The 72089-nt window shown below is 32.2% G+C and overlaps 8 protein-coding genes across 9 annotated transcripts; 3 read left to right on the top strand and 5 right to left on the bottom strand.

Annotated features, from left to right (window-relative positions):
- The first annotated feature begins 8267 nt into the window (after positions 1 to 8267).
- LOC140177480 (uncharacterized) lies at positions 8268 to 12708 on the top strand. The gene is made up of 7 exons (XM_072210593.1): positions 8268 to 8359; positions 8752 to 8824; positions 9272 to 9562; positions 9622 to 10575; positions 10635 to 11039; positions 11518 to 12445; positions 12590 to 12708. Exons 1-7 carry the CDS (start codon positions 8268 to 8270, stop codon positions 12706 to 12708), a joined length of 2862 nt encoding a protein of 953 aa, XP_072066694.1.
- A 2117-nt stretch (positions 12709 to 14825) lies between these two features.
- LOC112737618 (uncharacterized) lies at positions 14826 to 17433 on the top strand. The gene is made up of 4 exons (XM_025787584.3): positions 14826 to 15107; positions 15913 to 15983; positions 16091 to 16177; positions 17091 to 17433. Exons 1-4 carry the CDS (start codon positions 14981 to 14983, stop codon positions 17112 to 17114), a joined length of 309 nt encoding a protein of 102 aa, XP_025643369.1. The 5' UTR covers positions 14826 to 14980; the 3' UTR covers positions 17115 to 17433.
- Positions 17434 to 17716: 283 nt separating this feature from the next.
- LOC112737617 (uncharacterized) lies at positions 17717 to 20222 on the bottom strand. Its single transcript, XM_025787583.3, has 2 exons — positions 19796 to 20222; positions 17717 to 19242 (listed from the first exon to the last, which is right to left on the bottom strand). The coding sequence occupies exons 1-2, from the start codon at positions 20018 to 20020 to the stop codon at positions 17989 to 17991; spliced, it is 1479 nt and encodes a 492-aa protein (XP_025643368.1). The 5' UTR covers positions 20021 to 20222; the 3' UTR covers positions 17717 to 17988.
- Positions 20223 to 20781: 559 nt separating this feature from the next.
- On the bottom strand, positions 20782 to 21282 carry LOC140177481 (protein PELOTA 1-like). The gene has a single exon (XM_072210594.1). It carries the CDS (start codon positions 21280 to 21282, stop codon positions 20782 to 20784), a length of 501 nt encoding a protein of 166 aa, XP_072066695.1.
- Positions 21283 to 21306: 24 nt separating this feature from the next.
- On the bottom strand, positions 21307 to 21957 carry LOC112732936 (protein PELOTA 1-like). Its single transcript, XM_029291203.1, has one exon. It carries the CDS (start codon positions 21955 to 21957, stop codon positions 21307 to 21309), a length of 651 nt encoding a protein of 216 aa, XP_029147036.1.
- A 1117-nt stretch (positions 21958 to 23074) lies between these two features.
- On the bottom strand, positions 23075 to 24226 carry LOC112732938 (protein PELOTA 1-like). The gene has a single exon (XM_025781771.1). It carries the CDS (start codon positions 24224 to 24226, stop codon positions 23075 to 23077), a length of 1152 nt encoding a protein of 383 aa, XP_025637556.1.
- A 17578-nt stretch (positions 24227 to 41804) lies between these two features.
- LOC112737620 (uncharacterized) lies at positions 41805 to 45905 on the top strand. Of its 2 annotated transcripts, XM_025787587.3 has the most exons (3): positions 41805 to 42081; positions 43242 to 43626; positions 44986 to 45905. In XM_025787587.3, exon 3 carries the CDS (start codon positions 45068 to 45070, stop codon positions 45488 to 45490), a length of 423 nt encoding a protein of 140 aa, XP_025643372.1. In that variant the 5' UTR covers positions 41805 to 42081; positions 43242 to 43626; positions 44986 to 45067; the 3' UTR covers positions 45491 to 45905. The 2 variants fall into 2 exon arrangements, with proteins under 2 accessions (XP_025643372.1, XP_025643375.1); XM_025787590.3 differs by lacking the exon at positions 43242 to 43626 and having other exon boundaries at positions 41835 to 42081.
- Positions 45906 to 46312: 407 nt separating this feature from the next.
- On the bottom strand, positions 46313 to 50430 carry LOC112737619 (beta-glucuronosyltransferase GlcAT14A). Its single transcript, XM_072211426.1, has 4 exons — positions 48885 to 50430; positions 47571 to 47646; positions 47326 to 47441; positions 46313 to 47147 (listed from the first exon to the last, which is right to left on the bottom strand). The coding sequence occupies exons 1-4, from the start codon at positions 49462 to 49464 to the stop codon at positions 46639 to 46641; spliced, it is 1281 nt and encodes a 426-aa protein (XP_072067527.1). The 5' UTR covers positions 49465 to 50430; the 3' UTR covers positions 46313 to 46638.
- Positions 50431 to 72089: the final 21659 nt, after the last annotated feature.

A 72089-nucleotide genomic window follows, 5' to 3' on the forward strand; every position in this document is an offset into this window, starting at 1 on the left:
TATTTTTTAGTTTTTCTCTTTTCTAAAGACTGAATGATGGACACAACAAATTTCAGACTATATATTTAAACACCAAAATCAACACTCTATTAATATTTATATATAAAAAATTACTCCAAAATTAATATAAATTATGTTTAAAAAGGTTGAGAAGTAAATAGAGGATCAAATTAAACATTAAATCTACGTTAAACCTGTACTACTATAATTAATGATCTATATATATTTGAAAAAAAAATGTGATATCTTAAATGGAAGACTTGGATGCTTTCTAAAATGGCAGAGGGACACAGTTTAACTGAACTACTCAACTATTCCGTGGAAGAAGAATTTAATATAAAAAAATTTCAGAAAAGATACAAATTAATATGATTTTTGAAAAAAAAAAATGTGATTCTCTTTGGTATCAAATGTGATTGATGTCTAAAGTTGGCTCATAGAGCTTAAGTTGGACATATAATGTTCACATAAAATAGCTGTTACACATTTAATGTGAAAATTTAATTAATTATTTTAAAACGTTAAAAGGTCAAACTAACTCATTAATAACAATACTATTATTTCTAGAAAAAATCGTATTATTTACTCCTAAAAAAGATAAAATAAAACACCTTTTAACTAGAATAGTATAAGTGTTAGTTTGGATTAGCTTTTTTAATGAAAAGTACTCATTTTTTTAAATAAAGTATTTTATTTAATTTAAAAACTATTTGGATACATTTTTTAAAAATAGTACTTTTATTAAAAAAAAAAAAAGTAAATTATTTGTTTTTTCTAAAAATTAACAATACCTTACTTAAAAAAAGCAAAAGCAAACGAGTTTTTAATACTTAAAAACTCTTTTTAAAAATTTATTCAAATATAAAATAATTTTTTTCTGTTAAAAAAAGATCTTTTTAAATAAATAAAAAAAATAAGTATTTTTTTCAAAAGTTAATCTAAATTAACCCTTTAAGTGATGATTTCAAATGGATTATTTGAGTAAAAAAGTAATTTTTTTAAAATAAATTATTTTTATTAAATTTTAATTACATTTAGATATATTTAAAAAAATACTTTTATTAGAAAAATAAATTATTTGTTTTTTAACTTTTTTTAAAGAATCAACCATAACTTATTTAAAAAAATAAAAATAAAAGATATTTTTAGTTTTTGAAATTTCTATTTAAAAATTGTATCTAAATATAAAATAATTAAAAAAAATAGTCTAAACGAGTCTTTATTTTAAAAAGAATATATATAAGAGAGCTTTTAGCCTTGTAGGTAAGAGTGGAGAGAGAGAAAAAGACGAGAGAGAATTAAAATTTGAGAATTTAGTCAATTTACTAAAACATTTATAACAAAAAGAGAAATCTCAATAATCAAACACTTTTTTTATTAATATTAATCAGCACTTTAAAATAATATTTTATTTTTATATTATTAAAATTTAATTCAATATTTAAAATTTAAAATTTAGTAAAATAAAAAAATATTAACTAAGCCTAAAAATAATAAATCTTTTTTATCACGTAGTATTACCTTGTATATATGGTAAAGTTTATTATAATTATTTGGTAACATTTTTCACTTATTAATAACATTATTTTTTAAATTAAAAAATGTTTTAAATAATAAAAACATATTATCTTAATTTTAGCCAAACTTTTAAATATTGCTAAATTTATGTAGTTGTTGTATAATTATACACTTATTTTTAATATATATTTTATACAAATACTCGATTTTTAGTATGGCATAATTATTTCGTAAATTATATTTTGAATTGAACGTTGGTAAAGGAAGAATCATAATTTATAAATTATTTAATAATAAGAATTTATATATCATTATAAATTTCATTTTCTACTTCTAATACAATTACCTACTCCTTCTCATGATATAAATTATTATCATTTATAAAAATGTTTAATAACAAAAAAAATTTAATCAAAATTACCTAAAATTTATCTTATTTAATACTTAATAAATACGATAATAATTAATAAATATTAAATAAAATAATTTCTTTTCTCTCCTTAACCTTACAAATTCATTATATTTATATATATACTTGGACAAAGCTACACAGAAATTAAATTTCATCTCACCTTATTTAAGAAAAAACTTGACTTCAACCCCATTATTTTAATTGAAAATATTTGAAACAGAACTTTTAAGAAGGTAATATATATCTAAGTAGACAGAATTGCTTATTATGGTCATCATCAAGCTAATATAAGTACTCAAATAAATTGTATTTCACTTCCATCTGATGCTGATTTGTGAAAAGAATTTCCATCTCTAAAGTGATTATTTCATTTAATTTGTGTACATATAATTGTAATTGTAATTGTACTTCTAATTTTTGCAACATAGATCATCACCATCATCTTCGTCTTCTTCGGTGAAGAAACAAAGTTCCAACGATGCATTATGCATTGGTCCGGCAAGGTTATCTCTAGATGAAAACGCGTTGTACAAGAAATCCTTGTCTTCTTCACGTAGAGACCACCAAGATTACTATTCTAACGTTTCGAATTCAGTTGAATCGGAACCTGGTTATTTCAATTCTCCATCAAGAACTACATCATCTAGAAAACTTGGTAGAGAGGTTCCTTCCAAGTACATGGTGATGACCACTACTGATGCAGCATCGTTCGACGAGTCCATGCTATCAACGGCGAAGAACAAGAACACAATGTTGCAGAAAAGCAGCTCTATAAAGAGGGTAAACTCGCTTATTAATGGGTACAAGAGTTCAATGTCTCAGTGGGCATTATCTCCTGGGAGATCAGGGTCACCAACTATGTGTGTGGACAAGAAGGATAAACTACCGTCTTCGTTTTCGAGCTTGAGGCCTCAGAGGAATAATAAGAGTGTGGAGAAGATTCTGAGCATGGGTTTTGATCTATTCAGGACAAAGAAATCTTCTTCTTCTTCTTCTAACACTTCTGAGGATCTTCATTTCCTACGCTTGCTTGATAATCGTTTCATGCAGTGGCGGTTCGCTAATGCTAGAGCTCAGGTTGTGAACGAAAATCTTACTCAAACGGTTCAGGTATGTGTTTGACTGTGAAATCGTTAATTATGGATAGTATCTTGTCATGAATCCATTTCTTTTGAAGTGTTAAGTTTAGATAGATAGATACATAAAGAAAACTGGAATAGTTGATTTGAATAATCAATAAAAATATGACTTAAGATGCTACCATATCTAACTTATATAGATTAACAATTACTGTGCTGTTATTATTAAACACCCAAATTAGTTAATGTCAAAAAAATTTCAGATGAAACACTTTAGTCTAACAAATTTTTATTTTCTAAAATTTTTTAAAAATTACTCTATTAAAATAAAATGATCTCTCTGTTTTTTTATTTAAATTTTTAATATATATTATATTAAATAAATAAATTCTTAACAAATTCTATTATTATTATTATTATTATTATTTGGCATATGGTTTTTACGTTGGTTGATGCTTTTTTCTTTTTCTATCTTTAATAGCAAAAGGAATACATGGATTTTGATGGTTTTGTGAACCGTGAATGTTTTTTCAGAGTAATTTAATATGTGCTTTGGATGGTCTCACAAAGTTGAGAAATTCAGTGATGCAAAAGAAGATACAGCTTGAGAGGGAAAAGCTTAGGATGAAGCTCAACCTTGTACTACGTTCTCAAGTAAGTATAATCAAACTCTATCACAAGAGTGAGTTTCCCAAATGCAATATATTAATTAATTAAATTCTTCAATTCATGTTACTTGCGATATATCGGTAGATGAAGCTATTGGAAACATGGGGAGCTATGGAAAGGCAACACATGGCAGAAATTGCTGCAATGAAGGACTGCTTGCATTCTGTTGTTTGTAAACTTCCGCTTTTGGAAGGTGCAACGGTATGTATGTCTTTTTTTTTTTTTTTAATATTTTTGTACCAAAAAGAAAGAAATAATTTAAGCGACATGGGTGAGTGACGAGTGTGTTTTATTAGCGTTATGGAATCGGTGATGACTTGGGTAATTAACATCCGATCTTAATGGACTATATAATCTCTCAGTGTATAATGATTAATGAATGAAAACTATGGTTTAGTATAAAGAAATGTTCATTAAAAGTCTTAATCTTACAGGTGGACATACAATCAGCATTCATTGCTGAGCGGCAAGCATCTGATCTCACAGATTCCATCAACTCAATGTTAAATAGTTTTTCACTGCCGGTATGTTACGTTACGTAATTCCTCACTCACTTCTAATGTATCGTCCTCTTAATTTATTTATAGTATGATTTTATTTTTTCACATATAAGTTGAGAAACTAATAGTAGCTAGCAGACTAAATAAATGAAAAAAAGAAGTAACACGATTTTCTCTGTTATTATCTTGTGAGTTTGAGTACTTAAAAGTTTTAATTGAAATTGAATCATAATTCCTTCAAAATCAGGCTTATAAGACTGCTGAGTTGGTATCAGAATTAGCAGAAGTTGTTGCACAAGAGAAGTTGCTCTTAGAGGAATTCTATGACCTTTTCCATGCCGTACGTGTCCTTGAGGTAAAAATATATAACCAATTTCATTGTTACTTTTTTTTTTTCATGTTATGTTCCTGTTATTCTTTTTTAGCAGAATAGCAAAAATAGATATTAGAAAAAAAATTTACGGTAATACTAAAAAAACAAAAAAATAGATTAAACTTGTCTTATTTAACATTCATTAATTTTAGTAACAATTAATAAATGTTAAATAAAACAAAATTTATCTATTTTTTACTAATTTTTTGTTACCAAATATTTCCAAAACAAAAACAAACCTTATTCCATTCAACATGCAGAAAAGAACTTGGTTATTCTTGTTTTGGTATTATCATATTACTTTGAAATTGAAACATTTTATTTATTAATTTATTTTTAAACATGCAAACTTTATTATGTTGGTTGCAGCTCAGAGAAAGAAGCTTGAAATGCAGCCTCATTCAACTTCAATGATGAGAAATATATATGGAATTCTGCATGTTAAAGATCATTTTGTAGTATGTCATCTTGTAAATAACAATAAGCACATTTATTAATAGATATGATATATAAGCTACAAATTTAAGTTCAGAGTTATAGAGATATTTGTATACAAAGGCTGCAGATGCAACATCTATTTAATAAACAGATGCAGGAGTAGTTTATGTAACATTGTTCCCTACTTCCCTTTGATGGCGTAATTTTGAACTGTGTTATACACTGGTGTCAATTATTTTCTATGAAACTCTTTATATTTATTGTGGTCGCATTGATTATATCACTTTAGAAAGAGGCAAGTTCATTTCATTGTTCAACTAGATTATGTTGAATTTAAAATGAATGCATTGAATGTTGAAATCTTTTCAAGGCAACGATGTTTAAGTGGTCATGAATCGCAATCGCAGATAATAAATTCTGACTTCTTTTTCACCTTATGAAAAAAAAATTTCATACTCTTTACAATTGTAGCACTATAAGAAAAAATGAGTTTTAGGGACAAACTTTTAGCGGCAATAATATAATAACTACTGTTTCTTTTGTTTAAGTTATGTTTTTACGGCCATTATATATTTGCTATTAACAACTATAAGATGAACCTATATAGTTGTTTAAGAGAGATTAGTTAATTTTTTTAAACGAATTGGATAAAATACCAAAAGAAAAAAAACCTTCGTATGTATTGAACAAAAATGTTTAGAAAACAATAGAAATTAGTCTATATTAATCTATAGTTATCTTATTTTATATTCTTTAATTATTGTTAAAATAAATATATAATATTAATAATGGGTTAATAATATAATAAATATGTAGTTATAAATGTAAATAAAATTATGTTTGGATTATTGTTTCATTAGAATTATTAGGAATTTTGTGGTAGTCACTATTCTGTTGAATGCAACAAGTAGCTCAAGCAAAGTTGCGAAGAAAATGAATATTTTCAACTTTTTAATTAGTGTGCAATAGTTGTGAAAATATAAAGTATATTTTTTTTTATTAAGATTTAGGATGAGTTTAAAGTTATCTTTAATAGTTAAATTATTTTAATATTATTCTGTCATTAGTGATATATTAATAGAGTTAACAGTAAGACAATATTGATGAGACGATTTTGAAATATTAAAAACTTAAATAAAACGATACATTAGTGTTAGAAGAATTACTAAATCAAGTAGAATGAAAGTCAAATTTAATGGAATGAATTACATTACCAATTTCAATAAAATGAAAGTAAATTATGTATTTTTATCTCTAATGAACCAAATTTTTTTAATGTTTAATTTAAATAAATTTTATTTTTAATTTTAAAATAAATTTTAATTTAATTCTTCAATAATATTAATTTTTTACACTACATAATTATTTAATTATTTTTTAATCACATCTAAATAAATTACTCTTAATTACATTATTTTTATTCTAAATAAATTTATTGATTTGTTATGATTTCTTATTATAATTTTGGTTGTAATTTGTTATTATAATTTTGTGTGTATTATTTGATTCTGATTTGTTATTACATTATTTTTGTGACTAGTGTTAATTGATATTCTCTTTGTAGACATGATGAGAGGTAGATGTGTCACCAATTGACCACGTGGTCATGGTAGAGGGAGGAGTTCTACTGGAACCCCTTGGGCTTCTCAGTCGACCTCATCTACGCCGACTACCCCTGTGATGTCACAGACAATAGGTGCACAGGACCAGCCATTCATCATGGTCCCTAACTCAAACTACGTGGCTCCTACTGCTATGCCACCCTGTAATTAGGAAGTAGTCCGTCTTCTTCATCAGTTTGGACTCCTCCACCACCTTCATCCGCTCAACAATGCACTACCTCGACGATGCTGCCTCCAACGACAGACACCGCGGTACCAGAATCCTCTCACAGATCTCAGTTAGATGCTCCTCCACCATCTCCCATCGTATAGATGATGATTTGGCCTGATGGAACTTCGGCGTGAGTACTATGTTAAGTCTTTTATATGAAAACCATTTTAGTTAGTCAGTTTAATTTAGTTACACTCAATTTTACTAGTTTTAGTGGATTTAGGTTGTTAAAATAGGTTTGATTCAATTTAATAGGTTTGAACTGCTTATTGTGTTTGATAATTCTTGATTGTTGATAGATGTTGCTGCTTGATTGTTAATTCTTGTTTGTTCATTGTTGATAGATGTTGTTGTTTAAGTGAATTGTTGATGGATGTAATTTTTAGTGCATTCTAGTTATAGATAAAACTCTGCCAAAATTCTTAAAAAAAATATAAATAGAACTCAAGTTTATAGATTACTTCGAAGTACTTTTTAGTAAACTACTAAACCTAAGTTTTTTTATTGATAGGTTTACGCTAAATAACAATACATGTACACAGGAGTGTACTAATGTCTACTTTGAGACATTCATCTGCCTCTGCCACTAGTTGGCCCGTCGATCCCGAGGACGGTGTGGATTTGAGGGAGCAGGTGCTGCTCCTCACCCAGAGCCTTTACCAACAGACTTAGCAGTTGTGGGAGTCTGAGGAGAGGTATCAGACGATCCTCTCACGTATGACAAACACAAATGACCTCATGCTGGAGTGGAGGCAGGAGCTGGAGTGACTTCAGCAGATGGAGTAACACATGGCGTCGTACGAAGATCTGATGTGCACTGGTGGCAAAGGCATTGTTGGTGGAAGCGGCACTAATGGAGGGGCACAAACATCACCGCCTAGGCCGCCGCCTCAGCAGCGGGACGACGACGACGATGACTTTCAATGACTAGGATTTTTTTATACACTGTTTAATTGTATCATATCCTCTGTTATTTAACTTTTTATTTTATCTGTACACTTGGTAATTTAACATATTTGACTTCTATTATTTAGAATTTGACTACTAATTATGCAAAAAATAAATTTAAATAAAAAATTTAAAATTTGACCACTAATTTCATCAAAAAAATATATGAAAAGAACTGAACTTACCGTGGGATTTTTCGAAGAAAATATCCGACAATAATAATGCGGGAACAAAACAGTTTGGCGCCAAAGTTGTCATCGAAAAAAATCCATTGGTAACTGACACTAGATATATTCATAGCTTAAAAAAACTAATTCTATCGCAAGTTACAGGTGAAGAACAAAATCCGATGGTAAATATTTATCGGCAGATTATTTTTGTTTTTTTTGTCGATAAATTCGATGGTACTCAGTGATTTTTCTATAGTGTGGAATGCTCCCTTTAATGTAGATGCATTGCTTCTAAAACTTTAGACTTGAGTGGTGAGAGTGCCAGGTATGGTCAAATTGGCGGGTTCTTTCTCTTTGCTTAAATCTTTGGCTGGTTACTCCCTTTTGTATGGAATAATGCCTCTAAAACTTGATTACAGGTAAGAGTCAACATCTTAAACAATAAACTATCTAAGTTCTTCTTCTTCCAAAAAATTGAAGTAGAAAATTAGGGTTGAAAATTAGAGTTGAATAGCGTAGAGGAGATATGGACAACAGCGGTGATTGTGACAAGGTCATAAGACCTTTAGCATGTTTACAAAATTAACACCTTTAATCTTGTACTTTAATCCCAAATTTCATTTCAAATTCTTGGATGTGAATTAGAAAAAGCAACTTCTATTTTTCTTCTTCTTACTAGAATGGTGTTTCTTCTCTAAAGTAGTTTTAACAAGTTATTGTGTATGCACAAAAATGATAAATTTGCTTTACCTTTTTCTTCTGAATATTATTGACTTAAAAATTTAATTTTTGCTCTATTGATTTGACTTAGTGATACGAGCAAACCCACTCATAATGGGCCGAATACAGCAATGGCAGAACCGACAACTCATGATGGGCCAAATGTATCAATTGCAGATCCAACAAGCAAAAGAATAAGAAAACCACCTGTGTGGATGAAGGATTATGATGGGTGATATGAGGGTACATCACAGGGGATTCTTATAGTATGCTGAGGTGGAGAGTTAGTTACAACAATAGAGAGAATGCATGTGTATAAGGAGAGAGGAGTGTAATGAGGGAGGATATGTATATTTCATATGGAAGGTTGCTATAGGAGGTTTCCCTGAGTCAGGGGTGCTGCTGTTGTTGATTTACTACAATTACATTCTCACTGTTTCAATGATTACTTGATATTTTCTTACATTGTTATATATCTTCACTTGCTGCATTTGTTCTGGTGTGTATTGTCTTTTGGTTACCTATTAATTGGTGCTTTCATTGAGAGAATCGGAGCCATGGCGGAAGGATCACGTTTGAACTGATTAGAGGAGCTCACTTTGTCGAATAAGCAAGAGGTCACCACCCTTAGCCACGGTCTCGTGGAAGCTAACGAAAGGATCGCCGATACGCAAGCTCAGCTCACGAACATAGACTCTTCCTTACGATCCATTGAAAAACTGCTTCGTGAGAATTTGAAATTGAAGCTTAAGGTGAATAATTATGGCTTCAATGGTGACGACACCATGGAAGGTGGTTCAGGGGCAGGGTCTGTGAGTGTGGGGGCTGAGCAACCGTGGCCCCGACTCAGAGTGAAAGTCTCCGATCTACCAATGTTCGACGGTGAGGGGGTGGAGGATTGGGTGTTTCGAGCCCACCAATACTTAGAGACTTTTGAGATACCCATGGAACAACGAATCAGGGTATTGTCATTTCACTTGGTAGGGGCGGCTTATGCTTGGTACCGGCGGGGATCAACAACAACATGGCATATACATGCGAAGCGTTTCTGGAGGCGATGGTCCTCAGATTTGGAAAGAACCTCTATTATGATCCCCGAACCGCCATTAAAGAGTTGAAGCAGAGTGGATCGGTGGAAGAATATCAGTGCCAATTTGAAGAATTGACCAATCGAGTCAACGGATTGAGTGAAGAATGGATAATCTCACTCTTCGTAGCCGGACTCAAAGAGCCATTGAAGTGTGAATCGCTCTTGGCCCAACCTACCTCTTACGTACAAGCTGTCTCCATCCCCAAACTACATGAACAAAAAAATGCGGTAACTGCGGGCCTAGCTAGAAGCACTGGTAGTAAGCCCATTACTCAACAAGCCCCAACCCGATTTGCACCCAATCGCACTCTCAACCCCATTTACACTAATCAGAAAATTCAAACTAACCCCACCTCTACCAACCCTGCAAACCCTACGATTCTTCATTCCACCAACACTCCCACCAAGACACCCCAGCCACCATTCAAAAAATTAACAAGTGCTGAGATTCGGGCTAGACGAGAAAAAGGATTATGTTACTATTGTGATGACAACTATGCACCGAGACATCGTTGCAAGGCTTCATATCAATTGCTCATTGGGGAAGAGGAACTTCAGGAGTTGTTGCAAGGAACGACAGAGGGTAATAGAGAGGTACATGAGTCAGACACCGAAGAAGAGGAGGAAGAGGGTGAACAACAGAATCCGCAAATTAGCCTCAATGCTTTTGAGGGCGAATTTTACCCTGAGACCTTGCGTGTGAAGGGTACCCACGCCAACAAGCAACTGCTGATTTTAATCGATGGGGGTAGCACCCATAATTTTATTAAGAGGTCCATAGCTAAGAAGCTCAATTTGTCTCTCACTCCTACACCTGCATTAAAGGTAATGGTGAATCCATAAACTGTGCTGCAAAATGTCGAGACCTATCACTATTGGTGCAGAGATACAGATTCTCCACGGACATGTACGTCTTGGACCTTAAAGGAGCAGATGTTGTGTTGGGTGTACATTGGATGATGAGATTAGGCACCATCCGAATTAACTACATGGAGCTGTTTATGAAATTTAAGGAAATGGGGACATGGATCACATTCAAGGGTGAACGATTGCTGCGAGAGACCGAGCTTAATTTCAAGGAGCTACGAAAACTCAGCGGAAGTAGTAACATTGCTTCATTGTTTCAATTGGCAGCGATTCCATCGATGGAAGAGCCCGTTCTGGAGGTAGAGGAAGTGGCTATCCAAACAGTTATTGAGGAATTCAATGATGTTTTTGAAGAACCGAAACAACTTCCCCCGCATAGAGCTATTGACCACCCCATCAACCTTACACCGGGTGCATCGCCAGTAAGCATTCGACCATATAAATATCCCCATTTCCAGAAGGAGGAGATGGAGCGGTTAGTGTCGGAAATGTTACAAGCGGGGCTGATTAGGGATAGCCAGAGTGCATTCTCAAGCCCAGTATTACTAGTAAAAAAAAGGATGGTGGTTGGCGATTCTGCGTCGATTATAGAGCTCTGAACATGATAACAATTAAAGATAAATTCCCAATCCCTACTATTGATGAGATTCTCGATGAGTTGCATGGAGCTAGGTTTTTCTCCAAAATTGACCTCAGGAGTCGGTACCATCAGATCAGAATGCGTGAAGAAGACATAAGCAAAACAGCATTTCGTACTCATATGGGTCACTATGAGTTTGTCGTGATGCCTTTTGGGCTTACTAATGCACCTTCCACCTTCCAAGCGATAATGAACAGGATTTTCCAACCATACTTGAGGCGATTTATTGCTGTATTTTTTTATGACATCCTGGTTTACAGCCCGTCCCGAGGGGAGCATCTGGATCATTTAGTTCAAGCTTTACAAATCTTGAAAAGAACCAATTCTTCGCCAAGCGTTCTAAGTGCACCTTTCTGCAACAACACATTGAGTATTTAAGGCATGTGATTTCGGGCGAAGGGGTTAAGGTGGATCCAGCCAAAATCGAAGCAATTGTAGCATGGCCTGTTCCTAAGTCTTTAAAACAATTAAGAGGATTCTTAGGGCTGACGGGGTATTACAGGAAATTCGTGGCACAGTATGCGCAGCGAGTGTTTCCATTGACAGAACTTCTCAAGAAGAATGCATTCCAATGGAATATCGCTGCTGATCAGGCTTTCCATCAATTGAAGCAGCTGATGGTTCATACCCCAGTGTTGGCTCTCCCTGATTTCACACAGCCCTTCATAGTGGAGACTGATGCCTCGAGTACTGGCGTCGGGGCAATTTTATCCCAAGGGGGACACCCCATAGCCTACTTCAGCAAGAAATTGGGAGCTCAATTATCTCAAGCATCTGCATATGTCCGAGAGCTCTATGCAGTAACTCAAGCTGTGGCGAAATGGCGACATTACTTATTAGGGCGGAAATTCTTAATCAGAACTGATCACCAAGGTTTGCGGGAGCTAACGACGCAGGTGATCCTTACCCCGGAACAACAACACTACCTCTCTAAATTGCTTGGATATGAATTTGAGATTGAGTACCGCCCTGGAAAGTTTAACAAGGTTGCAGATGCGCTATCCAGGCTAGGGGATGATGAGCATCACACACAGCTCCAAGCATTCACAGCAGTGCAGTCCAATCTTTTGCCAACCCTGCTCCAGGCTAATAACGAGAGTGAGGAGATGCTTCAGTTGCAAGAGAAGCTACAGAGGGGTACATTACCTTCTGAATATGTATTCAAAGATGGGTTGATGACACACCGAGGTAAAATTTGGGTTCCGAATGTTGCTAATATACGCGAGACGTTGTTGCACCAGTTCCATTCAGCCTTGACTGCAGGGCATGGGGGTATTTTGAAAACGTATAAAGGGTTGGGTGAGCTGTTTTTTTTTTTTTTTTTTTTGCCAGGGATGCGCCAAGATGTGGTTCGATTTGTCAATCGTTGTGTGGAGTATCAATGTACAAAGTATGTCACTGATAAGCCACAGGGACTCTTGCAACCGCTTTCGGTTCCGGCAAAGCCTTGAGAAGAAATTAGTTTAGACTTCATCACCAAACTACCAAATTCCAATGGTTTTACTGCAGTGTTAGTGGTGGTGGATCGGTTCAGTAAAACAGCTCGGGTTGCGCCGTTAAAGATGGGGTTCACTGCCAAATTGGTCGCTCAGAAATTCATCAATTCCGTGGTGAGGTATCATGGCTTCCCAGCCACTATTGTCTCAGACAGGGACCCTCTTTTTCTTAGTCGTTTTTGGAAAGAATTGTTTTAGCATTGTGGTACTAAGCTGCTCTATAGCACGACTTATCATCTTCAGACGGATGGGCAAACCGAGGTTGTTAATAGGACCCTGGAGCAATATCTGCGTGTGTTTACACATGCTCATCCAACCAAGTGGTCTTCCTACCTCAATTGGGCAGAGTTCTGTTACAATAATTCTTTTCACTCCACCATTGAAATGTCACCACATGAGGCCTTGTATGGGTTTGCTGTCAGAACTATACCTGGCTATACTAGTCGCTCTTCTTTGGTCCAAGACGTGGATGATCTATTGCGAGTTAGGGAGATTCTTGACATGGAACTCCGATTTCGCCTCCAACAAGCCCAAGAACGCATGAAACGCCAAGCTGATTCTCATAGACGCAATGTTAGTGATTTAGTTCTCTTAAAGCTTCAACCATATCGGCAGGGGTCCGTAGTGATGCGAAGACATTTGAAGCTTGGTAAGAAATATTTTGGACCATTTAAGGTGCTCCAAAGAGTGGGAACTGTCGCTTACAAACTGGAGTTACCAGTTGGAAGTGCCATTCATCCCGTTTTTCATGTTTCACTACTGAAGGAGTTTAAGGGTGAGTCCATTATGGCAGGGGGCATCAACGAGCTTCCTCTTTCTCTGCCTTTTGAACCAGTGCCGGTAGCCATTATTGATAGTAGAACCTTGTAGCTTGATGATGGGTCTCAAGATGTTCAAGTGTTGGTGGAATGGCAAGGAACACCAAGAGAGGAAGCAACATAGGTGAGTTGGGCTGAGTTGGTGAGAATGTATCCTGGGGAAGACCTTGAGGACAAGGTCATTGTAATGGGGGGAGTGATTGATACGAGCAAACCCACTCATAATGGGCCGAATACAGCAATGGCAGAACCGACAACTCATGATGGGCCAAATGTATCAATTGCAGATCCAACAAGCAAAAGAATAAGAAAACCACCTGTGTGGATGAAGGATTATGAAGGGTGATATGAGGGTGCATCACAGGGGATTCTTATAGTATGCCGAGGTGGAGAGTTAGTTACAACAATAGAGAGAATGCATGTGTATAAGAAGAGAGGAGTGTAATGAGAGAGGATAAGTATATTTCATATGGAAAGTTGCTATAGGAGGTTTTCCTGAGTCAGGAGTGCTGCTGTTGTTGATTTACTACAATTACATTCTCACTGTTTCATTGATTACTTGATATTTTCCTGCATTGTTATATATCTTCACTTGCTGTATTTGTTTTGGTGTGTATTGTCTTTTGGTTACCTATTACTTAGCCTCCAATCTTTTGCTTTTCCCTTCTTTTCCTTTTTGGTACTTAATCAAAACAAGCACTTTCATTTCAGCTTGAATCACTTCTGAACTTGCTTATTTGCTAGTGAAGTATAGCAATGTTGGGCATAGTTCAGCAACAATTTATTTTTTTGCCCCAAAACTAGCAGCAATAGACCTTTTTTAAATGTCTTTGTTGGGCAAGATAATCCAGCAACTTGTTCTTTTGTTTAGTGTCCAAAGTTCAGCCAAATATTTTTAACATATTAATACCTATTATGGGCCTGCACAATAAAACACACTTCAAATAATTTTGGATTTTTAATCCAAACAAAAATAATGTGTCATCACAAAAAATATGATTATTGTTTTCATAATTTCATTTACTTTAACGAGACATTAATCTACTACTAAAGGGTATCTAAAGAGAGTGCTATGTATTGTTATTAATATCCTAGATTGCAAGCATATTTTAATAGAATTCATCTCTTTTTTTTTTTTTTATTCTCTCTCTTAGTCTCTTCTTCTCTAAACCATAATGTTTATTTTTATAACAATTATTTTATTATTTTAAAAAAAATTTATTTTAGAGATTTAAAAAAAAATTGAATAAAGAAAAAAACTCAAAAAAGAAAAAACGAATTTGAGGGACGGAAACACGGTGTCGTTTCAAGAAGATCCCTTTCCTTTTGAACATTTCGTTCCTCAACTATTACCACGCCACCACTCTCTTTGCGCTCTCTGTCTCTCTCTCTCCGAAACTCCGAAGGCAATGGCGTCCGTAGCAGCAACCGCAGCTCGCCGAGCAGCATCTCTCACTCGTGTTTCTATTTCCACTTCCAGAACTCCGATTCAACCTTCCTCTCTCGTACCCCGCCGCAATCTTGCGGGAGCCGCCGGTAATTTCACATTTCTCTGCCTTCTAGTGCCTGCTTGGATTTAGCCGTATAATCAAAATCCCTCTCTTTTAAGCGATTATTTCTCCGATCTCATTTACCTACAGCGCTTTGATAACAATATATCAATAATGCCCCCATTTCTCTGCATTGACGCACCACTACAGCTTCCGGTTTTAAGTTTCATGTATGGCCAGATTCTTCGATATTTACGTAGAGTGAAATCGAAAGTGCGGAACTTTTGGTTTCCCATTCTATTGAGACCACTAATTTTTAGGGATATCTAGGAAATTATTGGGTAAATTTCACTTCTGTGAGATTTTGGAGCTATAATTTTTGGGAGTATTAATTGTGAATTGAACATTAGGTTAAGTAGTATGTGTGTGGTTTGGTAGTGTTATATTTATAAAAAATGGATGAAATTATTCTATGGCTCTAGGTGTCTAAATTTTTGTTTACATATCTCGTGATGGTAAACAAGGGCTTTGATGCACTCTGGCTTAATGAACCTAAGTGAACCTCATTGAAGGGATAGATGTTTGGTTGATCCTTTATTCTATGTCATGTGATGAAATTGATTTTCTAGGTGTCTAAATTTTTGTTTACATATCTCGCGATGGTAAACAAGGGCTTTGATGCACTCTGGCTTAATGAACCTAAGTGAACCTCATTGAATGAATAGATGTTTGGTTGATCATTTGTTCTATGTCATGTGATGAAATTGATTTTCTACTTGTGTAGAATGTTTGTATGCAGTGCAGACTTCTGACATTTGTGAAATGGCTCTATGATCGTTTGTTTACTGCAGATCACCATGGTCCTCCAAAAGTTAATGCCTGGGAAGACCCGATGAGCCCATCTAAGTGGAAGGAAGAGCACGTGAGTAGAATTTTTGGGCTTGAGGATGAGATGATTGGATCATTTTCTTGGAAACCAAATGTGTTTCCGGATATTCTTTTTCTGACTGGTTTATTTTGCACGTGCAGTTTGTGATTGTCAGTTTAACTGGGTGGGGACTGTTCTTCTATGGGACATACAAGTTCTTCACAGGAGGCAAGGGAAAGAAAGAAGAGGTACTTTCAATTTTCGATTCCTTTGTTACAAGAGTATCATTATTGGCTTGTAGTTAAGATCATTGTGAATCTGCATGACCTTGTTTGTTATAGCTGTTTCACTATAAGTTATGCAAGGCCTTTCTGTTGGCAGTGAGAGGCATCTTTTTTCCATTTCCTTTCTCCTTTACCATTTTTGAAAAATTGCATGGAGGTCATTGGTTAACACCTCCAGAATTATTTTTGGGTTCCTTATTTCCTGTTGAACGCTGATGACAATGCTGCATTTTTCATTTGACAGTCAAGATCTGATTGTTTCATTAAATTTTTGGTTTCATGTTTCTACTTAGTTGTCACTGAAGACAGTTTGTTCTGTTAAGAAATAATTATTGCAAGATGACTATCATATGAGGTTGGAATAATTTAATGTAGTCGGAGAAACTGATAGACTATACTTCCTCCATCCACTTTTAAGGGTATGTTTGGTTGGGAATAAAATTGTTAGCGAAATTTTCATGGATGAAATCCATGTGTTGCACGTTCAAATTCATCCATTAAAGTTTTCAGCCTATTTCTTCCTTCCAACCAAACTACTCTAATTTCATTTTTGGAATGACACTTATAAGTATGTTATTTGTACAATGTTCAGGTCTTTTAGCATGTTACAATGATTAATTTAGAAGAAACGATTAATCCTTCCTAAGATATATTACTCTGCAACATCCTACTCATTACTAAATTAAGAAAGAGTTGATTGCTTTTTAAAATTTCAATACATTAAAGTACCTATGGTTTACTTCATTTCAGGAGGATGTTTAGAACGATTTTTGCAATGTTATCTTTCACAGTCTAGTGTCATGTCAGTTACATGTGTATTATTTGAGTGGTTTCGAGCTTCTAGTCTTTGCTCACTGAATGTTCTGTATATTTGCAGAAATTGGCGGAAGCATCTCATTGAGGCTTGGAGCATGTTAGTTTACATCCGAAAGTTTTCCCCTTAATAATTCGTTGTGCCAGGAATTCTCTGGGACTCTGTTATTTGCTGGTAAACAAATGTTTGGGCTAGTTATCCATTGTTCCTTGAAGAAATATTTGGGATAGTTATCCATTATTCCTTGAAGACAGTGAAAGTTGGGAGATGATGATGATGTTTTTTTCCAGAAAAAACGTGTAAAATTTTATTTACATTTAACATTAGCTTGTGTTAAGCCAGTTCGTGAATTCCTCTACATTTGCAATCAATAAGTATATTCGCAGGATCTTTATCGGTATTCAAATGATTCTCGTACTAAGACGACCAGAGCAAATAGTGTTATTTCCAGCAACTGTTTCCTGTATAATAGCCATTTTCCAAAAGTTGGTAGAATATTTTACACATTTTAGATGTTAATGGACACTATATCATATTTAAATCTGAAAGCAATAGAATACGTAACAAGATTTTATCATTTGGTTCAACTTTGGCAAGATACATGAGTTGAATCCCATTGGGAATGCTTGAAAATTTCAAGCATCGATCCCAACCGGGATGGCAAACTTGTTAGATTTAGTGGCAATTGATTTGATTATTTAAACTGATATCAGCAAGCTAGCAGCTCCAACTTCCATTGATAATGCAGAGTTTGTGTAGTAAGAAGAAATTACTGCAATATAAAACGAAAATTTGGTGACTAAATAGAGAGGAATAAAGTTCACCGAAACCTACTTGCTACTTGCTAAGATGTTACACACTTGCACCCTCTCAAGCCAGTGATTTGAAGTGTTCCTACTTCCTACGAAACCAAACACACTACTCTAATTTGCGTATTAAAGATCATGCAAATACAGCTAAATCACAAATCAGGCTGAAACTCTGACTCATCTATCTCTTCCTTGTACTCCTCCTTATCATCTTCAACATCAGATAGGGAATCCCTGAAGAATTCACCATTATCTTCCTCATCATCATCCCTGTTTTGAACATCTGAAATCTCTATTGCTTCTTGCTCTTCATCTAACAGCTTGGATTTTGATTGTGCACCATCCTTGGTAGCTTTGTTGATATGCCTCCTGCTCCAGTTTTGTTGAGCAACAGTGTCTTCATTATTTTCTGTCAGTCTTTCTTCATCCACTCCCTCTTGTTCCGGGTTGATGCCCGTGCCGTTGTTGTTTGTCACCTGATGATTTGTATCATTCACTATCATGTTTCTAACATCTTTGCTGATTTCATGATTTTCAGGCTTAAGTAAATTGGCTTGTTCCTTCTCCCTTGCAGCATTTTCCTTCAACTCACCTTCCACTTCTACATTAGCTTTTTCGTTGCCTTTGCTTATCTCGGCATGACTTGCAGAAATTCCATTTCTCTCCATTAACTTGTTCTTCACGATTGTTTTCCACCGTTTCCCCTTCATTCTACTTACACGTACGTGTTTCTTCTTCGTTCCGGCACTGTCTGCCAGTTCCCTCACCTTAGATTCCTCATCTCCAGCATTTGCATTGCTCTCAATTTGTCCTGGCTTCTCTTCTCTGATTGCGTTCTTTACTTCACTATCCACCACTTCAGCTTCAACATCTTTCGTCGTGACACCGCCACCATTATCATCTCGATGGCCCTCGGTTCCTTCCCCTGCTCTCTCAGTATTCTGAATTTCATCTTTTACTTCAGTTTTAACATCACCATCCCCAGTTTTTGTAGTATCAAGTGAATGTTCTTCCTTCTCAATTTGATCCTGTGCTTCTACTGTTCCATTTCCTATCACAGTTTTCCTAATGATGCCTGGATCATTGAGGGTCTTAGCAGGGATCTCAAGACGGCCTTTCAAGTTCTCTATTTCTTCCTCCTTCTTCTTCAGATCCTCCCTCAGTGCTGTTACTTGAGAGTTCCCTCCTCCTAAATTGATCCCCTTCTCCTGCATTGTTCTGAGCTCGTTCTGCTTCTCCTCGAATGCCGATTCCATCACTTTCTGCTCGTCTCTCAGGGAATCCATGGTGGATTGCATCTCCACAACCTTTCTATCAACCTCCATCTTTTGAATCCTTAAAGCGTATAGTTTACCCTTCATTTCTTCATTCTTATTACTCAGTTCTTTGGTGTGATCTCTTTCCTTCTGTGTAATTGAAAACAACCAAGGTTCACATAACAGACTCATTGCACTACTAATATCAATGAACCACACTTCCTACACATAAATCAATTCAAATTTCAAATGGAACTAAAACGTTAATATCTATCATCCTCATCCTATAATCAGCAACATTAATTAGCAGATAGTTCAAGAAAATTTGATTCAGTTTATATTGCACCCCAAAAAAAAAAATCCTTTTTTTAACTAAAAAAAGAAATTTTCATATATTAAGAATTTAAGATGAAGTTTTAAAGACATTTAGAAAAAGAGGAAAAAAAATTTTTAAGAGACTAAAAATATTAGCTTCTCGGTTCTGCTTACTACCAAAATTTATTTTATATGATTAAACAAATTTGGTCAAAGTAGAAAATGATTTAACGAATTTGGTAGGTAGCTAGAAAAGGTTGCTTCATCTTGGTGCAGCTTTGGAGCTTTTGATTAATGCATGTTGATGTATACGTGTGATGAGGACTGCACGACACGTGTATATGAGAGAGAGAGAGAGAGAGAGAGAGAGAGAGAGAGAGAGAGAGACCTGCAAGAGAAGCTTGAGGGAAAGAAGTTGATGATCTTTGTCTTTGAGAATGAGGGTGTAGATGCGCCTCTCCCTGAGCTTGTGAAGGAGCATGACACCAAGAAGTGCAGCCCCAAATGCAATGAGCAGCATCAATGCATATGGCCTCCCTCTATGACTATGACTGTGACTCCCTCCTCCTCCTCCTCCAATGTTTCCATGCAACCCTTTATTGTAAGCCATCATATGATCTCTCTTTCTCTCTTCTGATCAACAATACCTACCAATGACGGAACATTAATGAATGAATGAATGAATGAATGGCTTTTATTATTCTTTCTTTACTTTGTTGCTTCTCTCTATGTTTCTAGAGATTTGAGACTTTTAGAGAGAAGGGAGAGAGAGTTAAAGTGGTGAAGGGTTTTACGGGTTGGGTTGCTTGTCATGCAAAAAGAGCATGACACCTACTCCGTCATATATACCTGGCACTCTCTCTCTGGTTGCGGACTTCACTAAGCTCACTTGCTCACTTACCTCACCATGCGCCCAAAAATGTATTAAAAATATGTTTCCACAAAAAAATTAATTATTATATATTTTTGCATAAATATATGTATTATTTCACTTGTCAATTGTCATTCTCCCCCTCCCCTCCAAGGCTCCACTTTTTCACTTTCCCTTTCCCTTCGTTATTATTCTCATTTTTTCATACTAATTTAACACTAATAATAATGCTATAATTAGTTTGTACACTTGTTAAATTTAAAATCAGAGACACTAAATGAGTTAAAGTCGTGAGATTCACAATCTACAGTTAATCTAATGATAACAACATTTGTATGAAGGAAAAAAAATATTTTCTATTTAAATATGCATATTATTTTTAATAAAATTGTGAAAGAATAAAAAAAAGAATAGATCAAGAAATTTTATTGATTGTTAATTGATTAAATTGTACTGAAGTGAAGTTAAATTAGAATAATTAATCAACCTAGACAATTAATTAATTAATTATAAAACCTTGCTCTAATAAGCATCATCATCAAGAACAGGCAACGAAAACCTGAAAATAGCGGCAATACCGGTGAGTTGCTGCAAGCCTGCAACTGCTCTACCAGAACATTCATGGAAGAGTACACCAAAGCGTCCCCACCACTATCCTTAACCGCCTTCATCAAACAACCGTACCTCTTCCTTGTGGCAACCTCATCGCTCCGATACAGCTCATCACTGATTAGAAGCGTTTCAATGGCTCCCATCTCCTGAGCACTCTCCACGCTCTTCAGTCCGTAGCAAGCGCGATCCGAGTCACTCGAAACCATGTCCCAAACCTTCCTCAGTACCATAATCTGCAACCCTACCTTGCTGTCCTTCATAAGGTTCATATCCGTGCTTTCTCCCAAAAGATCCTTCAAATCGTCGTTGCAACCACCACCAGCAGCCACCACGATCCTTCCTATATTCTCTTCTACGCTTCTCATCTTCATCCTCTTTGCCTCCGATATCATAAACCTTCGAAACTCATCCTTTTTCTAATCCTCGCTTGCGATCACAGTGTTTTTAACCTTGTTCAGATCCACGTGCTTTATGAACGCCGCGAAAACCTCGCGGAAGAACACGTTCTTAGTGTTTGAAGAAGGAGATGAAGATGAAGGCTTTCTTCCTCCGATCCTCGAAGAAGAGGTTTCAACCTTGGAAACCATGGCAGTTACGCCTTTTCCAATCAGATAAATCTCAGCATGGTCTTGTTGAAAGAGAGTTACTGCGAGTTTCGCGGGACAAACTTTGTGATTCTCTCGTTCTTGGAGATCCTCGATGACGTCGTGCTTCCAGACCTTCTTGTGGAGCTCGAAGGGTTTGTTGCACTCCAACGTGAGGGTGTGGAAGGATCCGACGGCGACGTAACTGTTGGGCTCGAGGTTGCGGCCTTGGATGCGAAGGGTGGAAGAGTCCTTGTCGAAGTCGCGGCAGGTGACCTTGAGGCGGACGGAGAGCCTGACACGTGAGGCGGTGGTGTTCTTGCCGTCGTTGAGTTGGTGGTGGACCTTCCGGGAGGTATCGGCCGTGACGTAATCGCCGGGGTTGATGATGTTGTAGAGGATCCATAGGTCGTCGGATTCTTCAGGGATTATGGTCACTCTTCCCATTTGGTTCACTGTGAAATCTTTTTCCTTCAGTTTCATTCTTCCTTCTTTGCTTAGCTCACAATTTCTGGTGAATATTGGAACTTTTTTTTGGTGAATAATGTGTGTTGTGAACTATGAGGGTAAAACTAAATATATATAGAGCATTGTCCTATGAAAGATAAAAGCAAATAAAGATAAGATAAGAACAACTAAAGATAAGATAAAGATAAGATAATAAAGACTAAAATTGTAATTGAATTTATGTATTCTGTTGGGTTGAATTTGTGGGCCACGAGACTTCTTTATTGTTGTCATGGACTAAGGTGGAAGAGTAATTTAATATGCCCCCGCAAGCTGGTGGATGGAAGATGTCAATAATCCACAGCTTGGATAAGTTCCGATGAAATTGTTGAGAAAAGCGCGTCTGACGTGGTGACGCGGAGGAAGATGCGTGTGGCGGAGCTTGAGCTGTCGGCGGCAAAAATATAAAAGGAGATGCTGTGCTTGAGCAGCGATCTTCAAAAAATGCGTGCGGTGGAGCTTGAGCTACTGGCGGCAAAAATATAAAAGGAGATGCTGTGCTTGAGCAGCGATCTTCAAAAAATCGTGCGGCGGAGCTTGAGCTGTCGACGGCAAAAATATAAAAGGAGATGCTGTGCTTGAGCAGCGATCTTCAAAAGAAAAATGAAAAAATAAGTGCGTAGAGCGCAATAAAAGAGGGCGCGTAGAGCGCGATAAGAAAGAGGGCGCGTAGAGCGCAATAAGAGTGCAGATGGAACTGCTAAAACAGAATGCAGACGAAGCTGTCGGAAAAAATGAGGCGCAGACGGAATTGCTGGTAAAGAACTGAGGTAACCAAAATTGGGGTAGGATTTTCACTTGGATGCATTTAACAAAGATTGGTTGGATCTTGAACTGAATTGGAAGATTGATTATTCATTGTGAGAGGAGATTGAAAAAGAAGCATGGTGATTTCTCACCGAAAAGATGATAACTTATATATCCTCCTCAAGGAGGATACCAAGACTCTGATATCATAATAAAATTGTAAAAGAATAGAAAAAGAATAGATCAAAAAAATTTATTGATTGTTGATTGATTGAATTGTACTGAAGTGAAGTTAAATTAGGATAATTAATCAACTTAGACAATTAATTAATCATAAAACCTTGCTCTAATAAGCCTCATCATCAAGAACAGGCAATGGAAACCTGAGAATGGCGGCAATACCGGTGAGTTGCTGCAACTGCTCTGCCAGAACATGCATGGAAGAGTACACCAAAGCGTCCCCACCACTATCCTTAACCGCCTTCACCAAACAACCGTACCTCTTCCTTGTGGCAACCTCATCGCTTCGATACAGCTCATCACTGATTAGAAGCGTTTCAATGGCTCCCATCTCCTGAGCACTCTCCACGCTCTTCAGTCCGTAGCAAGCGCGATTCGAGTCACTCGAAACCATGTCCCAAACCTTCCTCAGTTCCCTAATCTGCAACCCTACCTTGCTGTCCTTCATAAGGTTCATCACCGTGCTTTCTCCCAAAAGATCCTTCAGATCGCCGTTGCAACCACCACTAGCAGCCACCACGATCCTTCCTATGTTCTCTTCTACGCTTCTCATCTTCATCCTCTTTGCCTCCGATATCATAAACCTTCGAAACTCGTCCTTTTTTGAATCCTCGCTTGCGATCACAGTGTTTTTAACCTTGTTCAGATCCACGTGCTTCATGAATGCCGCAAAAACCTCGCGGAAGAACACGTTCTTAGTGTTTGAAGAAGGAGATGAAGATGAAGACTTTCTTCCTCCGGTCCTCGAAGAAGAGGTTTCAACCTTGAAAACCATGGCAATTACGCCTTTTCCAATCAGATAAATCTCAGCATGGTCTTGTTGAAAGAGAGTTACTGCGAGTTCCGCGTCGGGACAAACTTCGTGGTTCTCTCGTTCCTGGAGAGCCTCGACGACGTCGTGCTTCCAGACCTTCTTATGGAGCTCGAAGGGTTTGTTGCACTCCAACGTGAGGGTGTGGAAGGATCCGACGACGACGTAACGGTTGGGCTCGAGGTTGCGGCCTTGGATGCGAAGGGTGGAAGAGTCCTTGTCGAAATCGCAACAGGTGACCTTGAGGTGGACGGAGAGCCTGACACGTGAGGCGGTGGTGTTCTTGCCGTCGTTGAGTTGGTGGTGGACCTTCCTGGAGGTATCGGCCGTGACGTAATCGCCGGGGTTGATGATGTTGTAGAGGATCCATAGGTCGTCGGATTCTTCAGGGATTATGGTCACTCTTCCCATTTGGTTCACTGCGAAATCTTTTTGCTTCAGTTTCATTCTTCCTTCTTTGCTTAGCTCACAATTTCTAGCGAATATTGGAACTTTTTTTGGTAAATAATGTGTGTTGTGAACTATGAGGGTAAAACTAAATATATATAGAATATTGTCCTATGAAAGATAAAGCAAATAAAGATAAGATAAAGATAAAATAATAAAGACTAAAATTATAATTGAATTTATGTATTCTGTTGGGTTGAATTTGTGGACCACGAGACTTTTTTATTGTTGTCATGGGCTAAGGTGGAAGAATAATTTAATAGTTTTCATTAATAATTATTCTGAGACATATCTAAAATAGACTATTAACTGATTTGGACTTAGCAAAAAAATCAGAGATAATGACAAAAATATTGAAGATGTTTTCACGTCAATTTTAAAATAATAGTGAGATTATCTATTATTAAAAATTCCAACGCTTAAATTAACAAGAATTTTAACAAATTTATATAAATTGTAAAAATAAAAAAATATTCGAGCGTGATAGAATATTTATGAAAAAGAATGATGACTTGATCATTATTTCTAAACCTTTCCATTTACAAATGTAAGTGATTTCTTTTTTTTATTATATGAGAAATTAACCCATCTTGTATAGATGTTTTTTTTGTGAATTAATAATCGAAACAGTAATTTATTCTTGAAATCAAGTTGGGCATGGGTCATGATACCTGTGCCCTAAGCAGGTCGGGTGGAGTGACCTGCACTCCTCTGAGCGCTTTTTTGGGCCAACTTCTTTGTTTCATTGAGCCTCTAGTTGATTGAACAATTCCTTTTGAACCATAACCTTTAAGTATTTGGAATATAGTATATTTTTTTGGTCAATTATATAATTGCGAGGAATAATAAAAAAAAAAAGAATATACTATATGAACAACAATATATGTGATTATTTATATATGTACTGATTCAAGAATAAAAAAACATAAATTATTTATTAAAATATATTATTTAATATTAAGTTATAATGTAATGTTTCAGTTTCTAATTTGCTTAATATTGTATAAAAATTCAACATAAAAAAGTTTAATAAGGATTATATTAAAATATGATAATAACAAATACATATTGGATCACAAAAAAATTAATCGAAATAATAAATATTGTGAAAAATTGTACATTGATTAATAAGATTAATATTCGTTTGAGATTTTGCTAAAAGATATTATCACTTTTTAAATTATCAATAATCATTAATATTATAACAGTGTTTAAAATGTTGTTATTTAAGTTATAATATAATAATTTAGATATATTTCTCCTATATTAGGAGTAAACCTATTGTTTATCTAAAATTTTAGTGTAAACTACTCTGACTATTTAATTTGACATTGTCAATAGTTTCAACGGATATCCCAAAGAGTACAAGCGCCCTTCAATAATATATAGTTTGTAAAGTGATACAGTAATTAAAAGGTTAATTCAATGATATTATTCTTGACTCAGATTCAGGTCAAATTCAATGAAAATAATTTAGCATTGGAGATACTTTCGGCTAACGAAACCACCATATGCATGTTGCTAATGTGGGAACTTGGATGATGAAGATGATGAATTGATGATGCGAGTACAGCTATTCCGCTGTTTATTTATTATTTAACGTGTTTTAGCTATAAGTTATTAATTGATTGATTAATAATCGATGTTATTTTAATCCATTTTCATTCTGGGATTAGTTATAACTTGCAACTTGTATACTACTTACTACGGTATATGGGAACTCCTTACTGTTGGAATAAATTAATTTCCATAATCCAGATCATTCATATTGAATCACCAAAAATATAACATAATGCAAAAGCGTACCTTTATTCATAAGAATCAGAAATTGATAGAAGGATTTTGATCTTGTAAAAGCGTACCTTTATTCATAAGAATCAGAAATTGATAGAAGTATTTTGATCTTGTGATTCTTTTGATCTTTTTTAACCAAAGTCTTCTGTATCTTTAGGTGGCTGAATTGTGACTCTTTTGATGGGGAAAGAGCAAAGACGACTTTGATATATTGGAGACCAAAATTTAAAGGCTTATTTATATTTGAGCATAGCACCTATAAACCCTAAAGCCCAAATAAAATAATATCTAAAGTCCAAAAGATAATATATCTAAAATACAAAAGATAATTATCTAAAAAATAAAAAATAATATCTAATTTTATTCTCATTTAATTCCAATTTAAAAATAATAATGACTTATTCAATTTAATATTTATTGTTATAAATGAAATCACTATTATATAAATTATTTAATTTAAAATAACATAATTTGTGATTATAATTAATATATGTATTGCCACAAACAAATTAAGAAATTAAAATAATTTCCTAATACTTAGGGTCAGTTTGGTTAAACTTCTTAAATAAGTTCTTTTGAAAAAGGAGCTTAAAATATAAGGACTTTTATTAATATTAACTTTTAAATAAGTTATTTTGAGTTTGGAAAGTTATTATAAAAGTTCTTATTTTAAAGTTGTGCATTAAATAGAAGTGATAAAATAGCTTTTGAAAATGGGAGAAATCGCATTTTTTAACTTTTTCAAAAGCTCTTAACTAACCTTTTGAAAAATTAAAAGTTTATCTAAAAAATTATACCAAACACATTAATATAACTTTCTATAAATCAAAAGTTAAAAAAAATAATTTTTTAGTGTTTCCCAAAGGGACCCTTATTCATCACGCCATTCTATGTAATTATGTATGAGTATTGAATCCTCTTTTTCATGTGAATGCCGGAGTTTTTGTCCAATATAATTCTTGCATTCATTACAAAGTTTATGCCAATTATGTTTAACACGTTACCCTTAATAATAATAATAATAATTAATATGATAATATTTTTGTTACTATAAGTATCCATCTTAAAAATAATCTAACTCTTTTATAGTTTTCTTAAAGAAATTTAGAGAATATATTTGTTTTTTTATTCTACTTTTATTTCATGGATAATTAATAATATTAAGAGATATCGATAATGAAGTGAGATTAAAAGATAAAAGTAATTTTAAATCAATTCAAAAGCTTATTAATTCCATAATCATCCAATTGAATCATGAAAACAAGATTAAAAATAATTTAATATTTCATATGCATGTGCAGTGAACAATTATGCACTCAATTAATTAATAAGTATATTCCTCTCATATATCATAATTAGAGTTCTAAGGAACTCAAGTCAACTCGATGTTAACTCATTGACAATTTGTTAAGTTGAGTTTATGAGTTCGTGAACAAATTTAAGTCTCTATTTAAGTTTATATATTAAATGAGCTAAGTAATAAAATTGTGAAAGAATAAGAAAAGTAAAGAAAAAAATTTTTATTGATTGTTGATTGATTGAATTGTACTAAAGTGTGTGTTGTAAACTATGACAGTAAAATTAAATATATATAGAGTATTGTCCTATAAAAGATAAAAGCAAATAAAGATAAGATAAAGATAATAAAGACTAAAATTATAATTGAATTTATGTATTCTATTGGGCTGAATTTATGGGCTGTGAGACTTCTTTGTTGTTGTCATGGGCTAAGGTAGAAGAATGATTTAATATGCCCCGCAAGCTGGAGGATGAAAGATATCGAGAACTCCAAGCTTATTGAGATTAAGATGGAAGGGTTGAGGAGACAAAGGCTTTGTGAAGATGTTAGCTAATTGCCCAGAAGAAGAAATGGGGAGAAGTTTCATCACTCCAGCTTGAGCTTTTTGTCAAACAAAGTGACAATCGACCTCTAAATGTTTGGTCCGTTCATGAAAAACTGGATTAGTAGCAATATGAAGAGCACTTTGATTATCACAATATAAAACTGGTGGGCGGATAGGAGAGATACATAAAAATTGTAACAGATTTATTATCCATTGAAGTTCACAAGTTGTGTTGGCAAGTGCACGATATTCTGCTTCAGTGGATGAGCGGGCAACGGTGGTTTGTTTCTTGGTCTTCCAAGAGACTAAAGAGTTGCCTAAGAAGAAACAATAGCCTGTTAAAGATCGCCGAGTGTCAGGACATCCGGCCCAATCAAAGTCATTGAAGCCGAGAAGCTAAATTTCTGATTCTCTTGAAAAAAAAGTCCTTTGCCGGGGCTAGTTTTTAGATATCGTAACACATGCTTGGCAGCTTGAAGATGAGATTTAGTAGGAGTTGCCATAAATTGACTTAATTGTTGAGTGGCATACATGATGTCTGGTCGAGTAGTGGTAAGGTAGATAAGACGCCCAACCAAACGGCAATACACAGAAGGGTCAGATAGCAAGGGACTTTTGTCTTGATATAATATTGTGGAACTATCCATTGGAACAGAGGCAGGTTTAGCACCTAATAAACCATAATCCTCCAAAAGATCAAGACAATATTTTCTCTGAGATAAGCAAATTCTCTTTGCTGATTGAGCTACTTCAATACCCAAAAAATATTTTAAAGGGCCCAAATCTTTAATTTGAAAGTGCTGGTGCAAAATAGACTTAATGGAAGCAAGTTCAGAAATAGAATCGCCGGTGAGAACGATGTCATCAACATAGACTAGAAGTATAGAAATTTGAGCACCAGTAAATTTAACAAATAGACTATAATCAGATAAAGTCTGCTGATATCCATGGGATAGCAAAAGATGAGAAAGTTTGTCATACCACATACGACTAGATTGTCGTAGACCATATAATGACTTTAGTAACTTGCAGCATTGATTTGGGCGTGGAGATGTGAACCCGGGTGGCAAAGTCATGTAAATATCTTCAGAAAGATCCCCATGTAAGAAAGCATTATGGAGTGATGTGGACTACCAGAGTGACGTGGATACCCTGGTGGGAACCCGTGTTTCGAATAACAGACTTCAATCGTGTGGCCACTACGACCGCAATGCGTACAGAACTTAAAGGAACCATCACATCCCGCGCTGGAGGGAAAACCACCGCGACCATTGCCGGAGGAAAAGCGACCGCGACAGCGACCGCGACCGCGACCTTGTGAGGGGTGCCGCGAATCGACGGCGGCAGTGATGGAACGTGGATCGTCTAGAATCCCAGCGGTAACTTGTAGCTGTCGTTCATGTTGGATAACCAATGCAAAAACTCTGGTTACTTGAGGTAATTGGTCTAGGAGAAGTATTTGAGATCGCACTATCAAAAACTGTTCATCCAATCCCTTAAGAAAGCGAATTATAAAATCTTGTGATCTGTGAGATGTTGCTGGACATGAACAGACCGGGAGAGGGCGAGAACTGTCGAGTTCCTCCCAAAGAGACTTCAGTGATGTGTAGAACTCGGTGACAGACAGAGTGCCCTGCTTAAGTGCATAGATTTCTTCTTGCAACTCAGCAATTCGGAGAAGATCACTCTGAGCAAATCGTTCTTTCAAATCGGTCCAGACAGAGGAGACAGTGGCAAAATAGAGGACACTTTGAGTTATAGAAGGGGACAAAGAATGGAATAACCAAGATAAGACCAAGTTGTTGCAACGTTCCCAAGTCGAGAAAAGAGGATCCCCAGGTAGAGGAGAGGAGATAGAACCAGTAAGAAATCCATATTTATTTTTAGAAATAATAACCATAGTGAAGGATCTATTCCATGAATGGTAATTGTTTCCTGTGAGAACAGAAGTAACTAAGACTGAGGTAGGATTTTCGCTTGGATGAATATAATAGGGATTGGTTGTATCTTGAGTTAAATTGGAAGGTTGATTATTCATGGTAGACCGGGGAGTTGAAGGAGTTTTAGGATCTGAATCGGTTGGTTTATCCATGGATATCAGCAGAGCTCAAGAAGAGCTCTGATACCATAATAAAATTGTGAAAGAGTAGGAAAAGCAAAGAAAAGAACTTTTATTGATTGTTGATTGATTGAATTGTACTGAAGTGTGTGTTGTAAACTATGACGGTAAAACTAAATATATATAGAGCATTGTCCTATAAAAGATAAAAACAAATAAAGATAAGATAAGAATAACTAAAGATAAGATAAAGATAATAAAGACTAAAATTATAATTGAATTTATGTATTCTGTTGGGCTGAATTTGTGGGCTGTGAGACTTCTTTGTTGTTGTCATGGACTAAAGTAGAAGAATGGTTTAATACTAAGTTTAAATTTGAATAAGTTTATTCAATTTATTGATTTATAAGTTAATTTGATTATATTATATGATATTATATTATATATTTGTGTTAGTTCATGATGAGCTTGTGGTGAGTTAAGATTGAGTTTTACAAATAGAATTGATTGTTGATGAGTTAAACTATGAGTTTCTATTTGACAATCAAGAAGTTTTGGTGGAATCATTCTCGGAGCATGCTAATCCTATTTGCGATGTTATACATATTTGACTACACCATGAGTTAGGATGATTGTCGCAGCACTGGATCTGTCGCAATGTGTTTAGGGCTCGCCAAAGTATAGGTGTTACATGGTTGTAATTTGCATTTTCGTTATTACAGATGTTTAGGCCACTTATGTCGATGCTACCTGAATGGTGAATTGTTTTGGTTTGGTTATTGTTATTCGATAAGTTAGATTGTCGATATCTATTAAAGAGGAATAAAATTTCGATTAGTGAATCAGACTATAAATATAGGTGTGATGAATCGACATTGAAGATGAAGTCGATATGGTGGCAGAATACATTTTTATAGAAAAGTGGGCGTAGTCAAGGGAGTAGTTATCGCAAAATATTTTGGGGTAAACGGATTATTTTTTAGTCATAAGTGGATTAATAGGTGGCAGCACAGGATTGATGGAAGATACATATAACTAGATAAAAAGTAAGTTTGTGTTAAAGTTATTTATGTTTGGTAATTTTTATATCAAAATAGATTATAGTAAAGTAAATATTGTTTGGATTACACTACTCAAAATTACTTTTAGATAAAAAATTACTAAAATAGACATCAACTTAAATAAATTTTTTATATTATTCTATTATTTTAATTTAGATATTTAAATAGATATTATTAATTAATTTTATAATAAAATTAATATTTACTTACTAAAATAAAAATAATGTATAAAAATTAGCAAAATATATTTTTATATCAAAAGCAAAAATAATATATGAAAAATACATCAAAATATATTTTATTATATTATATTACTTATAAATTTTTAGTATTCTTGGTACTCTTTTATTTAATATTATTTTAAACTATAAATTTTAATTATTTATAATTTTATTCTTAGTTATAATTAATATTTTATTTACTTTATTATTTTTAATGGGATTAATAATTTATATTATAACAAAATTATAATAATAAATTAATATACAAGAATTATATTTACAAATTTTAATAGTCAAATAAAAAATAAATTTTTTTATACAAACTCAAAAGTAAAAATTTAATAAAAAATATAATTATATATTTAAAATATTTGAATACTAAAGAGATTACAAGTAAGAAAATAAATGGTAGAATTGATAAAAAAAAAAATTCAATACTAACGTGATTTTCTAAACGAAGAAGTTACAATTTCTAGTTTCTTGTAAATGCAGGTTAAGAGGCAAAATCACTTATGGGTTCAGAGTTTCAAAGAATTGCCAAACATAAAGATCATACGTTCAAGGCACCCAAACGAGCTTCTCTCTTCTCCAACGTGAACTCCAAACACACCCTTAGTGGTTGAAAATTTTCTTCAAAAAAAAAAAATACTTTTACAGACATCTTACTTTCTGATATCTCTATACGTTTTCTTCCATGATTTCTTATTTTTTCTTTTATGATTTCTATACTTTATTTTTATGTAATTTATTTTTTTAACAAGTTCAAGTTCAGTCATTCTACATTCGAAGTTTGTTTTTCATTCTCTTTTATTTACTTTGCAACAAACTTCATATTTCAGTCAAGTTCATTTACTTTTTTGAAGTATTTCAATTTACAAGTCAATTTCATTTTGATTTCTTAGTTCCACATTTAAAGAAAAGAAATATAAAAAATCTTTGCTTCTTCATCATAACAAAGATGAGAGACTTTGATGCATAATAAAAATGGTAACCGCAAAAGAAGAATAGGTTTTGCTCTTAGATATTAGATTTTGAATCATCTCAGATTCTTTCTTGCAGCGAATAAATTCTTTAATTCAAATCGGCAGAAAATTTGTTAAATGAATTGGCATGTACGGTGGGACAGTTTTTAATGTGTCAAAATAAAGTTGTTGATTTTTATACATGATTCAATTGTACGTAGTGCATGCAATTACGAAGTGGTAAGGTCATTAATATGTCTGAAGATGTTCCAAATAGCATTGTGGAATCGAACACTTCAGTGGCGGTTGCACAAATTTTTACAAATGTGATATGACATACAGAAGGAAGCACCCAAAATCTGGAGAAAATGTTAGTACAAATACCGAGGATAATGGGCAAAATACATGCCCTAGAATAGCGCTTCTATCAAATCAACCTCTAGTAATTGCTGAGTGGCCTCCATTTGACCTTCCTCCTGGTTATGTGCCACTTTCCAGGGGTTATGTACCTTCGATTCGATTTAGGAGTGTGCCAATTACGATTAGTAATCAGCCTAATTTTTTTCATTCTGAAATGAGTCGAGATTATCAAGTTGGCTCTACGTCAAATAGCTCCAAGTCACTAGCTGTTTTCGATAGCATATTGATGAGAGTCATCATGATTTAGTTAATTTGTTAACCCAGCAAATGACTACTATCCTTAATCTTATAATGGTTGATAATAATGATAAGTATGATCAGCTAGCTAGACAAGTCAATAAGATTGCTAGCATTGTAGATTTTGATGTTGGCTATGATGATCAACTTCAAAATTTAGGAAATAATAATGAGGAAGGTTTTCCAAATGATCATAATGAGGAGGGTCATCTTCATATTGTTTGACGAGGTCAAAATACTGATAATATTTTGAATAAAGTTTGAGTAAATAGGTGGGGTAATCAATTTCAAATGACGCAGATTGTAGAAAATGTACTTAATCGAGTGGGTATTAATGTAGGATTTATGCATCGGCCGTATTTTGGTTCAGATTTTTCCGAAGTCATGCAAATGGCTAAAGTGCCTAGTGGAGTGAAAAATCCTAAGATACTTACAAAGTTTACTGGAGAAGTTGGAGAATCAACTATTGAGCATATTGTTTGATATTTTGTAGAGCTTGGTAATTTGCCAAACAATGAAGATTTGAAAATGAAGTTTTTCCCATCCTCCTTAATGAAAAATACTTTTACTTGATTTTCAAATCTTAGGCCTAATTCGATTCAGACTTGAGTCTAATTAGAGAATGATTTTCATAACAAGTTTTATCGAGGAGAATTAATCATTACTTTGACAGATCTATTTACATTGAAATGCGAAATTAATGAGTTGATTGATGATTATATGATTCGATTTAAAAATGCTCGTAACAAATATTTTGTGTCAATTCCTGAAACTGAAATTGTCAATATGGCTATCAATGGTCTTAGTTTTGATATGCATCAAAAGTTAGTGAATGTTTATATTCTTGACTTTGCCCATTTAGCTGAAAGAGAAGGCAAGTTGAGTTGATTAGAAAAGAAAAAGAAGCTTTTAGAAAGGAAAATCAAAGCAAAATTTATAAGCCTTTGGCTCGAAAAGAAAACGTTTCATATGTTGAAAAGGAAATCTTGAGTGATAAATTAGAGCATGATTGTATTGAAGTTGATTTGGCTGAACTTAAGAAAAGCCCACCTTATATTTGTTCTTCATTAAAAAAAGATAACTTCTGAAAAAATTAATGAAGCAAAATATAAGTGTGGTCAAAAGCATAGTTTCGATATTACAAAATCGGATCAAATATTTTATATTTTATTAAAAGATAAGCAATTGATTTTACCCGAAGAGAAAAACATATCTTATGTTACAGATCTTAAAGGAAAGTCATATTGCAAATTTCATCAAGCAATTAATTATTCATTCAACTAACAGTTGTGTTCGTTTCAAGGATTTTATTTAAGATCCTTTAAACCGGAGCAGGTTGTCCCAACTCTTGTATAACTTGTTTGTTTCTCTTGAGAAAGCCATGTAAAATAGTCTAGGCATTTTGGAACTGAAGAATATTATAGGCATAGATAGACCTTAGCCATATGCATTATTAGCTTACCTATATAGATAAGAGTTTTTGTATAAATCTGTAAAATCAACTCCCTAACTAAGTTATTGTGCTGTTGTTGTAACTTCCAACATCCAAGTTGCTAGGTTATATCCGTCCTTGATTTTACTCACTCCTTCAATGCTTTGGAGAATGGAAAATATTGGAAAATAAATAATTGATATTGTGAATCATAATAGTTCAGTGAAGTTTAATAATTCGTGATGTAAATTTATAGTTAAATTCAAATCGCCCATCACTACACCAAAAAGAAAGAAAGAAAAAACATAATAAATCAGCATCATTACAGCAACACCAATCAACCATTAACAAAATTTATAATTAGCGAAACTAATTCATAAATTAACAAAATTCCTGCATCTTCAAATTCATATTCATAAATCAATTTAGAAACTAATTCAATATTTCGATTCAACCACCACCATATTTATTTCTAATTAGCTCATAAACCAATCAACAATAAAATTCATATCAATAACATCAAGGAATCAACCTTAAAAAAAAAACTGAAAAAAAAAATATATGTTGTTGTAGAGATAGAGCGTGGACGACAAAGAGCAGAGGAGCAGTTCAGGCAATAAGGGAGGGACAGAGGAGTGGCGCGGTGATTCGCGAGCAGTGGAGCACACCAGGATTACGAGCAACAATGGCGGACGAGCCGTGAACGAGGCAGAGGGTGACGAGCATGTTAGGGACGACGAGCACGCCATCGATGGTGACCACGCCAGGGACGACGAGAATGTGATGGACACCAAGAATGCGATGGACGTCGAGTAGAGGAGACGCGACGACACAAGGGCTCAGCGAAGAACTTAGAACAGGGTGTGACTGTGGGACAAATTGCTAAGAATTATTTTGCAATTTTCGAAATATGAAGGTGTTCTCAATTAGGTCTTTAATCTTAATAGTAAAAATATTTATTTTTTAATAGAATATTCTACGTTTTTGCCACAGTAGAGACTAAATTGAAAAAAATTATATAATACAGAGACCTAATTGAAAAGAAAAAATATAGAGATTTAATTAAAAAATCGGTAAAATTATAGAAATCTACAACATAATTAAACCTTTAAATTACTATATAAGTATTTTAATTTATTAATTAAATAGTTAGAAGACTAATTATATTTTATAATAATAAAATATAATTATAAAATTATTATCATATTATATATATTTTGTCCCACTAATGAAATTTTTTAGATTCGTCACTTCCAGCAAGTTTAAGTTCAGTCATTTTACATTTGAATTTTGTTTTTCATTATCTTTTATTTACTTTACAACAAACTTTATATATGTTTCGTCAAGTTTATTTAGTTTTTTGAAGTATTTCAATTTGCAAGTCATTTTCGTTTGATTTCTTAATTCGTCATTTAAAGAAAAATATAAAAAATATTTGCTTCTTCGTAATAAAAATGGGAGACTTTGACACATAGTAAAATTGATAAGCGAAAGAGGAGTAGGTTTCGCTCCTGGATATTAGATTTTGATCCATCCCATATTCTTTCTTACAACGAATAAATTCTTTGATTCAAATTTGTAGAAAAATCTATTAAACAAATTGACACGTCTGCTGGGACAATTTTTAATGTGTCAAAATAAAATTATTAATTTTTATACATGTTTTAATTGTACGTAGTGCATGCTAAGGTCATTAACATATCTAAAGAAGTTCCGAATAACAATGTGGAATCAAACATTTCCGTGGCAGGTGCACAAACTTCTGCGAATATAATATCATATACAAAAAAAGTACTCAAAATTCTGGATAAAATGTTAGTACAAATATAGTATTTAGTTAGAAAGTTATGCAAACATTATTTGAAATTTAAAATTATTATATAATTCAATTATTATTAGAATTTAAATATTTAGTTAAAATTGAAATGTTAAATTTATAGTGGATTTTAAATTTTAAAAACTTAAATTTTAAAGATGCAATCACATAACAATTTAAAATTTAAAGTTATTTAAATTTTTAATTAACTTTTGTATAACAAACAAAATATTTTATTTAATCTGTATTTATTAATTAAAGAGTTTGAACTTAAAAAAATAAAAAATACTAACAACAAAAAGATATTAATAAATTTTAAAGTAATGTTTGAATAATACATCAAGATTGAAATTATAAATTATAAATTATAAATTATAAATTATAAATTAAATTTCATTAAATATGTATTATTATTCTTGTCATAGTGTTAAAAAAATATTAGATCAGGCCTAATATAATTTAATATATGATAATCTAATATATTATACGTTGTCATAGTTTGATTTTTCCCTTTTCCTTCTTTCTCTTTTAACACAGTTTTGTTCTTCCTTTCTTTTTTAAAATGCATTTTCTTCTTGCCCAAACTAAGATTTATATTATATATGTTTGTGATAAAAAATTTAATCTCCTCTGCTCTATTTTTTTTTTTATTTTCTCTTTCTATTTATACTCTGTCCCTTTTTCTCATGCTCTTACTCTCTACTCTTTCATTTTGCAGATATTTTATGTGAATTAGTTATGCGTATTTTGACAATATTTTTACATTATGCATATTTAAATAATTAAAATATTTTTTTTATATAAATAAAAAGCCACAAATCTAAGTTAAATAATTATTGTATATGCTTCCATTCATTGTGAATCAAATTTGGAAGAAATTAGGGGTATTGAAATTAGAATGAGGTTGGAAGTTATCTACTCAGGTTGTATTTTGAAGAGAATGTGAGAAATTATTCATAGATTAAATGGACACTTTCTTTAGGGTATGAAGTCGCCACTTCCTTTTAATTCTATTTTTTTATATTTTCTTCTAAAATTATTTATAATCTTTATTTATCATATCGATATTTTTTAATACTTTTTTGTTATATCTATAAGGATTGTGGATATTTTCAAAAAAAAAATAATTTATAACTAAAAAAGGACGACGATATCAATTTGAGAGTGACATTATCATCTTTTACTTTTTTTTATATCTTCTTATTTTTTGGTTAAGAGTGAAAATTAGGAGCCGTGTATTTTTATTATTTAACTTCAAATTGCTAAAAATTATAAAATACATATCATCGAGGTGTATTATTGAAAAATTTTAAAATATTCTAAAACATCAGTATTTTAGTCATTTTTAGTTATTAATTTCAATTAATATATATTATATGTATATGTATATTCTATAATTGAGATTAATTGTTAAAATTACTCGAATACCAGTATTTAGATTCTTTCACTATTAACCCACTTGAATAGTTGTGAAAACGAAACCTATCTGTCTGGTTAGACCTAAAACCGCTTACCCAACCACCAAATTAGGCCTAGTTGTTATTAGGACTAAATTTGTGTCAAAATTGGTGAAAAGTAATTTGACTGGTATAGATTTTATGAAAAACCAATGGCTCGGCTGGTTTATAAAAATTAGAGTAAATATCCTATCTGACCCTTGACTTTTTCTTTGTAAGACATAGTGCACTTTAATCATCTTTAAACCTTAATTAGGCTCCACCGTTAAAGAAAATGGACATATCGACTCCTGTTACCAAATGGCAAACGGTTGCCTGCTGACATGTCAGATAATAGTGTCAAGTGTCAACTGCAAATTATTATCAGGACTAAAAACCACTCCTCCTCCCTACCATAAACAGTTTCGAACACAGGAACAAAACAATTGAACACTATCTTGATTGAAAAACACTAAAGTCTAATTCTTGCATATAAATTTTTACAATCCTAAAAATCCAAACACCAAATACTAAATTTTGTACCAATGCATTAACAACTGAACTCATATCAACTATAGAATCAAGATCATGTCTCTTTTTTCTTGCAAAATACTAAACTTTCAAACACAAAAATAACAATGTAATAGATCTTTTTTTCCAGTACAGTTTTCTAGCAAGAAAAATTCTTAAACATCAATAAAAATGTTAAAGAATTAGAACAATACCATATTAAAATCAACAACTAAAGATCAAACAAAATCAGAAAAATGAACCATACAGATCTAAAACTCTAGATATAATCGAACAAAATTAAAATAAAATTGAAATCAATATTTCTTGGAAAATGAATAATACTTGGATTCTCGAACATGAAAGTGACGGTGTCGTTGCCATCATCACCCTTAATGGTGATGATATCATCATTTTCGACGAACTGTAGAATCTTGGCCATGTTGTTGAGGTTCATCCCATCGAGATGTTGCAGTTGCACTACCTTTGGACCACAGTAGGAGCGCCACGAGAGCAACGTCGCTTGAGTCCATGGCTTTGAGTGAGAACCCAGTTGCAAAGCAATTGAAGTTCATATTGTTCACGAACTCCCTGATTGCTTCTAAAACCTTCTTCAGCAGAGAATCTTAAAAATAGGGGTTTTGGTGGAAAAAAGAGGAAAGGGGGGGGGGAGGAGGAGAAGGAAGAAGAAAAAGAAAGGTAGAAAGGGGAATTTTAGTCCTGTAACTATTTGAAGTTGACACTTGGCACTGTTACTTGACATATTAGCAAGCAATCGTTTATCATCCAGTAGCAGGTTCGATTTGTCCATGTTTCTTAATGGATGGGGTCTAGTTGAAGTTTAAGAATAATTAAGGTGCGCTATATCTTATGAGGAAAAGGTCAGTCGAATAGAATATTTACACTAAAAATTAAAAACCTTCTCCGATACATTGCCGTTTGCGTTTATTAAAAAAATAAGAGTAAAGTGACAATTAGGTCCCTGAGAATTTCGCGTTCAGACAAGTTAGACCCTGAGAAAAAAAAGTAACAATTAGATCTCCCAAGAAATGAAATGTTGGACATGTTACATCCTTCCGTTAGCCCATGTAACAAAACGGAACGGAGTTGCTTTGCTGTCCCGTTATATGAACTGACGTGTCCATTTCTGCCACATCTGCAGTTGGACGACGTCGTTTTGTAAATTCCCTTCATTTATATTTGTTTCACTTTCCACTTAACCTCCAGTTATCCTTTGTTTTTACCTATTAACCCTAAGGGAGAAGCTGAAATCAAAGAGTCTTGGCTCTGCAGTAACAAAAGTCACGATTCTTCCTTCAACGAACGTACCAGTAAGGAAAAAGACGTCGTCATGGAGACCGGTGTTAGCGGAGACATCCTCGACTCAGGTAAAAAATATTGATGCTTTTGTCAGTTAGTGTATCCCTTTGTCAATTTCTTTCATGGTAGTCCCATTGTTTGGAACGAATTGTTTAATCTTCTACAATGAATGGTGGTCCCATAGTTTTCAACTTATGTTATTGAGCATGACACATTTTTCCACATTTAGAATTATTTATGCATTTGTTGTTACTTTTTGGGACTTTCGCTTATTTGTTTATGGTTGCTGAAACTAATGATTAGCAAAAAGACTAGTATCACTTTACGTTATAATAAAAAAAAAGACAAATATGTTTTTGATTCTTTAGTTAACTGTTGTCCCAGTTGATTCAAATAATAATTGTGTTTCTACTTAGTAGATAGAGGAATTTGCTATTCTTATATTCCACCATAGGGGAAAATTTGTGAGGAACAAACTGGGAGAGTTGAGTTACTGGGATGAGTTGGTTGAGAGGTTTCCAGAGATAGATCTGGATCTTATGAACTTCTTTGACTTGAAGAAATTGTTCAAGAGCTTGGGATACGATAGTTGCAAAGCAATGATATGGTTTGATCCGAATGCTGCTAATTTTGAAGCCAGTTTGCATCTTATTTTTGGAGATTCAGAGATCAATGCTTTAAGGGAGCACAAAATGCAAAACAAAGAGTGTGAGGAGTTCTATATATATTTTAAACATCATATTCTTACTGGTGAAGATGCTATAAGATGTGATGAAGCTGGTGATCTTCCTATTTCTGATGATGACAGTGATGATGATGGTTACGAGAGCGCTAAAGATGAGCTGTACAAGTCCCTACCTCTTGGTTTTGATCAATCAAACACTGATATCAAAGAGGAGCATGCAAGAGTGATGGAAAAAAAAGGCTGCAGACAGTAACCGTTCTCCAAAATCCACAATGATTATGTGATCTCTTTCTTTCATTTGATCAATGTGAACATCATATTCATTAATACCAAAATCCATTATAGATCATACAATGATTCAAAAATACTTATTCATTACTGCATTCATAATAATACAATTATAAATACTACTACATTCATGTATCAGCTATCTAATTTGATTTACTCAAAATTCTTGCTTCACACATTCATAATAATTGCAATTAAAAATATCCATAAAATACACAATATTCTTGAATCTACTACCAGTAATTTTGCTTGGAGTTTTCTGATTTCTACAATCCATTTTCAATCTCACAATTCTCTCCTCCAAATCAATTAATCTATCCTCCACTCTCTGCTTAGAACTTGAACCTCCACATCTCCAATAATATCATTCAATCATCTAAAGAACTTGCAGTATGGCAAATTGTCATATAATAAGAACAAAAAACATACCATGAATGACAGATATGAATTTCAATTCAATGGAACACTCAAAATTCAAAAAATAAAAATAAATTGAATTAACAATTATTCTATAATTTGGACACTCTAAGAACAACCTATCTAAATTCTCTACTGTTGCAAACTTGTATATTATTGCATATAGCTAACAGTTACACTTGGGAGCGATTTTATTGCTGAAATCTCTTCCATGTGTTGAGTCACCCCTATAATTCCAACCGCTGCCTTTATTCCTTTTCCTTTGGCACCTATTGTGCTTCTGGAGCTTTCGATGCTATTCATTCTGTGTTGTGCTAGGATTTTGTTTCAGGGTGAAAATAATTGGGAATTCTTGACAATTAGGGTTTGGGACATGTTAAAGTCAAACAACATTCAAGAACCAATTTGTCCTCATCATTTAGAATAATTCCAATGTGACATTTAACGGACACCTTAATCACATTAACAGTTCACGTCAAGGCACCATTAGTCTTACTAACAGAAAGATGTAATGTGTCCACGTTTTATTTTCTGGGAGATCTAAGATTGCATTTGTTTTTGAGAATATGACAAGACAAGACACTAAGAACAAGACATAAATAATAGAGACACTGAATTTAGTGTTCTTGTATTATGTTTGGTGATAAAGTAAAAACAAATTATGAAAATTTAATTTATTCTCATTTTTTTATTTAAAAAATTTGAGAAAAAAATATAATAATAAAAAGTATAATTATGAAAAATCAATAAGAATAATGAAAAAAAAAATGAAAAATAAGTTGTGTCTCTTGTTAATGTCTATGTGTCCTTCCAGTCAAGATGGACACAAAATATACTAATTTAGTGTATTCGGACCATAGTTTTAAAAATCGGACCGGATCGACCGGTCGAACCGGTTCAACTGTGAACCGACAACTTTAACGGTTGGTTTATTGTCCAAAAGCGGCTAACTAAAAACTGGATGTGAGCCATTGAACTGGCCGAGAACCGGCCGGTCGAACCAGAGCCGGAACCGTCCGGTTTCAGTAACACGACGCCGTTTCGTTAAAAATGGAGAAATGCCAACCCCCTGCCTTGTTCCCCCCAACCCCAAGCCCCTTCCTTCAGAAATCAGATTTCAGAGAGCAACAACAACGAACTGCTGCCCGCAACCCTAGCTTCCACCACCGCCTTGTGCCTCTATTGCCGCCACAACGTCCGTCGCACCGACCCCTGTTCGCTCTCAGACTCACCAGTCGCAGGCACGCTTTTCTTCCTCGAGCGTCCGACGTCTTCGTCTTCTCACCGTCATGCTAGCCGTCGTCTTCGTCTGCTGACTCTGCTCGCCATCGTGCTCGCCGTCTCAGACGGAAGGTCAGTGCTCACTGTCACCTGATCTTCATTCTTTTTAATGCTCTGTTCGGAAATCAAATCACAGGATGATTGATTATTGAATGTTTTGTGATTTTATTGAAGAAAAACCCTTCCCCATTCCAGTCTCCTTCCTTCGCTCCATTCCAATCTAGTGCTTGCTTGTTCTTCGTGTTTCTTTTATTGTCTGTTCAGAAATCAAACCCTCTTCGTGCTTGTTCTTCGATGGTCAGTGATAGTCGTTTTGTAATGCTCACTGCTAGTGTTCTCACTGCTGGTGTTTTGTGCTTTCATTGATTGATGATGATTAAGTAATGTGTTGCTATTTTTTTTTTTACTCTGTGCTTCAGTTAATTGGATGCTCTGTCAGTGCTTAGTGCTTGTTCTTGGTTGATTGGCTTTGCTCACTACTCTAGCTTGTTCTGGCCTGTTCTTGACTGATTAATCCTGTTACTGGCTTATTGATTGATGATAAATTGATACTAATAAATTGATTACTGGCTTGTTCTTGCTGGTTCTTACTTTTTTTTTTCTGTTGTTAAATTTTGTTAGTGTTTCTTGATTTTGTTGTTAATTATTGTGCTGAGCTTGTTAAAATTTGGTTGAAAATTTTGTTAATTTTTGTTAAAGCATGTTAATTTTTGTGTTAACATTGTGAAAATTATGTTAAAAATTTGATGGTGCATCTTTTAGGTATCTTTTATCATTATCTGAAAACACATTTGATTGGATGCTTGGAAAACACTTAATACTATCAATGTATTAACTATTAAACAAACATGTTTTATAATTCTATAATACAGCAATAAACATGTTCTATAATTTTTATTGTGTTGATGATTTATTGATTGTTTTTTATTGGGTTGATGAGAGTCGTTCTATAATTTATTTATTATTTTATTTTAAAATGGTTTTTCCGGTTGGATCACGGTTGGACCGGTTGAACCAATAAACCAATAAATCAGTGACTAGAGCGGTTTGATGACCGGTCTGGTTCTCAAAACCTTGATTTGGACACAATGTCTTTGTCCATGTCTTATATGCCAAATACGATTTTGTGTCTCTGTATCCCTGCCTCAGTGTCTTGTTTTTGTAAACAAATGCAACCTAATTGTTACTTTTTTTTCCTCGGAGTCTAACTTGTTCGAACGCCAAATTTCCAGACACCTAATTGTTACTTTACTCAAAAAAATAAAAGATAGAAAGCCCTATTTAGTAATTTCCCAACGGCAAATCCCCAACCTGAAGTCACTCTCCCAAGAATCACAGATTCACATTCACTCGCTCTCACCTCTCTACCTCATTCATCGCGGTTCCGCATGGTCACCGCCGAACACAACCGCGGCCAACGACGGAGGTCGTCACTTGTCACTCCCCTCTCTGGCTCCTCTGCCTCGTTCCCGCGTCGCCAGTGTCTGCTCGCCTCTTCCTTCTCCGTCTGTGTCGTCCTGGCCGCCTTGGCTCTGCCGTGCCTCGCCTGTCTCTGCCTCCACCCTCGTGCCTCGTCTGCCTCTGCTTCCTCCGTCATCATTCTGCACTGTAGTGTAGGTGAGTTTTTTTTTTCTGGTTATTCTTATTAATTTGTTTTTTGTTGTTTTAATGTATTGATGTTAATTGTATTTGTAGGTAAAAGTGATTGTTTTAATTTGTAGTAGGTTTAGATGAATTGTATTTGTATGTAAAACTAATTGATTTAAGTTGTTCTCTTTGTTCTTTTTCCATTCTTGAGGCTAGTATACTAAAGTTGGAGAAACTAAGAGAGATAATAGGACAGAAAACATTTCATTAACACTACAAAATTTGTCTCCTAGCTTGATAATCAAATGATGATGATTCAATAAAGGGTCTTTCTTCTGGTGTTGTGTAGCACTCCTTAATTTCCTTCATGGATTAATCACTTTGCAATAGTTTGATTTGGAGGTCAGTGGTAATAAGAGTTTGTTTTAAAAAGAGAGAAAATGGGAAGGTTTACAATTAGAGGACTTGTACCGTGAAATATTAACTTTGAAGGATCTTTGGCAAAGGAATTGGACTGATAGAAAGCTAGAATCAGGGAGGACATGAGGGTGTTTTGGTTTACATCTGTAGGCTTTAGTCTTTGCTATGTGCTTATCTGTTAGTTTTAGTTTGTTGTTTATGTTTTGAGGACTGTTTTCTGTTTGTATCTTATTGCTGTGTTTGTGACCGGGTGTGTTTGTGCCTGGATTTGTTGATTTTGTACTGCAACATTCACCCCCTTTCTATGCGTTTCTTTGTGAGTGGGTTCAACTATCGGATAAAAAAGAGTTTCAACAGGGAATTTTCATTTGAGTTGAAGTTTTTTTTTTGTTATATTTGTCTTGTTTTTCATTCAGGAAGGGTCTTCTATGTTCTGTTCTTTGGCCCTTTTGTTATGCTTTGCATGTTTAGAACAAAGATGCTAAAAAGTGGAAAAAAAAAAGATTGTGTGACAGTAGAAGATATATTGTGGCTCATAAAAACATAATTACAAGTCACAGTCACACACTTAGGCTTTTCTAGAGGAATGTTCATGTTCACAAAAAAAATATTGGAATGCTGCTATATTAGTTTATTTTCCAATGGAATATATTTCCTTGAAAAACAAAAAAGTCATAATTTCAGCCTTTGCATTGTTACTTTAATTTTCAGTGTTTTCTTTGTCTTGATTAATCTCTAGACAATTGATTATCTAAGTGAGACCGGGTCAACCGGTGGGCCTAGTGACCCAAGAGTATGGCCAATTCGATTATCAGTTTGGTTCTAATAACTATTCCCACTTGTAATCGATTGTTTCCATTGAGGTTTAGTTATGAAAAGTGCATCAATCTAAAGGGTTATTTTTCTTCCAACACTACCAGATTACACCTCTACTTATAACTAACTCCTGCATCATCTCTCTTTTTCCAGGACCATAAAAATTAAAACAGAAATCTTGTGAACTGCAGTTAATAAATCGAAGTAAGTTCTTTTTTGGCCAAAATCACTGGCCATGGACGACATATTCGATTCTTCGCTGAACTTGGAGGAGACCCACTACAAGGAAGGATACAACCAAGGCTATTCCGAAGGTCTCGCCGCTGGCAAGGAAGAGGCCAGGCAGGTGGGCCTCAAGGTAGGCTTTGAGGTCGGTGAGGAGTTGGGCTTCTACAAGGGCTGCATTGACCTCTGGGTCTCTGCTATCCAGGCTGACCACGCAGTGTTCTCTTCTCGGGCCCAAGCAGGTATCCGGCAGATGGAGGAGCTGCTCCAGAGGTACCCCATGATGGACCCGGAGGACCAGCACGTGCAGGAGATCATGGATGAGTTGAGGCGCAAGTTCAAGATGGTATGTTCTTCGCTGCACATCAAGAAGATCGAGTATGATGGGTACCCGAAAGCAGCTGCTTCCGACGCCAGCAGTCTTGAGTTTTAAAGGTGTTTCTTCTTTCTACTGTTGTAGACTTGCAGCATCTGAAATTTAGTGAGGATTTTCCTTCTGGGGCTGAAAAGTTAGTGTTTGGTTCTGGGTATGAAAATGCCCCATGGATAGGTTATGAACTTATGATCATCTTTAGTAACATCAGATCCTGCTATGATCTAAATTATATATATATATATATATATATATATATATATATATTCTGAGGTAAATTTTTAATATTAGAATATGTTTAGTAGTATCTTAGATTTGATGTAATTATTTCTAAGTGTTATATTTCTAATTATTATATTATTAATTTTATAGTTGAGTTAGGCTCTTGTGGAGTTGTTAGATGATCACTGTTGGGCTTATGAGATTGAGGTTTCAGCATAAATATTATGCAAAATTTTCACATCTTGTCGGATTAGTGTTGTGATTGCTATATAGCTTCATTCTAAACATTATTGACTACACTAATCTATGAGTTGAAAGTTGCCCATGAACATGATATACATATCTGTATACATATCTGGCTACTTACAAAACTATGCATCACAATAATAGAGTGGGACTTAGACATCACAAAAGCCATGCCACAGGCCCACAGCCATGCTATGTCGATGTTGCTTCTTAAAACTGTACACATTGTGTGTTCTGTTCAAAATTTCACGTTTCAATATTTACATTATCTCACTATTATATAATAGAATGGAAATTAAAAGTGTTACATCATATATATAGCAGGTGATATGAGTATCTACACAACATCAGAAAAGAGGGGAATATAGTATTTCTACACAACATTATATATTTTAATGTTGAAGAGGGTGGTTATGACAGAAAATTGTCTAAGACTTTATCCATAATAAATAATTTGATAATGAATATAAAGTCCACATGTGAAATTTAATTTCCTTTTGTAACCAAGAAGGTAAAAATATGGTCATTGCCTAAATGGTTGGTTGCAATTGCAACCAAAAGTCAACTAAACCGAAACAAGAACTTTAAAGTTTAAAACTTCTGTTGTCAGTGCTTGTTGCTTTTTACTGTGAACCTGCATTGAACACAAAATTTTGAGCTTTTACATTGGATATGTATATGATCTATAATCACAATTATTTACACTTTGACATTGCCCTACTTGGAAGGTAACCTCTTTGTCACAAACACCGTTTGCTTTTATTTTCTTCAGAAACCAATATTTGAAGCAGCTCCCGTAACCTTTCAGCACCGGGGCCTGGCCTAAACACCGTATCGTTACCACGTGTAGAACAAGGGTCTGCCTCACCATCTGAGCTCCCAACACACCATGCCCCGGGCGGAAATCTATGTGTGCGGCTCAGAAGTTCTTTGTCAATCTTGTCTAGAACGGGATCATCCTTGGGAAACTTTCGGGCAAAGGGGGCATTACTTGTTACCATTTTGTCGAAGTCTTTCATAGTTAATGAGCGGGGATGCTGCTTCGGGGGATTGTCCCAAGCAATGTAATGAAGATCATGGCTTATTGCTGTATGTCGGAATTCTTCATTGTTACAGATGACAGTATGAAAATATCCCTCCGGCGAGGACACAAAATTTGCATAATACATAAGCATCGTGCGAGGTAAGTTATCCCATCCCCATATGCAGTACTCCACGAAGGACCGGGTCAGTACAACCCAAGCTGAACCTGTTCATCAAAGCATATTTAAGAAAATTATAGGGATTCGCCAATAAATGTAACTCGGCAAGTTAACTACATATTTGACAACCTTCGCAATGCTAAACCTTGAAAGGGAATTTAAGTTTATATTGGTAATGGAAAATAAAGCAATAGAGCATAAAGAAATACACAAATTTAGACATACCAGTGAAAAGGGAAAAAGATGTGGGAAGTGTTCTTCGCTGAGTAGTCCATGCTAAATCAGATTTCCTTGATAAATAAAGCGCAGGATCATAGATGATTGGTTTTGCTCTTTGATTCCTGAGCATAAAAGCATTTATAACGAGAAATCCGGATCAACAAATACAGTACACCAAGAAAGAGTGTGTGGGGGGATTATAATATTATATTTTACAGTAGAGATTTTACGAAGTGCAGCGATTTTCTTACAGTTTCCAACCAGCAAGGCGAGTGTGTTCAATGAAATTGAGATCTCTTGACAGATTAGAGAAAACATGCAGCAAATCTGCAAAAGCAGGGAGACACAGATTACTTCACAGTTCAAAAAGGTTCTTAGAATGTTCAAGAAGGACTAAGATAGATCAAACAACCATGAGAATGTAAGGTGCATTACCTTTTAATAAATGCAACACATGGAATGGTACAAAAAGGAATAAGATATCCTCACAAAGATTCAAAATCAATGACTAAATTCTACAAGGAGAAAACTATGTAGACCTCAAATGGATAAAACCATATAACAATATATGTCAATCCCTTTGAATATCAGATAGGGGAAAACAATTAAACTGATCACATGCCGTGCTTTGGTGATATTTAATCCCTGACCAAATAGTTATTTGAATCAAAATTAACTTTGGATTTGACAATTGCTATTGCTGTGACACCTCCATTGGGACAATGGTTCTTGTAATTAAAAGATAAACCTAACAATCTTACAATACATAATTTAAGTTGTGATTTTTGATAAGATTCAGCAACCGCTAAGATTGAAGTTCACAAAGTTTTGTGGAAAAGGAAATTCATACCTTTCAGGAAACAATGACATCATGCAAAAACTAAACCAAAGCCAGTAGCAATGAGTTCAATATAAAAGTAACATGAATGGCGCCGAAGCAAGATTATGAAGACTGACATTCCTTTTAGACTGTACTAACTTTTATCCTTAAGCACTCAGAGTGCCAACATAGCCAATTGATTTTTGTCTACCAAGGATATTACTTATCTAAATTACTTAAGAACGCAACAAAATCAAGACAACCGATAGCTACTTAATAGAATGCAAATTTCCTAAAATTTGTAACAAAATCAAGCAACAGACTTGCGGATTGTAAATCAACAAATTATGAAACAAATGGAAATTCATTGTTAGCTCAAAGTCCTCAAACTAGTCCACACTTAGTAATCATATATTATCGACAGCAATACCAATATGTAAGGAGAAGCAGAGACAGCACATTATGACATACCATAATCCCTTGATTCAATAACCATTCCTGTCCTAGTAACATTAGGCCCAATATTTCTAACCTTTTCTGTCCTCAAAGATCAACATATACCCAAATGACATAGTTTTTCAAAATTTTAAAACCGCTGAGAAACAGTATCAAACGTTTAAACTGAAAGAATAAGTCCATAAAGTTATATCCCCACAACCAATAAGGCCAGAGCTTAAGGAAAAGAAATTCACAAGAACAACACCATAATAACATCAAAGAGGTAAATAAAGAATTGATTACTAACCATCCTGTGTCATAAGAGGATAATCTGATGCACTGAGGTTTATAAACCAGTCCCACCCGGAACTCTCTTTCAATAATATGGCAATGGCTTGGAGGGTACAAGCAATCATTGTTGGACCCTTATAAGTCACCAAATTGGATTGGGACATAACGCGCACATTCTCCACTTCACGAAACATTGGATCTGCTTTCACTGCATTTGCCACTTCCATCCTTTCACGGGGCAGAGCCTCAAGATCTAAATGCAAAATGTACTGGTTCCTTGGGTGGTACACTGCCTCTAATGTTCTCAACATCCTTTGGCTATCACCCTTGGTTCCTGAAATAAGATATGCAAACCTAGGTGTCTCCATTTTCATAACCACATTATCATTATAAGGCCTTTCCAAATCTGATTCCACAAAATATCCACTTGAATCCTCCGATCTTATGAGCTGATCTCCCCTGCCAGCAGAACTCGGTGCCCCCAGCATAGCAGTCAGGATCAGACTCACAGAAACCAGTAAACTTGCGAAAAAGGGTATAATCCATTTCCTGTCACTAAACATCCTTCCTGAATAAGAACCAGCATTTTTCCTCATACTCTTTTGTACAACAGCTCAAAATCCAAATCGAATTCCAGAACCGTTTCACCTCAAGTGCAAGAACAAACTTTCTCTGTCTATAAATTCACCTCTTTCAAGCTGCAGATGAAACCGAAATAGTCGAATCCCCGGAAGAAAAATGATTTCAGCAAAAGAACTGAAACCACTTGTTAACAACTAAAGAGAACCAGATTACCAAAACCACAACCTCCTTAACATGCATTTAAGCAAAAAGGGTGCATGTTTTCTGAAAGATAGAACATGATTTTCAAGCTTAAGATGTCTACTTTAAATCGGCATCAATCCACACCAATGCCAAAAGATTATGATTTGGGAGCTACACGAAACATAAACAACCTATGACACATGAATTGGGACCCACATCCAGTTGATAAACTCAGCTCATAAACCATTAGACATTAGTCAATCAATTTCACTCCCCCATCAAAAAAGCAACCATTTTTTGATGAAGGAAAAGGTGGGAGCAAACTTCACCATAAGTCATCAATCAATCAACCTTCTCTTCTCTTATGTCTCTTTATCAGTAACTGCTATTGATTTTGGAACTCACTACACAAATTAAAATAAATAAATAAAAGTGCAGCTTGTACCTTATGCTTTAATCTCTACCCTTTTTTTCGCAAACTGTATCAAAGGCAAGATCTATGTCAATTCCAAAACCAGGCTTTGTTTAAGGAGAAGAACACACTTGAAGTTCAAGCCTTTTGGGTAACTTCAGATTCAAGAGAGGACTAGTTCCAAGGAAAATGGTCCAATCCAAAGATGAGAGAGAGAGTGGATTCAATGAAGATTCAAAAGTGATGGGGTTTTGTAATGAGAGGAACAGAAAACGGTGTTCTACTGTTCCGCTTTCTTTTTTTGGTATAGTGTACGCTTGTTCTTATGTACTGTTGTTTGGAATTAATTGTGTTTTGTTTTTCTTAGCTTTGAATATTGGCCAGCGAAAGATTAATTATGTTGCCAGAAGATTAAGTATTGACGTTTGTCGCTTTAACAAAATTAAGGAAGTTAATTATGAATTTATTATGATGCATTTTCATCAGGTTTCAATATTATATTCATAACCATTTCTATATGTTAAGGGTATCCATTTTTTATAGTTTGGATAGGAGATTAATTCTTTTTTAAGTATATTCAGAAAGAAGATATTAAAAGAATATATTTTTCTTCTACAATAAATATCATCATTTTTCTGTAAGATTTTTGAAAATAGTCAGCATTAAAGTTAAATGCTTTGTTAGTATAATCTAACTAATTAATATTTATCATCCAAATTTCTTGTTACTGAATTTCCATTTAATAATGGATAAACTATTAAAATCATTTTCAATCTTTGAAATGCTGACAAAATAATTCACATTTTTGCTAACAAAAAATTATCATTAAAATATTTTAAAATATAATAAAAATATCCAACATTAAATATGAGTTCTCAAAAAATATTTAGAGAATAATTTTTTATGCAATTTTTTGTAAAAATGATTAGAATTTTTATATTTAAAATTTAATAATTTTACACTTGATAGATTTGTTTTACGATTTTATTTTGTTGATGGCCAAGCATACTTTTAAAAAATGAAAACAAAATCTAGAGATTAATTTTTTATTCAGTTTTTTGTATATGCGTTATAAATATTTATTTAAATATTTTTACAAAATTTTAAATCAAATATATAAACAGATTGTCAAATAAAAAAATTATTTTTTATTTATAAAAAAAATATCTTTTGTTAATTTTTATCACATTTAATAATATTTTAAAATTATTTTTGTCTTTATTAAAAGTGGAGATTTATTGTCAGTATATATTTAAAAATCGGGGGTAATTTTAGTAGTTTCAATTAATTAATTTTCTTTTTCTTCAAATAATAATTTAAATTCTAAGATAGTATGTATATGCAACAGCCAACAAGTGTTTTAAGATTTTTTTCAATTTTCTTTTTTGAAGTTTTAATATTAATAAGTCTCTAAAGTGTCATTAAAGAAATAGTGAAATACTACTTGTAGTTGTTGTAATGAACACGTTTTACGTTAACGGTGGTTCGTTTTTCACGTTAGTTTTCTTGGAGGTGAGTATTGTAATATTTGTTCGGAAAAGTTTAGGATGTCATCAATTTTTGTGTTTTGTGGCCAGCACTTAACCATTAAAAAAAAAAGTAAATGATTTTTTATTATTGGATGTAATCTCATACCATTAAAAAAATTTTTAATAGTCAATTAATGATTATAAAACACAAAAATTACTGACCCCTATCACTTCTCATCCTGTTCATTGTATGTAACGGAGTCCGTTGAATATTGTCGTTGCCCCATACGTTTCCATTTTCTTGTTTCTCTTTCCTCCTCTGCTCAGCATTTCTCCATCTTCAACTAACATGCATCATGACATGGAAAGAGTAATTTATTGAATTTTATTTGTAACCTTATTTCTTATTATTTTTTATATAATTTATTTAAGAAAAAAAATATAAATGATTATTAAGTTGTGTTTGACATATTTAATTTAAAATAAATATAAAGACTGAAACAAATATAACTACTAAAATACTATTTAGTACTAAAAATAAAAACAAAAAAAAAAGATTTAATGATTTATACATGTTGCTATGCTATATCAAGCTATAATTGAAACAATTATGAATTCCATGAAACCATACATTTCGAGTCTCTACACATAAAAAAACTTACAAAAATGTGAAAAAACTAGAAAATTGCTAGATCATGAAAGGATGTAAAGAGAGATCCTTAGATTCATTCTTATTTATCAAAATCAACGGTTATAAAATTCCCCAACCACGACAGAAATAGAACAAAACGTGAAAGATAAAATACAGCACGATGGCTCTGGCAAGCTTCGACAACCTTCTCTGATGACACCACGGGCAGAGCATCTTGGCGATGGCAAAGGTCGCAGCAATGGCCGCAACATATATAGAGAAGGCCCCTCACGACCTTCTTCTCTCTCTGTCTTTCTTCGAAATCTCTCTTTTTGGTTCTCTCTCTGCTTCCCTTCATCTCTGTTTTTTCCTCTATTGCTTGACGGTAGCACGAAGACCTTCCTTGCTGATGTCCTCCTCTTCTTCTTCTCCGCGATTTGTCCTTTTCTCCTCAATCACAAATACGGTGGCGACGATAGTAGCGGTGGCTCCCTGCCATATCGCTTCTTCCTTTCTCTTTCTCCTCTTTCTACCGTAATTTGTTTGTCCTAATTTGTTCTTTGTTTAGTATTTACACTAAGAGGGCAGATTGCAAATTATCAAAGTTGAATAAGGGTATTTTTGAAAAAAAAAATGTTATTAAAATTTCAGTCTTTACAAATTTCAGTCTTTTGTGTCTTTATTTTTTAGAGGGATTAAAACTTTGTGTCCTAAAACTGAAATTTTAGGTTAAATTTTTTTGTTACTAATCACGAGTGTTCTAAAAATTGAATCGGACCGGTCAGTTCAACCGGGTTAATCGAAAATCGGTCATCTGATCGGTTTGGTTGGGTGTAAAACTGTTCAGCAAAAAATCGGATTAAGAACCGGCCGAACTAGCAGTTAACCAGTAAACCACTAGAACCAACCAGATTTTTTTCAGGGTTACCGGTTTATATATATATAAGAGGAGTGTTAGGAACCAGCAACTTTTATAATTTGTAGTCATCAAGTAGCCATCAATGATGTTTTTAAAGGTTTGAGATTTTATCAAATGGTGTGGAATTACTCATTTTTCTTTTGCTGATTATATGCTGGCCAAAATTTAATAAAGTTGCTGGCCTCCTAGACTTTTCCTATATAAAAACCCAACCTACCAGATACCCAACCCACCCCACCCCACCCCCACCCCACCCTTACACTCACCCCACCCCCTTCTCTCCCTCTTTGAGAAACCCTAAACCCAACCGCAATCACTCTTCCACCCTCCCTCTCTGAGAAACCCTAAACCCAGCCGCAATTACTCTTCCACCGTCGCACTCTTCGTTGTCTCTTCGGAAATCTTTCTCTGTCGCTCTCTTCAAGGTCAACACCTATTACCGTCACTCTTACTTCTCCTCGACGTTGAGTTTGAACTGTTGGCATCACCGTCGCGAAGGACTGCTCCATCGTCGTTGCTGCTCGATTTTTTGGTATCCATCTCTCTTTTCGAGTTTTCTCTCTGTCTGTGGGTCGGAGCTCAACGTCCTTTCTCACTGCATTGTTTATTATTGATGCTGAAATTTTTTTATTCTATGTTATGCTATGATTTTTATTCTGAATTGATTCTGCTGATTTATCTACTTTGTTGATTCTGGTTGCTGGATTTGAGTTATTGATGGTGTTTTGTTGATTATGGGTTGCTGGATTTGAGGGGAAATATTGTTTATATTGGAATCTGATTTTCTGTTCATGATTTTTTTCTGAGGTTATTGTTTGTTGAGGAACCCGCGCTTCTCAATAGAACTTATGCATACTCCAAAATCTTTCTTTTATTTTTTTTACCTCTCTAATCTTCCTTTCTTGAGTGGAAAAAGAGGTGGCAAGGCACTGCTTTTGAGCTGGGTGCAAATTGAAACATTAATCATTGGTCTAATTCTAACAGTAGCTGACCTTGTTCTCTCTAACCCTTTCTTATCCTCTTCACATGCTGCTCCTTATGATTATTATTATTATTATTGTTTCTGATGATCCTTCACATGCACTTCACATTATTCAACATGTTTGTTAATGCATATTTAGTTATGAATAGTTGCAGTTCAAGTGAACTATGCTTCTCGTTGAGTAATAAAACTTTGATTTTGATTGATATGATCGTTGCATGTTATTGTGTAAATGGAAGCAATTTGAGTCATTTCTTAGGGGAATGGTTTATTATAAACTTTGTTGATTGAAATTGTTTGTGAATTTTTAATATTAAATTATGGATAATTTATGAAATTATGAAATTTTAAATTTTATTAAGTTAGAAATTATTATATTCAAAATTATATATAAATTTTTTAATAATTTTATTTAATATTTAATTAAATCGATTGAACTTCGATTGAATTCCAGTCGAACCAATAAACCATTAAACCAATAATTTTATCAGTTTATTAATCGATCTGGTTCTCGCAACCATGCTAAACACAATATTAAGTCCAAGGTTGCGAGAACCGGACCGGTCAATAAACCGGTGAAGTGACTGGTTCATTGGTTTAATGGTTCGACCAGGGTTCAACCGGGATTTAACCGATTTAATTAAATATTAAATAAAATTATTAAAAATTTAATATATAATTTTAAATATTTAAATTCAATAATTTCTAACCTAATAAAATTTAAATTTTCACAATTTTACATAATAAATTAGCCATAATTTATCAATAAAAATTCATAAATAACTTTAAACATCAAAGTTTATAACTAAAACATCAAAATTTATAACTAAATAGATCAAAACACATCTAAATAACAAATACATAATGTTCTACCACCAAATCAAACAACATTGACAAACAATTTTTCAACTAAACAAAAGACACTGATCATAAAAAATCATAATCATAATTAAGTGCTTCAAGAAAATAGCAACTCAGAAGACAAAAAAAAATCAGAAAAAAAGCAACTTAGAATTACAGTAATAAGTAATAACCACTAATAATCAAAACTAACCAAAACTCAGAATCACAGTAGCAACTCAAAAATAGCAACTTAGGATTTGTAATCTAATTATCAAAACTAACCAACAAATTAGTAATAACCACTAACTATTGAATTTGAAAACAGAATCACAGTGCTAACTACTGAATTTACAAACAAACAGACTATGAAGTATGAAATCAAACTGCAGTAACAAATTACAGAACAAAAGCATAATTTGAAACTTACAGAAACAGAATTACAAAAACTGATTAATTCATATAAATAACAAAATAAAAAAAATAAAAAGAAGATAGTAATCAACAGAAATTAAATCCAGAAGACAGCAATCAAAAACCAACAATTAACCTAGAAAAAACAACATGCAACAGTCAACATAATTAAATCCAAAAAACCAACAATTAACTCCCAAAAATAAAACTAAAGCAGTGTATGGATTGAGGCTTACAACTCAGAAATTCAGTAACCCAAAATAAGCAGAAATTAATAGACTCAGAATCAGAAATAAAAAAAACCAAATAAAAGTGACTCCGGCATAGAGGGGATCGAAGACAGAGGCTTGATGTGCGCGAGAGAGAGAAAGATCGACGATGAGGATAGAGACACGATTTTAGGGTGGCCGACGACGACGAGGACAGAGGCGGCGACGCTAACAGCAGCTCCGAGCATACCTGGCGATGCGAGGTGAAGGGATCTAGGAGAAGAGGATAGCGACGGCGGGGCTTGACGTTGGCTAAGGAGAAGAGTTCGTCTGTGACGGCGGCGTTGGCCGTTGGCTGCTGCTGCTGGCTGTTTGGGAGAGAGAGAGAGAGGCTGCTAGGGTTTCTTCTGTGCGAGAAAAGAGAGAGAGCGAGAGGCTGGGTTGGTTGTGAGACAGAGAGAAGGGGGAACTGGGGAAGGACTGCATTTTGTTAAACTATATTTTTCTTTTTTTTTTTTTTTCAGCGCCAAACGACGCCGTTTATGATTTGGGGGAGAACCGGTGCCTAATAAAACCCGGCCGGTTCGTCTGGTTCGCCGGTTAACCACCGGTTCAACTGGTTTTTTCACCGGTTTTTTGCAGAACGGTTTTGCAGGTGGACCAGACCGACTAAGTGATCGGTTTCCGGTTAACCCGGTTGAACCGGCCGGTCCGGTCCGGTTTTCAGAACATATTATTAAGTCACAGTCTTTTGTTGTCAGTCTCAGATCCCATATTAAATATAGCTTTAGCATACCTTTTAAATATTACTGACTAAGTATAATAAATTTTGTTGATTCTCTAATATTTTTATGTGCAAAGTGCAAACACGTGCAGATGATAATGATTACTGAATGGGAACGATTAAGAAGAGATAATGTTTACTGTTTCCGTTATAGTTAACCTTAATATTGACCTCAACGGCAATTTGATCAAAGTTTATTGGCTTTTAATTTCATTTCAGTCTGATCTGTAACGTGTGTATTATTTGTAAGGGAAACGATGAATGAGAAGAAAAAAAAGAAAGTGTTAAAACTAGGAAACATATATATATATATATATATATATGCAAGTAACTTTGAATTAAAATATTGAATTTAATTAATTTTGATATATTATTAATATAAAATAATTTTATATATATATTTAATTATATAATAATACATAAATAAAAATAATTATTTTTTATATTAATTATGTGAATCTATTCTATTATATAAAAATTAGATTTCTACATTTAATGATAGAACTGACGCGGTATGCTTATAAGAGTGTTTCTTGATTTATTTCTTTTAATTCTGTAAAGCAAATCAATTATAACTAATGAATAATATCAATTAATTAATTTGACTAGAGATTCAAATCTCACAATTTATTATAATTTATATAAATTAATTATTTATAATTAATTATATCAATTAATTAATTTAGTTAATTATATTAATTATTTGATTTGATTGGAGTAAATATCAAATTATTTTAGTAAATAATAAATATGATAACGAAATACATGAATTAATTTAATTAGTTTATTTTTTTCAATGTCATCTATTTATACGAGATCATAATATGTTTTTTACTCATTTATTTTCTCTTCTCTCTTCCTCTCTCTTATGTTTAGGGTACAATTTTTATAATTTATTTAATTTTTTTTATCTCTACTTATACATTTTATTTTTTATATTTTTTAAAAAATTTGTCTATTTTAGTTGCTCATTATTAGGCGTATATTTTGTTCCTTCTAATTTTTGATTAACAAAAGAGATGTGTCTTTTTTACGGTGTTTTTAAATAATCTTACTATAATTTTATTTGTAATATTCTCTTTTATCATGTGTACTTTATGTGTTTAAGGAGTTGACTTAAAATTATAATATAATATATAAATTATAGTATAATTTACAGTATGCTAAAATATTAGGATATTATCGTATAGATATTTTTGGATTTGTCCATTAAATTGTTAATATGAAATATTAGGACTAATTTAGTGCATGATATTTAATTTTAAAGACTAAAATGAGTTACTTGATACAAAGTCAGGAATTAATTTAATATATAAATAGATAAGTAATATTAACAATTAATAAGTGTTAAATAATTTATTAATACATTAATTTTTTTATATTTTATCAGTTTCTATTCAAACGTATATATACATGAATCTAATATAATTTATTATATTCATATTATACACAATTTACATAAATTATTGACAGAGAATATATACATAAATTATTATATATATTTACCTCTTCTTCTAAGAATTAGCTATATATACATACATGTTAATTACGGAAAAAAAATAATCCTTTTGATCATCTACTAGAAGCTCCTAATTAATTAAACCTTTTACTATGGAATTTGCAATAATATTAATTAATTTCATCCGCCATATCTATGATGATATAGATGTTATCCTTTGATTTCTTTTCCTGCATAATGTGTAAAGCATCCATAAATCTAGCGAAAATCTTCTTTGAATTTGTAGGTGAGAATATACCATGCTTCCATATTTGACTTACGTTACTATAACATCTAAAATGTTGTATTTAAGAGAGAAGCTGAAATTTAAAAAAAAAAATTTAAATTAAATTTTTGTATTATGTTTAAAATAAAATATTTAAAATTCAGTTATAATTTAATATTTTTTTAGAATTTATCTTATTTAACATTTATTTCTATAGGAATTACTTTTTGAAAGAATATAGTTTATAACATTTATTTTTTTTACTATTTATTTCAAAAAAATCTTAATTACTTAACAATCTTTATTTTTTAAATTCACTATATATATATATGCAATTTTTTTTTTTTGATAAAATTCTACTTGTGATGCTAATTCTTCTAATAATGTAAATGTGGATAATTATATTTTTATTTTTTGATATAATCCATATATTATTAATAATGAATAATAATTAACCCCTCATATTTTTAATCAAAGTATTTTGACGATAGTTTCTATTTATTAATGTTAATGATTGATTATTTCTTTCAAATAAAATGCATTATAATTTTAGATTATTTTATAATTAACAATAATACTTGATTATTTCTTTAAAAATAAATTATATTATAATTTTAGGTTATTTTACAATACATAATTAATGTTCATAATACTAAATTACTCTAAATTTTCTATTTTCTATGGTTAGTAGTTAACCCCAAATTGAAAAGATTAAGTTAAATTGTTGAATAGTCCAAGTATAATTGAGGTAGTTAATTTAGTTTATTTGTTTATTAATGTATTTGATCGAAAGCATGAATGATAAATAAGATAAGAAAATAATTAGAAAAATAAAATATTAGTAATTACTTAAAATAAATAAAAAAATAAGTTATAGGGTATTATTTTATTTAAATTATTAATAATTAGAAGAACAGAAGGTTAGTAATTATTTTAAATAGACATTAAATTTAGTTTTATGGTACTAATTTATTTGAATTGTTAATAAAATTTTATAATTTTCAGATTTATATCTATTCAATTTATGTATTTTATTTTATTTTACTTTAACAGAAAATTAAAACGTGTCTTTTTAATTTTTTTTAGAAAGTATAGTGAAATGAATAACATCAATTATAATTAATTATCTATAATTAAATTAATTGATTGTGTTAATTTGTAAGATGAATGACACATAATAAATTATGTAAAATTAATTATAAAAAGTTAATAATTAATAAATAAAAAAACTAAAAAAGGCTTTTTTTTATTATCTTTTGATAGCTACAAATTTTTTCATTCACCTTTTTTATCTCTTCCTTCACATTTATTTCTTTTAATTTATTGAACCAAATCAAGTATACTAATTATTTGTATTAACTAATTAAGTATTTTTTTAATAGATTCTGCTAATTGTACCCTTGAAGCATAGACTAGAAATATTATAAACAAATATTTTATAAAAATTATTTAAAAAAAAATATTTTTAAAATGTGTCCTTATAAAATAAATATAAATTATAACTAAATAATTATATTTGATTTGATTTTATTAGAATAAATAATATTCCATCATTTAATATTTTATTTGATTTATTAAATTACATCAATCATAACTAATTCAATATTTAATTTAATTAGAATAGATAATAAATTATTTAAAATTTTGTTTGATTCATTAAACCATATAAATATTAAATGATTTAATAAATAATATATATATATATATAATAAAACGAATATTAATTAATTGATACTTAAATAAATTATTTAAACTGGTCACATATATTTTTTAATTGCTTTCTTATTAGTACAGTCCAGTAAATAAAACGAGTATTAATCATTATAGTGAACGAATATTTATTATTTTTAAATGAATTCATTTAATTCATTTAAAAATATTGAAGGATTCCAATTCTATATGCTACAATTTTATTTTGTTATTAATGTATATATACTTCTATATTATATATTCTATGATTCTTATATTCTCAAATAATATTTTCAAAATTTTTTTAGTTTAATTTATTATTTTTAGTCATCAGAATTTATTGTATTTAGTCATTATTTTTTGTCATTAATTCAATTTCTTGAATTTAATAACTCAACATATTTTAATTATATAATTAGAATGTGCTTTCTATCCATTTTTTTCTCTCTATTCTGTGCTTTGAGTGTAATGTTTGTAATTTTTTTATTTTTATTTTTTCTATCTTAATTTTTATATTTTTTTATAATTTTGTTTTATATCAATTATTTTTTTATGTATTTTGATTAATAGAATTATTTTATTTAAAGGCATTTTAATTTTTTTATGATATTTTTATAAAAGTTGATTAATAGATTCTTCTTCAACTTTTTTTTCTTGAAATTTGTTTAATGAGATCGTATTTTAATTTTTTTCTTTTATCTTTTATATTCATTGATTATATTAATCTTCCATTATAATACATTTTTTATTTATTCCATACATTATTTATTTTACCTTTTTTTACTTCTTTTAATTGTTCTCTTTATTTTATTTTTACTCTTCATATATAAATTTATTATAATTCATTATATGCACGTTCTTTTTTAATTTAAGTGTTTTTTTACGTTATATTTTACCATTGATGCTATATGTTGTATAGTGTGTTTGTTTTTAATTTTTTAGTTATCTGTAAATATATTTATAAAAATATGATTTCATTTTGTCCAATATTTACTACTGCGTTTAGTAGATAAATAACAAAATTTTTATTTATTGTTATATTAATTGAGTTTGAAGATTTTATTTCTACTTTTATACATTTGTTTATATTGTATGATTTGTATTTGTATGTGTTGTACTAGAACAGAGACTGAGAGACTGAAATTCAATATCATGTTTGTTGGCTCAAAGACTGGTATTAAAATTTCAGTCTATATTCCAAAAATTTCAGTATTTTAGTACTTTCGAAAAGTGGAGACAGAGGACTGGAATTTTTTTAGAATGAAAATTGAACTTTAATAACATTTTATATCTAAAATATCTTTATTTCAATTAATTAATTCCAACTTTACTCTTTATGCAAATTAAATTAGAGTTCATTCTTATTTCAATATCTATCTCTTACTTTACACCAAACACAATACTAAAACTTATTCCAGTCTTAGTCTCAGTCTCTCAATCTCTGTCTCTCTTCCAAATGCTACCTTAATCGGTTCATACATTTTAATATTTGTATAACAAATCTTATTAATTGCTTTTACAAGTTATAGTTTATTTTTGTTTTATTTGGATTTTCAATTTTTAATAATAATTTTTATTTATTTATAAATATATTATTTCCTATTTTTATCTAAAAAAATTATAAGATAGTAAATATAAATTTTTTTATTTTATCCTTAATATTTAGTTTTAGTTTTATTCTTGATATTTCAATATGTTTCAGTATACTACTAGATAAATAACATTAAGTATAAATAATTAATTATACTAATTATTTGATTTGACCAAAATAAATATTAAATTATTTAATAAATAATGAATAAAAAAATAAAATAAATGAATTTAATTTAAAACTTTCACATATATATATATAATTAAAATGTACTTTATACTTTTTTTTCTTTTTTTTTTACTTCTATTATAGTCTTTGTAATTTTTTTATTTTGCCAAAATTTTCTATAATTTTGTTTTATATATTTTTTTATGTATTTTAATTAATAGTTTTTAAAGATGTTATTATTTTTTATTAATATTTTAAATTTTCTGTAATATTTTTTTTAGAGCTTTATTAATAATTTCTTCTTCATAATATTTTTTTGAAAATTTTTAATAGAAATATATCTTAATTTTTGTCTTTCATATTTTATATTCATTGATTTATACTAAAATTTTTTTGCAGTAAATTTTTTATCGACTACATGTATAGTCTTTTTTATCTTATTTTTAATTATTTATTTAATTTTTACTCCCAATATGTTTATATATTTCACTTCATCTTAAACTCAATTTCATGGTTATCTTTCAATTGTGTAAAATTAAATTGTTTCTTTCAAAAATACTTAAATATATTATCTATTACAAATAATTATTATAATAAACAAACAAATATAAATTGAATATATAATTTAATTTTAATTTTAATTAAAAATTAAACAAATTATAAAAAATATCAACAAATTTTATTTTTAATTTCTCTATAGTTTTATTTAATGATAAAAATCTCTTTATAGTCACTAACATTGTCGATACAAACAAAAAGTTTCTATCAAGTAAAATAAAATACATATAAGATAAATAGTATATATGTAATTTTATTATTAATCATAGACTATAGACAAATTTCTAAAAACAAAATCTTAATTTTTTAATATTTTTTATTTTTTTAAAATTGTTCAAACTTATCAATATTTTATAATATAATTTCACAAGTTATAATATGTGATATTAGCCATTGTTATATATATGAAAAATGTAAATCATTTAGTGTTTAACCACTTATTTTCGATTAATATTGTTATAGCAAGGATACATGTGATTTTATGAGAATGATATGGTTATCTAGGAATTTACTAAGTGGCTAGAGTAGTTTTACGTCATGAACCAACAAATGCTAGCAATTGGAATGATATAAAAACCCAGCCAAACGGATATTCGCTAAATTACTTGCAATTTGGGATTAATTAAATGGGATCTGTGAAATATTTACGGGTGAAGACCTGTTTTATATATATATATATATATATATATATATATATATATATATATATATATATATATCTTAAATTTAGTAATCCTAATTTCTGTTTCTAATTTAAACTCTTTATTTTCTTCTAGACTCATCCTTAGCCTTAATTTTGTATCTACTTTTTCTCTAACTCACTTTCTTTACCTCTTAAGTTCGTCATTCTGCCGCTTAGTCTCGCCCTAAAATATTATATTATGTTAAAAAATATTTTTATATATTTTTTTAAATATTATTTTTTACAATGAATATATTATGAGTTGTGTTAAATTATATTGAATTGATTATTTTATAATTATTATATTATAGTTTTTTTTGTTATTTTTTTCAAAAATTTTCAAAGGATATCCATAGATAATCGTGGGTAGACATTCGCTGAGGCGATAATTAAATAGGCGGACTTACGACGAAGATGGAGAGAGGATAGGGGATATATATTTTTTTAAACGGGAGTGAAGGACGGAAAAAGGGGTCCGCTGTGCCCACACGAGTATCTATTACTATATCTAACTAACAACGGAAATTCAATTTGAGCCGATTTGGGATAAGACACATGAACTTTATCTGCATTGGATTTTAAGACAACGAACCTAATTTGGATTTAGGATCCTAACAATAGGCCTAAGTTGATCTTACTCATCACTTGAGTTAATATTTTGGATCATTGCTGTAATAAATACTATACTATTAAATATAATTATATTTAGTATATATAAAAGTTAGGTATACCTATAATAGATTTTATAATCAAACTAAAAAAGTTTAAATTATCTTTTCTTTTAATTTTAAATATTATTTACTGTCTTAATGAAAAAGTGAATAATAATAATTACTCACATAATTAAAATAGATCATCCTAATATATACATGACACTACATATATCAAGGATTATTATATGTGATAAATTATTTCTTTATTTTTCTAAAGATAACTTATATAGAAATCAATTAATCTTTATAACATACGATCTATGGCATAATTTTTTTGCTCTTGGATAAATGATGAATTTAATATATAAAATATAATTTATATTATTTAACATACGAAATAAGTAACTTAAACTATTATCTAAGACAATAAATATAATAGTACAAATACCTACATATTTATTAGTATTAAAAAATATACAAATAATATAAACATGATTCTTTTGGTAGAAAAACAATAATAAAGGTTATTATTAATTAAGTTAATTACATATTAAAAAATTATGAATAATTTTTTAATAATTTTTTCACATACTACAAAGTTTATAAAAAAATTTAGATAATAAATCAATTCTTAATAAATTGTACATTAACTCTGTTAAAAAAATTAAATTATATGTTAAATATTATTATTTGTGTACTTATATATATATTACGATTATTAAGTTATAATTAATTTCTAACTCAATTTTTGATAATTAAAATTTAAATGTTGAATATTTTACACCTAACTAATTTTATTTTTGCTATTAATTAAAATTTAAAAAAATGTGAGTTATTAATCAATTTTGAATTCAAATTTAAATTTAAATTTTTGTAAGAAAATATTTTGAATTTTTTTCACTAACCAGAATTAATTTTAAAATAAAAAATTATTTTGTACATCATATTATAAGATATTATAATCATTCATTTTTTTAATCACAATTATTGTCAAATAAAATGATATAAAAATAGAGAAAAATATATTTACCAATCTAGGAATAATAATTCATTTTTCAATAGAATAAATTATATATTGAATAACAAAAGTTATTATAGTTTCTTTTAACACAAACTAATACTCAACAACGGTAGTTTGGTAATATTATTAAGAAATATTAATAAATCTAATAGCTTTTGCAATGACATAAGTTTATAAGTTTAGAAGTTTGAAAGTCATGTTATAAAATATAAAATTTTAACCGATAACAACGTTGATCATATTGTTTGACATCATTTGAATGAATATGATACTAATAAAAAAAACTATCACAGTTAAATTTCAACAAAGGCAAATCTCTATAAATATGCTATCATCAATGAGAATTGTTCTACTTTCAAGACAAATACTATTTTTTTTTACTATATTTTCTAACTCGACAAGTCGAAAACAAATCTTTCACGGATTGAAGTTTCATTTATTAACGGTCTGCCGCTAGCCAATGAGTTGTCACCATGGTTTGAAAATCGAACCGGATTGGCCGGTTCAACCGAGTTAACCAGGAACCGGTCCTCTAGCCAGTTCAGTTGAAGTGAAAAATCGTCTGGCAAAAAATCGATGAAAAAATCGGTCAAACTGGCGGTTAACCAGTGAATCGCTTGAATCGGACGGTTTTTTACCGGTTTTTAGTTAAAATATATATATATAACCTTCCTCCCTTCTCTCTCGCACACACCCACAACCCACTAACTCAGTCACCACTCACCACCCAGCCCCTCTCTCTCTGTCTCTGATCTCCACACGAAACCCTAGCCGCTCTCTTTCTCCCAGACCGCCAGCAACAGCAGCCAGCGACCAGCGCCGCCGTCACCGACGAACTCTTCTCCTCAGCCAGCGTCAAGCCGCGTCGTCGCGATTCTCTTCTCCTGGATCGCTTTACCTCGCGTCGCCAGGTATGCTCGCTGTTGATGTCACTGCCTCTGTCTTCATCGTCGTTGGCCACCTTGAAATCGTGTCTCTGTCGGTCCATCCTCATCGTCGATCCCTCTCTCTTGCGCGTCAAGCCTGTCTTCAACCCCCTCTGTGCCCGAGCTCACTTCCCTTCTTCCATCGCCGTCACTTGGATTCCTCCTTCGCCACCGATCTTCAATTTACTTTTGCTTGCTTTTGTACTTTTATTTGGTTTCTGATTTCTCATTCTGAGTTTGCTAATTTCTGCTTAGCTTGAGTTTCTGAATTTATGAGTTTGTAAGCAGATCCCTACCCTGCTTCAGTTTTCATTTTTGGGAGTTAATTGCTATTTTTTGGATTTGATTATGTTGATTGTTGTTTGTTTGTCTGGGTTAATTGTTGTTTTTTCATTGCTGTCTTTTGCATTTGATTTCTGTTGAGTGCTGCTATCTTTTGCTTCTTCTTTTTTTCGTCCAAATGCACTTGATACCCTAACAATTCTTGGATCCTTCAACCTTAGCCATTGTGATGATGATGATGAAAAAGCCTTCGCTATTGTTGATAATGCCTTGTCTTCTGCTTTTTAGCTTTTTTTTTATTTTGTTAATTAAATGAATTAATCAGGTTTTTGTGATTGTATTTTTGTAAGTTTTAAATTATGTTTTTGTTCTGTTTTTAATTTGTTACTGTAATTTGATTTTATATATTTTTGTAATTCTATTTGTTTGTTCCAAATTATAATTATGTTTGTTCCAAATTTAAATTATGATTATGTTTGCAAATTCAATGGTTAGTGGTTATTAGTATTACTGATTTGTTTGTTATTTTTTATTATTAGGTTATAAATTAAAATTTTAAATTTTAAATTTTAAATTTTAAATTTTATGAGGTTAAATTTTATTAAAATTTAAATATTTAAAATTATATATTAAATTTTTAATAATTTTATTTAATATTTAATTAAACCAGTCAAATCCCGGTTGAACTCCGGTCGAACCATTGAACCAGTAAACCAGTCACCTCACCGGTTTATTGACTGGTCCGGTTCTTGCAACCTTGGTTGTTACATACATAAGATGGGATTCAAAACTCTAATACTTTAGACGAGTGAGATGACTACTCAACCAATCTAAATAAGTTAAGACAAATACTAATTATTTTTAATATTTTTAACATTAAAAATAATTAAACTTTAATTTTAATTATAATTTTATAAAATATTATATTAATAATTATTATATATATTTTTTGTTTAATCTCTTTTAATAAAAAAATTTATATATTTGTAGTAATTATCCCATACAGTATACGAGAACATATACTAGTTATCATTAAAAAATAGTTGTGATTAGATGATTATATAAAACTTTTTGCACTATCAAATATCAAAACTAAATTCTAAAATGTTTTTGTAAATATATTATAAAAGTTTTCGGCCCTTTTTTCATGACTAATAATGATCTAGGAGAAAGAGCGAATACTTGGAAGAAAACTAAATTCTTCGTAATGAACAAAGTAATCGAAGAATAAATCGCCATATTTTTTACCATCAAAGATGCAAGCGTAGACAAAACTAACCATAACAGACTAAAATTAACTTAGTGTCCATGAAAGATCAGGTGTGGTTGACAAGACTAACAAAAACCTTAATCATAGGTTAATTTTATTTAAAATGCCTTTATTACCCTTTACTCTTTCATTTCCCCTTTCTTTTTCTTCTACCTCTTCCTCTTCTAAAATTCTCTAAGAATCGCTGCCATTATCATCACCCAACATACATAAACCCTAAAATTTTTAAATATGAAATTACACTTAATCAAAATAATTTTGCAGTGAAGCTTAGAATCTACGACTATGAGAAAGTTAAAAACGAAGTTAGAACAAGAACAAGAAAACGAAGAACAAGAGGAAGAGGAATAGTTCAGCTTCAGTTTTCCTATCCCATGATTTCACCAGTTTCCGCCGATGATGTATTCGATAATGGCCAGATCCGGCCAATGTATCCCGTTTCGATCATAATCTTATTTTTATTTTTTGGACGAGTACAAAGCGAAACATAACTACGGCCCCGTTGATGGAACAACAACATGGCGAGACTCCATTTTCCTCATCGTTAGCTTTGATGGCTGCAGTACCAAAGAGACCTTACCATGAGTTGTTGCTAAAGATAGCAGTGAAGATCCAAAGTTATTAACTTTCGGTGGTTAATCTCAATGGGTTTACTTCAATTTTATTTTCTGACATCTCCAGAGGTGAGGAAGCTAACTCATTAATAGAATAATAGTTGCATTTGGATGATAAGTAGCAATCATCAAAACTATGTTTCCACAAACCTGAACCTGACCATGGAAGCTTTTAGCACAAAGATGTTAGTTGAAGTCCAAAAATTTAAACTTTGAGAAGCATTTGATGATGGGTGTTCACTGTTCAACGAAGTTTCAGTTTCGGTTCATAGCTTCCAGTTAAGTCTTGGTACTTTTTTGCATTTTTTCAAATTAAAAGATGACTTTGGGATTCAAATTCCTATGTCTCTGGAACCAAGAGGTTAATTTCATTGTTAGGACTTAGGAGTGATAGTTGTTATAAATTTAGTGTTTAGTGGTTCAGTATTCTAAATTTCCATATAGTGAATTTGTAATTTCCCTTGCTGGCAAGATGACTAATTTCTCAATGGATGCATCTATGGTTAAGTCTAAATTGGAAGGTAATATTGTTAGTACACATACAAATGGTTCAACTCTTGCATCCAATTAGATCAAGATTGGTGGGTGTTATGATGTTCAGGGAGAGAATTTTGATTTCAGAAGAGGAAGAAGTAGAAAGAAAATGGGAAAGGAAAAAGAGTGAAGGGTAATAATGGTATTTTCAACAAAATTAACCTGTGATTAACGTTTTTGTTAGTTTTGTCAAGCAGATGTAGGGTGTCTTTGGGGTTCACGTTGGAGAATAGAAAAGCCCGTTTGAGCGTCTTGAACGTTCCATTATCATGTTTGGCAACTTTTTGGAATCCCTAACCCAGAAGTGCTTTCACCTCTGAACGTTCCATTATCATGTTTGACAACTTTTTGTAATCTTTTGTGGATACTGAGTTAGTTTTAATCTGTTATGGTTAGTTTTGTCAGCATTCACATATTTGATGGTCAAAAATGGTGATTTACTCTTATTTTTTGATAATAAAATATTATGATTTAGTTCATAAGATTTAGTTTAAGTTTGGCTATTTTAGAAAATATGTCATTTTTATTATTAGGATAAAGTATATTTTTTGTCTCTAAAGTTTGACAAAAATTTTAAAAATATTCTTAAATTTTTTTTGTTTCAATTTTGTCTTAAAAGTTTTCGATTTGTATCAAATATACTCTCGATGGCTAAATTTTTTAAAAATTTAAGACCAATCTAACAATAATGCATAAAAATTATACTTGATTTGTTTGTGTTGAGGGTTGTTCTTATGAAATTGTTGTTGAATCGGTCTTAAATTTTTTGAAAAATTAGCCATCAGGAGTGTATTTAATGTAAATCGAAAACTTTTGACACAAAATTGAAACAAAATAAAATTTATGGATATTTTTAAAACTTTTCTCAAACTTTAGGGATAAAAAGTATACTTTATCCTTATTATTAATTTATATTTCTTCGTGAAATATAAAAATATTATTTTATAGTCGTCATCAACAGAAAATAAAAAAGCATATTGAATTTACAACTTAGCTTATTTTGTATGTTAGAATATTTTACAATTATTATTATAAAATATGCAAACAATTTTTTTTAATAGAATTAATATTTCAAATACTTCGCACGTATGGAGAAATTATCTCTAAATAGAACATCTGTTACGACATATTGCAAATTGAGGTCTAACATGTATGTCGCTCCCTCAAAGGCTCAGAATAAATTCGATTTAGACTCAACTCCTCTTAGGCCAATGTGATCACATCTTCAAAATAGTTAAGATCGAATGAATTCGGGCATAATTCGTTGGTGATCGACTTGACTTAGTGACCAATCCATTCTAAGTAGAATTTTACATGCACAACTCAGCGATGATCACCCAAATTTAGCCCTCAAGCCAAATAATCTCTTAGTGTTTAACAAGGTCTAATCGAAGATGAGACTTTAGTGACTTAATTCCAAACAACATTGAGCTCATCTGCTTCTCTATAAATATTACCTAAAGTATGACTTCACTCTTTCATCTAACACATGCTTACTTTATTACTAATTTAAGCATTAAAATTCCTTGCTATTAAGTACGTCTACCAAGCTTTCTAAATGGTAGGGCTTATCCAACCAGCAACAAAATTCTTTATCTTATAACAAGGTCTATCACCCACATATGTTGTTCAAGATGATCATTCTTTACTTAGCACTCCCCTTTTTTAAAGCCTTAAGGCACGTCCTTCATGACATTGATGTCGTTGCTAGGGACCCAAAACTCAACTGTGACGGTAGACAACAACTGCAACAATGGGTGCATGCCCTCTGACTTCAAATCTAGGAATAATGTTGGAAATTGGAGCCACTGTATTCATTTTTCCGTTAGACCACCTACCATTCCCCAACGAATAAACTTACAAGTCCACATTCTTCAACCAGAGAACTAGGAACACCACGCATCCAAGATCGTTAGTCCTTTGCTTAGACACAACGATTGCTTTACTCAACTCAAGTTAGAACTAACTCGATGACCATGTCCAAGCCATTTTTTATGGTTTGCCTGAAGAATATAGTGGTTATATTACAAGTGTTATGGCTCGATTAGGCAATTTCTTTGTGAATGAAGCTGAATCTTTTCTCCTAGCATATGAAGATATGATTGATAGGTTCAAGCAACCATCACAAGGAATTGTTATTGCTCATGTTTCTCATAATTTCTTCCTTGGATCCTTTCGTGGAGGAGCACCGAGACGTGGACAAGGCGGACGATTTCAATGTTAGATTTGTGGTCGTGGAGGACATGGAGACTCGAATTACTATTTTCGCTTTGATAAGAATTTTCAACAAAATAATCGCACCAATGCACAACTAACACAGGTTCCCTACTCCAATTCCATGCCTCCACCACCCTCTCCATCATTTCATCAACCTCGGGCTTATTACACAGCTCCCCCTTCTATGAATGACACTGCTTGATTCCCTGATTCTAGTGCTAGTCACCATGTCACTCATGATTCTTCCAATTTGCTATCCTCTACACCAAGCATCCCAGACTCAGAAAGGCTCTATATAAGTAATGGTACATGTATAAAAATTCACAACTCTAGTTCCTCCTGCCTAATTGATAAATCCAACAATGTGAATATAAGTTACTCACCATGTTGTATGTTCCTTAAATTACTTAGAGTTTACTCAGTGTCTCTAAATTTTCTGCTGATAACAATGTGTTTTTTGAATTCTGGCCTTATAGTGTGCTTGTCCATGATAAGGTTTCCAAGAATATGCTTCTCAAGGGCTAAACTAAAGGGGGGCATTTATGTTTTTGATAATCTGTTTGTTCCTAAAACTGCTATCTTGAATAAAGAATCTTCTTACAATAAAGATCTCAGAGTCTGTAATGACATAGCTACACCTAGGAAATCTTTCAATTCTACTTCATCTTCTTGTAATACTGTACTTTCTTCTGGTTCAAATAATACATGTTCAACTTCTCTGAATCCTAATAATACTTCTTTCATTTCTACTTTTACTGTACCCTTTCTTGAATTTGGTTTTTCCTCTACGTCTAATCAAAATAATACAGCGGTAATGCATTCTACTCATCATAGATATGATTTGTATGAACTATGGCACAAACGTTTAGGCCACACTACCGTAACAACTGTCATCAAGGTTCTTAAGCAATGTGGTTAGCCTATGACACCTGAAGATGTGCCCAATAGAATATGTGAGACTTGTACTAAATCCAAAATGCATGTTGTTCCATTTTACTCTACTAAATCCCAATATATTGCTCCATTAGAATTGGTTTTTGCAGATAGTTAGGGACCTTATCCCATCCTTTCTCGAAGTGGTTATAGATTTTATATTTGTTTTATCGATGCTTATACTAAATATTTCCATTTATTTCTTTTAACAAATAAATCTCAAGCTCTCATAGCCTTTGAAGTATATAAAAATTAGATGGAGACACAAACAGGTAGCAAAATTAAATCAATATAAACTGACCATAGTATAGAATTCAAATCTTCAACTTTTACTACATTTTTACAAAATCATGGAATAAGATAACGGTTTTCATGTCCTTATACTCACCACCAGCAAAGTAGTGCTGAGAGAAGATACAGAAGTATAAAAATAGGACTCTCTCTATTTTCTACTGCTGCATTACCCATAAAATTCTGGGAGGATTCTTTTTCAACTGTTGTTTACTTATTAAATAGGTTACCTACCAGCATTCTCAATTATGTCATCTTTTGAAAAATTTTACAATAAAAAACCAGATTACACACTGCTTAAAATCTTTGGTTGTGCTTGTTTTCCCTTCCTACAACCATACAATAAACATAAATTACAATTTCGATATGAGAAATGTCTCTTTCTGGGATATGATAGTAGTCACCATGGGTTTAAATACATGACTAAATCTGGTAAAATTTATTTATCAAGGAATGTGCAATTTGATGAAAATAATTTTCCTTGTGCTGAACTATTTGAACCTCATAATACCTCTCTTATACCTGCTACTATCACTCAAGATAATGTGACTACTAACTCCTCTTTTCCTCTTATCACCATTAATTCTTTTTTGAATCCTATTATGACGCAAAATTCAACCTCTACACACACTCGACCTCCATC

The sequence above is a fragment of the Arachis hypogaea genome, chromosome 13, assembly GCF_003086295.3.
Source record: "Arachis hypogaea cultivar Tifrunner chromosome 13, arahy.Tifrunner.gnm2.J5K5, whole genome shotgun sequence".
NCBI classification, from domain to species: domain Eukaryota; kingdom Viridiplantae; phylum Streptophyta; class Magnoliopsida; order Fabales; family Fabaceae; genus Arachis; species Arachis hypogaea.

Coding starts and splice junctions, on each gene's coding strand:
- LOC112737618 (XM_025787584.3), top strand. CDS start 14,981: ATGGCGTCCGTAGCAGCAACCGCAGCTCGCCGAGCAGCATCTCTCACT. Junction 15,108..15,912: donor CAATCTTGCGGGAGCCGCCG/GTAATTTCACAT, acceptor TGTTTACTGCAG/ATCACCATGGTCCTCCAAAA. Junction 15,984..16,090: donor CTAAGTGGAAGGAAGAGCAC/GTGAGTAGAATT, acceptor TTGCACGTGCAG/TTTGTGATTGTCAGTTTAAC.
- LOC112732938 (XM_025781771.1), bottom strand. CDS start 24,226: ATGAAACTGAAGCAAAAAGATTTCGCAGTGAACCAAATGGGAAGAGTG.
- LOC112737619 (XM_072211426.1), bottom strand. CDS start 49,464: ATGAGGAAAAATGCTGGTTCTTATTCAGGAAGGATGTTTAGTGACAGG. Junction 47,647..48,884: donor TCCTCTTATGACACAGGATG/GTTAGTAATCAA, acceptor CTGCTTTTGCAG/ATTTGCTGCATGTTTTCTCT. Junction 47,148..47,325: donor ATCTTTTTCCCTTTTCACTG/GTATGTCTAAAT, acceptor TTTGATGAACAG/GTTCAGCTTGGGTTGTACTG.
- LOC140177480 (XM_072210593.1), top strand. CDS start 8,268: ATGGTCAAATTGGCGGGTTCTTTCTCTTTGCTTAAATCTTTGGCTGGT. Junction 8,825..9,271: donor CAACTCATGATGGGCCAAAT/GTATCAATTGCA, acceptor TTGTCGAATAAG/CAAGAGGTCACCACCCTTAG. Junction 9,563..9,621: donor GTGAGGGGGTGGAGGATTGG/GTGTTTCGAGCC, acceptor ACAACGAATCAG/GGTATTGTCATTTCACTTGG.
- LOC112737620 (XM_025787587.3), top strand. CDS start 45,068: ATGGACGACATATTCGATTCTTCGCTGAACTTGGAGGAGACCCACTAC.
- LOC140177481 (XM_072210594.1), bottom strand. CDS start 21,282: ATGATATCGGAGGCAAAGAGGATGAAGATGAGAAGCGTAGAAGAGAAT.
- LOC112737617 (XM_025787583.3), bottom strand. CDS start 20,020: ATGATGGCTTACAATAAAGGGTTGCATGGAAACATTGGAGGAGGAGGA. Junction 19,243..19,795: donor CCCTCAAGCTTCTCTTGCAG/GTCTCTCTCTCT, acceptor TCAATTACACAG/AAGGAAAGAGATCACACCAA.
- LOC112732936 (XM_029291203.1), bottom strand. CDS start 21,957: ATGAAACTGAAGGAAAAAGATTTCACAGTGAACCAAATGGGAAGAGTG.